Source organism: Engystomops pustulosus, chromosome 1, assembly GCF_040894005.1.
Source record: "Engystomops pustulosus chromosome 1, aEngPut4.maternal, whole genome shotgun sequence".
Lineage (NCBI taxonomy): Eukaryota > Metazoa > Chordata > Amphibia > Anura > Leptodactylidae > Engystomops > Engystomops pustulosus.
Genome location: NC_092411.1, coordinates 296,426,647 through 296,487,594, shown reverse-complemented (window position 1 = coordinate 296,487,594; position 60,948 = coordinate 296,426,647). Strand labels below are relative to the sequence as shown.

General features: G+C 47.0%; 2 protein-coding genes and 1 long non-coding RNA gene across 4 annotated transcripts in view; 1 reads left to right on the top strand and 2 right to left on the bottom strand.

Annotated features, from left to right (window-relative positions):
- Positions 1-475: 475 nt before the first annotated feature.
- Positions 476-22,154, bottom strand: LOC140083862 (uncharacterized). Its single transcript, XR_011849950.1, has 3 exons — positions 22,089-22,154; positions 3,516-3,666; positions 476-653 (listed from the first exon to the last, which is right to left on the bottom strand). It is a non-coding gene; the product is annotated as an uncharacterized lncRNA (long non-coding RNA).
- LOC140083825 (uncharacterized) lies at positions 14,486-50,415 on the top strand. 2 transcript variants are annotated; one of them, XM_072126407.1, is made up of 11 exons: positions 14,486-14,573; positions 30,771-31,076; positions 31,290-31,343; positions 31,826-31,918; positions 34,050-34,112; positions 35,393-35,491; positions 38,302-38,355; positions 43,307-43,381; positions 43,480-43,581; positions 46,409-46,510; positions 48,758-50,415. In XM_072126407.1, the coding sequence occupies exons 1-11, from the start codon at positions 14,534-14,536 to the stop codon at positions 48,922-48,924; spliced, it is 1,155 nt and encodes a 384-aa protein (XP_071982508.1). In that variant the 5' UTR covers positions 14,486-14,533; the 3' UTR covers positions 48,925-50,415. The 2 variants fall into 2 exon arrangements, with proteins under 2 accessions (XP_071982508.1, XP_071982509.1); XM_072126408.1 differs by lacking the exon at positions 14,486-14,573 and adding an exon at positions 22,890-23,110.
- A 7,899-nt stretch (positions 50,416-58,314) lies between these two features.
- The window catches only part of LOC140132406 (vomeronasal type-2 receptor 26-like), a 10,649-nt gene continuing 8,015 nt past the window's right edge, over positions 58,315-60,948 (bottom strand). Inside the window, exon 2 of the mRNA XM_072151196.1 lies at positions 58,315-59,222. Coding sequence (XP_072007297.1) covers positions 58,315-59,222 — 908 coding nt within the window. The remainder of the gene's footprint in view (positions 59,223-60,948) is intronic.

Genomic DNA, 60,948 nt, shown 5'->3' with positions numbered 1-60,948 from the left:
TCGTGTCTATGAGTCGTGTGTATGTGTCGTGTGTATGAGTCGTGTGTATGTGTCGTGTGTATGAGTCGTGTGTATGAGTCGTGTGTATGAGTCGTGTGTATGAGTCGTGTGTATGAGTCGTGTGTATGTGTCGTGTGTATGTGTCGTGTGTATGAGTCGTGTGTATGAGTCGTGTGTATGTGTTGTGTGTATGAGTCGTGTGTATGTGTCTTGTCTATGAGTCGTGTGTATGAGTCGTGTGTATGTGACCTGTAAGTTGTGTGTGCACAGCCCTGTGTTTGGATGGAGATGAGAGATTCCCTTTTAGCTGCTACACAAGCTTCTCCTGGATGTAATTTGTTAGCTCTCTCTCCGCTGACGGGTTCTCTTTACACTTTCCCAGTTATTACTCACCACCAGTTTTGGGGAAGTAGAATTGAGAGCAGCACCAGAACTGCATGAGAGGTGACACAGGACAGGGACATCATTGGGGAAGGTCTTTATTTAGAATTTATTTAAGTTTCTCATTGCAGATTTTTTATAAATGACAAAATGAGTAAATGTTCCCTCATATCCTGCCGCCAGGTGCTGAGCAGGACCTCAGGTTCTCACTATGAGGGGACGGGTTCCCCCTCACTGGGTTCTGGTTCTTCTGTGAAGTTTCTTTTTATGTTCTAGAAAGAAAGAGTGAAGAGCAGTAAGAGAAACACCCAGCGGCCACGTCAGGATAAGGTCACTGTCCTATTGGTGGTCCGGATATCACGGGTCCTCAGAAAACACACATTCAGGTTGTTAGATGCTGTTTTGTAGTATCACCAGAACCCCTCAGTGCTGCAGATTCACAGGTTACACAGTGTAACAGCCCGTGAAGATCACAGACATAAGAAGACACCACAGTCCCGGGGCCTGGGAGTCACCTCCCTGGGGTATCAGGATGGGATTTGATGGGAGATTTCCTGTAAATGAAAGTTACCGACCATTTAACCTCTTCCAGTCATTACAATGATTATTGTTAACCCCCGGGTGACTGCCAGAACAGTAATGTTACCCCTCACCCCCCTCGTGGGTGTAGAATATACATCAGCCGACCCCTCATTATAACCCCAGAGGAACATAACACCAGCTCCCCCTCATATTGTGGTCCTCCAGCTCCTCCTCATATTGTGGTCCTCCAGCTCCTCCTCATATTGTGGTCCTCCAGCTCCTCCTCATATTGTGGTCCTCCAGCTCCTCCTCATGTTGTGTCCCCCAGCTCCTCCTCATGTTGTGGTCCTCCAGCTCCTCCTCATATTGTGGTCCTCCAGCTCCTCCTCATATTGTGGTCCTCCAGCTCCTCCTCATATTGTGGTCCTCCAGCTCCTCCTCATATTGCGGTCCTCCAGCTCCTCCTCACATTTTGGTCCTCCAGCTCCTCCTCATATTGTGGTCCTCCAGCTCCTCCTCATATTGTGGTCCTCAGGCTCCCCCTCATATTTTGGTCCTCCAGCTCCCCCTCATAATGTGGTCCTCCGGCTCCTCCTCATATTGTGGTCCTCCAGCTCCTCCTCATATTGTGGTCCTCCAGCTCCTCCTCATATTGTGGTCCTCCAGCTCCTCCTCATATTGTGGTCCTCCAGCTCCTCCTCATATTGTGGTCCTCCAGCTCCTCCTCATATTGTGGTCCTCCAGCTCCTCCTCATATTGTGGTTCTCCAGCTCCTCCTCATATTGTGGTCCTCCAGCTCCTCCTCATATTGTGGTCCTCCAGCTCCTCCTCATATTGTGGTTCTCCAGCTCCTCCTCATATTGTGGTCCTCCAGCTCCTCATATTGTGTCCTCCAGCTCCTCCTCATATTGTGGTTCTCCAGCTCCTCCTCATATTGTGTCCTCCAGCTCCTCCTCATATTGTGGTTCTCCAGCTCCTCCTCATATTGTGGTCCTCCAGCTCCTCCTCATATTGTGGTCCTCCAGCTCCTCCTCATATTGTGGTTCTCCAGCTCCTCCTCATATTGTGGTTCTCCAGCTCCTACTCATATTGTGATCCTCCAGCTCCTCATATTGTGGTCCTCCAGCTCCTCCTCATATTGTGTCCTCCAGCTCCTCCTCATATTGTGGTCCTCCAGCTCCTCCTCATATTGTGGTCCTCCAGCTCCTCCAATTATTGTGGTCCTCCAGCTCCTCTTCATATTGTGGTCCTCCAGCTCCTCCTCATGTTGTGTCCCCCAGCTCCTCCAATTATTGTGGTCCTCCAGCTCCTCCAATTATTGTGGTCCTCCAGCTCCTCCAATTATTGTGGTCCTCCAGCTCCTACTCATATTGTGGTCCTCCAACTCCTCCTAATATTGTGGTCCTCCAGCTCCTCCTCATATTGTGGCCCCCAGCTCCTCCTCATATTGTGGCCCCCAGCTCCTCCTCATATTGTGGCCCCCAGCTCCTCCTCATATTGTGGTCCTCCAGCTCCTCTTCATATTGTGGTCCTCCGGCTCCCCCTCATATTGTGGTCCCCCAGCTCCTCCTCATGTTGTGTCCCCCAGCTCCTCCTCATATTGTGGTCCTCCAGCTCCTCCTCATATTGTGGTTCTCCAGCTCCTCCTCATATTGTGGTTCTCCAGCTCCTACTCATATTGTGATCCTCCAGCTCCTCATATTGTGGTCCTCCAGCTCCTCCTCATATTGTGTCCTCCAGCTCCTCCTCATATTGTGGTCCTCCAGCTCCTCCTCATATTGTGGTCCTCCAGCTCCTCCAATTATTGTGGTCCTCCAGCTCCTCCAATTATTGTGGTCCTCCAGCTCCTCCTCATGTTGTGTCCCCCAGCTCCTCCAATTATTGTGGTCCTCCAGCTCCTCCAATTATTGTGGTCCTCCAGCTCCTCCAATTATTGTGGTCCTCCAGCTCCTACTCATATTGTGGTCCTCCAACTCCTCCTAATATTGTGGTCCTCCAGCTCCTCCTCATATTGTGGCCCCCAGCTCCTCCTCATATTGTGGCCCCCAGCTCCTCCTCATATTGTGGCCCCCAGCTCCTCCTCATATTGTGGTCCTCCAGCTCCTCTTCATATTGTGGTCCTCCGGCTCCCCCTCATATTGTGGTCCCCCAGCTCCTCCTCATGTTGTGTCCCCCAGCTCCTCCTCATGTTGTGTCCATCCATCTCCCCCTCCCCTCTTCCTTTCCCTGTTTCTGTATATACATATACACAGCTGGCAGGATCGATCATGCAGCCGCGGCTGAGGAGCAATGACAATTTGTGGGGGGACAACTGCTCTCTGCCCAATATTTGCATTTATCTCTGCGTCCAGAGATCTCCCACCACCAGGGACAGTGGACCAGACCCCAAAATCTGGGGCCCTCCTATCAGATACAGGATGGCTGGGTGGACTGGAAATGTCCTCCACCATGAACAGGTCTGAACCCTTCTCCATTCCTCTCATTCGAGAGAAAGTAATGATAAAGGTGAGAATGAAGATTTCTCTGCAGTCACGGGCGGCGCAGGCGATTATGGCGCAGACTGCAGGATATTATGGTTATTCTTTAACTCTGGAATTGAAAGTTTCCCTTACAGAATTCTGCTGAGTCAGCTCATTGTTGGGCTGGAAGGTAAATCCCCCGCACCGGACTCTGGCAGCTGATGGTACAGGAGGAAATCCCCCGGGTCCTGATGGGACTGGGGTGCAGGGGCCTCCATGATACATGTGTACAGCAATGTCTGCGCTAAAAATAAAACAGAAATAATAGAAACCAGTGGATACTTCTATCAGGAGTCACAATCTAAGCTAAAAAATGCAAAAAAGTAATGGAGACGCCTCCTCCTCCCACAAATCATTGTGATGTTTTTTTTAAAGAAAAATAAGTATAAAAGCATAAAAACTTTCACATATTGAGTTCCTGTATAGCTGTCACTAAGGCGCAATATATATAACACCAGAATAAAGTGCAGAATTGCAGATTTATCCCCCGGGGTGGATAAGACCACCATGTACCCTGGGCCTCGGGCTGTATGAATTTTATAGTCCCTACAAGTCTGGAATCACTTCCTACATCTGGTGCTAGAATCAGGGAACCTGTCATCAGAAATTGGCCTAATAAACCACTACCAGTATGTCGTCAAGCAGTTGATTTTCATGGCCCCGTTTGGTGGCATCATCCAGAAAATCAACTTTGAAGTGAGATGTAAGTAAGATGTATAAAGACAGGGAGGAGAGTTTTACACTGAAGTCCAGCTCTCCCTGCCTCTGAACATCTCCTCCCATGTGATCAAAATCAACCAAGAGACTTTAGGAGATCTGATCAATCGTTTTCCTGGACACAGGACCATCAATTACAGTAAAGGGGAAGTTCTAAGGCAGGGAGAGCTTGACTTCAGTGTAAAAATCTCTGCCTCCTTGACTTCATAAAACCAAATTTCATCTCACTTCAAAGTTGATTTTCTGGGTGTTGCCACCGCACTGGACCATGAAAGAAACATCATCTAGAAGCTTCTCAGCTGCTTGGCAAAAAACATCCTGGTAGTGGTTTATTAGGCCAATTTCTCATGACGGGTTCCCTTTAAGGAATGGAGGATGTGTCCCTTCTGCTGCTGCCGTTGCTTTAGTAATAATAATAATAATAGATGAGTGGCTGGTGATTTTCTAATAGATAAGTTATAACTGATATTATCTGTGTGTAATTTTTCATTAATGTTGCATACATGAAGAGCTTGGTGATCTCGTCATTCAGGGAAGATTATAGGGGGAGTACCTGGGGGGCGCACCCCAGGGCCCCCACCACTTTGGCCTTAAAGTGGCTTCCCCCAAATGTGGGCAATTTGACCCAAATCGACCACAGTGTATTTGGTTCCGGCCTCCCCAGGCCCTACCCAACATAGGTGCCCCAACTTCAGACTATGGCAGAGCGATAAGTTCCCTGCTCTGCCATAGACGATTTGAGGTATACAAAAATGGTGGTGCCCTGTCGCTGGTGGCACAGTGTGTGATGTCACTGTGCTGCCAGTGGGGCACCACCATCTTGGTATACTTCTGATATCTGGTATCCTAACACCCCGAAGGAAGAAGGTAGAACAGCGGGAACGGAGGAAGGTGAGTACAATTTTATTATTTTACTTAGGACTTTATATAGTTATTATAGGGGGATTGTATATAATTATTATGGGGGGTGTAAATAGTTGTTATAGGGGGCTGTATATAGTTATTAAAGCGGGCTGTATATAGTTATAGGGGGCTGTATATAGTTATTAAATGGGGACTGTATATAGTTGTTAAAGGTAGGCTGTATAAAGTTATTATATGGGGACTGTATATAGTTATCATAGGGGACTGTATATGGTTATCATAGGGGGCTGTATAAAGTTGTTATAAGGAGGCTGTATATAGTTATAGGGAGGCTGTATATAGTTATTATAGGGGGCTATATATAGTTGTTATAGGGGAACTGTATATAGTTATTATAGGGAGGCTGTATATAGTTATTATAGGGAGGCTGTACATAGTTATTATAGGGAGGGTGTATATAGTTATTATAGGGAGGCTGTATATAGCTATTATAGGGAGGCTCTATATAGTTATTATAGGGAGGCTGTATATAGTTATTAAAGCGGGCTGTATATAGTTATAGGGGACTGTATATAGTTATTAAATGGGGACTGTATATAATTGTTAAAGGTAGGCTGTATAAAGTTATTATATGGGGACTGTATATAGTTAGAATAGGGGGCTGTATATAGTTATCATAGGGGGCTGTATAAAGTTGTTATAAGGAGGCTGTATATAGTTATAGGGAGGCTGTATATAGTTATTATAGGGGGCTATATATAGTTGTTATAGGGGAACTGTATATAGTTATTATAGGGAGGCTGTATATAGTTATTATAGGGAGGCTGTACATAGTTATTATAGGGAGGGTGTATATAGTTATTATAGGGAGGCTGTATATAGCTATTATAGGGAGGCTCTATATAGTTATTATAGGGAGGCTCTATATAGTTATTATAGGGAGGCTGTATATAGCTATTATAGGGAGGCTCTATATAGTTATTATAGGGAGGCTCTATATAGTTATTAAAGCGGGCTGTATATAGTTATTAAAGCGGGCTGTATATAGTTATTAAAGCGGGCTGTATATAGTTGTTAAAGGTAGGCTGTATAAAGTTATTATATGGGGACTGTATATAGTTATGAGGACTGTATATAGTTATGAGGACTGTATATAGTTATGAGGACTGTATATAGTTATCATAGGGGGCTGTATAAAGTTGTTATAAGGAGGCTGTATATAGTTATAGGGAGGCTGTATATAGTTATTAAAGGGGTATATATAGAGTTGTTATAGGGAAACTGTATATAGTTATTATATGGAGGCTGTATATAGTTATTATAGGGAGGCTGTATACAGTTATTATAGGGGGGCTGTATATAGTTATTATAGGGGGGCTGTATATAGTTATTATAGGGAGGGTGTATATAGTTATTATAGAGTGGCTGTATATAGTTATAGGGGGCTGTATATACCTTATTTTTAGGACTATAAGGCGCACCAGATTATAAAGTGCACCATCAATAAATGCCTGCTAAAACGTCTAGGTTATTATTTTATATTTCTTGCACACACCACCTGCTGGAGAGCTGCCAGGCTGTAGGACAGCCCTCCGGTCCCCATAGAGCAGAGAGAGACAGAGAAAGTTCTGTAGAATCACAAACTGGGATGGAGGGACTGGTAGGGAACAGGGGAGATCTTGTACCTCACTATTCTGTGCAGGAGACCTCTGTCACATGACCTCCCCCTCTGTGAGCAGCGGTTCCTTCCCTCCCATGAAACCGACTGATAAACAAACCATAAACAAACTACGCACTCATACGGGGATATTTATCAAACGCCGGCCGCTGCTTTTACATCAAGAGACTCCACTCTACATGAGGTAAAGCCAACCCCTTTTAGTATACTGTTTAAGGATGTCTCAGAATCCCAATGCACCGGCTGGTGATATGAGCATCACTCTGCGCACGCGTATGGAGAGGTGAGCCGGCTCTAGTGGTCCTTATACAGTCCTTATACAGGACCATTATTCCACTCTGAGAACTCAGAGATAAATCCCCTGGCTGACTGCCATCCCTCTGCCTCTTACACCACAATCCGCCTCATCCCACAGTCACAAGTAAAACAAACTGCAGCACGGCACAGATGTACAGTGTGAACAATGAGGTCCCATAGCGCAAAAAGATGTACCTGAATGTTTTGTTGCACAGGGGGGAGTATGAGGAGGACTCATGGGCTGAGCCCTCTTCATACTCACTGGGTATTTGCTTCACAATGAAGCAAACACCCGTCACTAATGACCGTGACAGTGCTAGCCGGTGGCATTAACGAGCTGGCGGCGTGTGGGTGCCACCATCTTGGCTCCGGTTGTTGATCAGTCCCAAAAGTAGAATGTCGCAAAAAATGACACCACCCACAGCTCCGTACACCAAAGTATGAAAAAGTTATTAGCGCCAGAAGATGGCAAAATGAAGAATCTTTTTTTGTACAGGAGGTTTTAATTTTTGTATGAAAACATTATAAAACCTATATGCAGTATCACCGTGTACCGACCCAAAGAATAAAGACATGTCATCTGGGCGGCACACTGAGAGGCGTAAAATCCAAACCTACAAGACAACAGCGCAAATGTGTTTTCTATCATTTTCACTGCCTTCAGAATTTTTTCCCGCTTCCCAGTACACGGCATGGAATATTCAATACCATCCCTATGAAGTGCAATTTGTTACACAGAATACAAGCCGTCACACAGCTCTGCACATGGGAAAATAAAAAAGTTACAGATTTTTGGTGGGGAGTGAAAAATGAAAATGCAAAAACGAAAAAAGGGCCTGGTCCTTAAGGGGTTAAGGAAGTAAAGAGGATACGAGCTGTAACCACTACTATGATACATAGTGGCTGATGCCCCAATATTCCTAGTCAGTGTACCCCATTAATTCCTCACCTCAGACACTGCTCCTCCGATAGTCCCTGGTACTGTCCGCGCCTACAGCTACACTTCCCCTAGTAATCCTTGTGGTCCACATTATGGCAATTCATATAGAAGAAGAGGAAAGAGCCGGCACTCACCATGTAAAAGATTCCTCCTCGTATGTCCGATGTGTATGATAAGACGCCGCGCTCCTTCCCCTGTTTATACAGAATTTCTCGGTAACTAACATAAAGCCTCCTTATTTTCTTACCACATTGGGCAGAAATATGAACCACAAAATCAGTTCTGTGAGATATAAAGTGCTCAAGCGAATGAGCTCCGACCTCCGATATGAAGGGATTTGCCTGTGAAGAGCTATGAGCAGAAACTAGAATTGGCGCGTGGATAACGGCCCCGGGCACGGCTCTCCGTAGCCAATGTTTTTCTCTGGTGTTTGGTAAGTGGCTGCGGACCAGATGATCTTTGGTGGTTTTGCTCCTTGTGGATGTAATTAGACGGACGCGCTCAGCTATTTCTTTTAGCTGTGGATCAGTTTTTAATAAATGGCAATTGTTTGAAATCACAGATCTAATCTCAGAAGCCAATGGGGAGTAATCAGACAAAATGTACATGTTTCCCTTTGTTTCTAATTCTACCTCTTCAGGGATGGAGCTTCCTCGTGTGCCTGAGGCAATAAAGGTAAAGTGTATCCATCCCTTTGTGCCATTTTCTGAGTGAGAGTCCCAGCTTGCTCTATGTAACCATATTAACCGGAGACAAAGGGGCCCATTTACTAAGGGTCTGTCGGACGCATTTCCGTTGGGTTTTGCTAATATTTCCGTTTTGCACAGGGGTTTTTGGCGCACGCGATCGGATTGTGGCACATCAGCATGCATTCAACACAAATCAGGGGGCGTGGCCGGTGGACAACTTGCGGAATTTAAAACTTAAATTGTGTCGCAAGATCAGCACTCACATGCACCGGGAAGAAGAAGGGGAACTCCGGCGGACCTCAGCGCAGCAAGGACAGATGCAGGAAATTGGACGCACGATCTTAGTGAATCACGGCAGCTCCGAATCCTCGTCAGACATTCCGGATCAGCGGCGTCAACGGGACGGGTAAGTAATTGTGCCCCATTGTCCGTAGGGGACTGATTTTTTGACAAAACTAGTAAAGCGCAAACATGTATCACTGTAGAAGGTTTACAGAAGACGGGCGTCTACAAGATGTTATTGTCAACTTGAACTAAAACATCCAAAAGTTCCCTTTGACTGTCATCATTTTCTATGTGAAGGTCATGGTGTTGGCATCAAGATACGTCATAAATAAAAGGAAATCTTCATCTGTCCCAGACCACGCACTGAGCACATCGTCCACATAGCGAGGATGGAAAGACATTTCACTGACCAATGAATTGTTTACTCACTAAATGCATCTGTCTTCAAAATAGGCCAGGAAAATCTTGGCATAGGTGCAGGCTACAGGCGCCCATGGCCGGACCCTCCATTTATTTGTACCAGGTATTCCTGGACATAAAGGTGTTATGTGATAGGAGATAAATTAGGGCTTCACATATGTTATAGTGAATATAAATAAATGTATAGTCTGTATATACCTATAGCCCGCACACATGTCTATGTGATGCCTATGTGATGTCTATGTGATGCCTATGTGATGCCTATGTGATGCCTATGTGATGCCTATGTGATGCCTACGTGATGCCTATGTGATGCCTACGTGATGCCTATGTGATGTCTATATGATGCATATGTGATACCTAGGTGATGTCTATGTGATGTCTATGTGATGCCTATGTGATGTCTATGTGATGCCTATGTGATGCCTTTGTGATGCCTATGTGATGCCTTTGTGATGCCTATGTGAAGTCTATGTGAAGTCTATGTGATGCCTATGTGATGCCTATGTGATGCCTATGTGATGCCTTTGTGATGCCTATGTGATGTCTATGTGATGCCTTTGTGATGCCTAGGTGATGCCTATGTGATGGCTATGTGATGGCTATGTGATGCCTATGTGATGTCTATATGATGCATATGTAATGCCTATGTGATACCTAGGTGATGTCTATGTGATGTCTATGTGATGCCTATGTGATGTCTATGTGATGCCTATGTGATGCCTTTGTGATGCCTATGTGATGCCTTTGTGATGCCTATGTGAAGTCTATGTGAAGTCTATGTGATGCCTATGTGATGCCTATGTGATGCCTATGTGATGCCTTTGTGATGCCTATGTGATGTCTATGTGATGCCTTTGTGATGCCTAGGTGATGCCTATGTGATGCCTATGTGATGGCTATGTGATGGCTATGTGATGGCTATGTGATGGCTATGTGATGCCTATGTGATGTCTATATGATGCATATGTAATGCCTATGTGATACCTAGGTGATGTCTATGTGATGTCTATGTGATGCCTATGTGATGTCTATGTGATGCCTATGTGATGTCTATGTGATGCCTATGTGATGTCTATGTGATGCCTATGTGATGCCTATGTGAAGTCTATGTGATGCCTATGTGATGCCTATGTGATGCCTATATGATGCCTATATGATGTCTATGTGATGTCTATGTGATGCCTATGTGATGCCTTTGTGATGCCTAGGTGATGCCTAGGTGATGCCTAGGTGATGCCTAGGTGATGTCTATGTGATGCCTCTGTGATGCCTCTGTGATGCCTACGTGATGCCTACGTGATGCCTACGTGATGCCTACGTGATGCCTACGTGATGCCTATGTGATGCCTATGTGATGCCTATGTGATGCCTATGTGAAGTCTATGTGAAGTCTATGTGATGCCTATGTGATGCCTTTGTGATGCCTATGTGATGTCTCTGTGATGTCTAAGTGATGCCTATGTGATGCCTATGTGATGCCTATGTGATGTCTATGTGATGCCTATGTGATGCCTATGTGATGTCTATGTGATGCCTAAGTGATGCCTATGTGATGTCTATGTGCTGCCTATGTGATGCCTATGTGATGTCTATGTGATGCCTATGTGATGCCTATGTGATGCCTATGTGATGTCTATGTGATGCCTATGTGATGCCTATGTGATGAGGAATCCTAGATTTTATAGAGGTAAAACCATAAGGAAGCTTTTTGTTAGGTACCGAGAACACAGAAATTCTGTATAAACAGGGGAAGGAGCGCGGCGTCTTATCAAACACATCAGAGATGAACATAAGGGCAGCAGCGATATCTGTTGCAGGTTTGGGAGTTATCCCTGTGCCCCACAATGGGGGGGGGTACAGACAAAAACCTTACTCCGGAGAGAAGCTTCCTGGATAAATAAAACAAATCCCCTGGGACCTCTAGGTCTCCATGACAAAAATGATATGGGGGTCTTCATGTTGTGCAACATCCCCCACCGGGGCCTTTTCTTGGGGCCTGGAGGCAGCAGGGGCCCAGAATACCGGAGTGGCTGGTGGTTGCAGCCTAGGGCACGCTAGTGTCACGGTACTTGGTATGGGGACCGGAGGGCTGTCCTACAGCCTGGCAGCTCTCCAGCAGGTGGTGTGTGCAGGAAATATGGAGCGAGAGGCTGATGTACTGGTTCTCCCTGGGGCAGCCCTTAGAGCCAGTAGTAAGTGTCCCTGGGTGATGGATGGGGAAGCCCGTGGTGGTAACAGCCATATCCAGGGATCAGACAGAGGCAACAAAAAGTTTTTTACATGGAGAGTGGCAGCTCTCTCTACAACAATGGAAAATATAATCTGGGGAGACCTGGCACCAATGGGTACAGTAATAGAGGGCACAAAAGTGTCATTACCTGCAATGGTTACATGGTACAGTGTCAGATACACCCATGCAGGAAGTAATGCAATGGACTGGAGGCTAGGCCCCTGCAGCACTTCCACCACCTCCCCATCCCCCCCTGCAGCACTTCCACCACCTCCCCATCCCCCCCTGCAGCACTTCCACCACCTCCCCATCCCCCCCTGCAGCACTTCCACCACCTCCCCATCGCCCCCCCTGCAGCACTTCCACCACCTTCCCATCCCCCCATGCAGCACTTCCACCACCTCCCCTCCCCTTCCCCCCCCCTGCAGCCCTTCCACCACCTCCCCATCTTCTACTCTCGGGGGCTGCACAGCATAGACATAGATTTGGTCTGGGAGGTAATACAGGTGTCCGGTCCTTGGACTAGTTGTAGCTGATTACAGTCCATGGTGATTGTACGGATTATCTTTATTACTAGATTACAGTCACTTTTATGTCTGTGCTCGCAATCAGTTTACGTTATGTAACCAGACTAACCTATCACAGTGCAGCAAGAAATAACTTCTTATAAATCTCTGCAGCTTCTTCTGTCTCTTCTCTTTCTCCTACTATGTGCTGCAGGGGACGTCTCTCCTAACCCAGGCCCAACCCTAACCCTGATAACCTTATAACGATTCAGTGTACCCCCTCTTCTCCTCCTCCACCCGTAACCCCTGTGCCCCATGGAATGCCCGCTCTGTGTGTAATAACCTAGGATCAGTTCATGACCTCTTTCTTTCTAAGTCTTTGGACATGCTTGCCATTACGGAAACATGGATCGAGCAGGATGACTCTGCCTCCCTTGCGGCTTTGTCTTATGGCGGTTTACATTTTTCGCACTGTTCCAGACCTGAGAATAGGCAGGGAGGAGGGGTCGGCATACTCCTCTCTCCACAATGCACTTTCCAGGTCATTCCTCCTGTCCCCTCTCTTACTTTCCCATCTTTTCAGGTCCACACCCTCAGACTCTCCGCCCATTCTCTCTTCGTGTGGCTGTAGTATACCGTCCTCCTGGTTCACCCTATCAGTTCCTTCACCACTTTGCCTCTTGGCTCTCTCACTTTCTATCCTGTGACATAATCATGGGAAAGTTCTGGGAAGTATAGATGTACGGGTTTGGCTTAATCCCCCATCATGTTATTAGGCTTCTTGTAGGTCATACTTGATGGTAAGGGGGCTGCCTTGCAACGTAGCAAAAGGAGGCAATGTTTTCCATTTAACACCTTGGAAAACTTTTTTGCATTCTTCCCAAAATTCCCTAGTGGAGCATCTATGGCTTTAAGTCTCCACATGCCTTTAACCGGTTCGCGACCGCCCGCCGTGTATTCACGGAGGCGGTCGCGTCGCGCTGCATGGAGAGGGCTCACGGGCTGAGCCCTCTCCATAGCCGGTAAGTCTTTGCTGCATATTGCAGCAAAGGCTTACCGGTAACATCCGCGATCGGTGCTAGTACCGATCGCGGGTGTTTTAACAGCGTGGGCTGCCGGCAAAGCTGCCGGCAGCCTCAAACAGATAGCGGCACGTGGGCGCCGCCATCTTACCTGGGATCGCCGCTCCCCGTGACGTCATCGGGGGGCGGCGATCCGTCTCCATGGTAGCCTCGGGTCTTCCGAAGACCCGAGGCTATTTCGTTTTAACCCGTTCATTACAATGTGCTGATAGCACATTGTAATGAATGAGGAAGAAAATCCCCATATACTGCCATACTGTAGTATGGCAGTATATGATAGGATCGATCAGACAACCTAGGGTTAAAGTACCCTAGGGAGTCTGAAAAATAGTATAAATAAAAATAAAAAAAAGTTTAAAAAAAAAAAATTAGGGTATGTGACATGAGATGGTTAATTTTAGAAGAAGTCCCACAGGGTAATGATATGAAAAAGAGGTTGCTACAACGGGAAGTATACTGGATTACTAGACTAGATACTCTACAACCTCGAGGTCTTAATGAGCAGTGTAGTTTTAATGTATTTTTGTGAAGATTAATGTATGTTTGTGAAGTTTTGTAATGATTATTGTATATTGGTAAAGTTTTGTGCCTTTTGTGTGTTTTTGGTGGTAGGGAAGGGGTATGTACTGCCATGGGTTAATTGTGGAGTACTGAGCATTTAAACCCACACCTAGGCGCTACTGCGCATGTCTGAGGAAGGAGGGTTTCCCCTCCGAAACGTCACTAGACTCACCTGACACCCATGGGAGACTTCAACATCCCTGGAACACTCCCATCCCCCTCCCAGCTCTTAGCACTAACTACTTCTCTAGGTCTTTCACAACTCTGCGATTCCCCCACTCATAGTGAGGCTTTATATAGCGCCAACATATTCCGCAGCGCTGCACAGAGCTCGTCACATCGGTCCCTGTCCCCCATGGGGCTCACAGTGTGTTGTGGAATTACTCGTATTCCTACAGTAATCCTATTATACAGACAGAATGCCAATAAATGGTTAAATAGTCGGAGAAGAAGTTTTTAGCGAATGTTTTGCACAATTCAGAAGCCGGGAAAAGATTCGGGATCTGACAAGTTTGCAGAAAGCGTCTCCCGAGGCAGCGACGACTTGCTGCGTTTTCTCCTGTTTGTTTTTCTTTGTATCTCTGTGTTTCGTGTGTTATTATACATTGTACGTCTCATGTAGCTGAGGGATCGTAACGTCCCTGCCGTAACACGGGAGCTTCGGAAATGACCTCACCCACCCTGCACACATACTCGTATCCCATGCCCTGCAGTTACCTCTGTCACCTCATCTGGGAGGAGCTCGCCCCGGCACGCCCCCCTCGCCCCTCACCACTCACACCACTCACTATTATTTACTGTAGGGCTGCAGTTCAGCAGCAGTACACACAGGGAGGAGGATGCAGCGGCTGCTGTGGATAGTCCTGATCCTAGGGACAGGTAAGTGCACCCCTGGTGTCACCCCCTCCTACACTGCACACCCCACAATCAGAGCAGAGAGAGGATCTGGGAGCTAGGAAATTATTACATTGATATTGATGTCTGCAGTGTAATATTATATTATTATTATTATTATTATTATTATTTTGTATGCAGGGCCGGATTAAGGTTGGTGGGGGCCCCTGGGCGGAAAATCTGGTGGAGGCCCCCACTGAGTGCAATGTGCATACACGTCCACCTGCTTCCTTTCCACTATCCCAGCAGTAACACAGCTACATACAGCCGCCTGGCCCCCAGTAACACAGCTACATACAGCTGCCTCCCCCCCAGTAACACAGCTACATACAGCTGCCTCCCCCCCAGTAACACAGCTACATACAGCCGCCTCACCCCCAGTAACACAGCTACATACAGCCGCCTCGCCCCCAGTAACACAGCTACATACAGCCACCTAGCCCCCAGTAACACAGCTACATACAGTCGCCTCGCCCCCAGTAACACAGCTACATACAGCCGCCTCATCCCCAGTAACACAGCTACATACAGCTGCCTCCCCCCAGTAATACAGCTACATACAGCCGCCTCACCCCCAGTAACACAGCTACATACAGCCGCCTCGCCCCCAGTAACACAGCTACATACAGCCACCTAGCCCCCAGTAACACAGCTACATACAGCCGCCTCATCCCCAGTAACACAGCTACATACAGCCGCCTCATCCCCAGTAACACAGCTACATACAGCCTCCTCATCCCCAGTAACACAGCTACACACAGCCTCCTCCCCAGTAACATAGCTACATACAGCCTCCTCATCCCCAGTAACACAGCTACACACAGCCTCCTCACCCCCAGTAACACAGCTACATACAGCCGCCTCACCCCCAGTAATACAGCTACATACAGCCGCCTCACCCCCAGTAACACAGCTACATACAGCCACCTCATCCCCAGTAACACAGCTACATACAGCCGCCTCATCCCCAGTAACACAGCTACATACAGCCACCTCATCCCCAGTAACACAGCTACATACAGCCACCTCATCCCCAGTAACACAGCTACATACAGCCGCTTCATACCCAGTAACACAGCTACATACAGCCGCCTCGCCCCCAGTAACACAGCTACATACAGCCTCCTCACCCCCAGTAACACAGCTACATACAGCCTCCTCACACCCAGTAACACAGCTACATACAGCCACCTCATCCCCAGTAACACAGCTACATACAGCCGCCTCATCCCCAGTAACACAGCTACATACAGCCGCTTCATACCCAGTAACACAGCTACATACAGCCGCCTCGCCCCCAGTAACACAGCTACATACAGCCTCCTCACCCCCAGTAACACAGCTACATACAGCCTCCTCACCCCCAGTAACACAGCTACATACAGCCACCTCATCCCCAGTAACACAGCTACATACAGCCGCCTCATCCCCAGTAACACAGCTACATACAGCCACCTCATCCCCAGTAACACAGCTACATACAGCCGCCTCATCCCCAGTAACACAGCTACATACAGCCGCCTCACCCCCAGTAACACAGCTACATACAGCCGCCTCACACCCAGTAACACAGCTACATACAACCGCCTCATCCCCAGTAACACAGCTACATACAGCCGCTTCATCCCAAGTAACACAGCTACATACAGCCGCCTCATCCCCAGTAACACAGCTACATACAGCCGCTTCATACCCAGTAACACAGCTACATACAGCCGCCTCGCCCCCAGTAACACAGCTACATACAGCCTCCTCACCCCCAGTAACACAGCTACATACAGCCTCCTCACCCCCAGTAACACAGCTACATACAGCCGCCTCATCCCCAGTAACACAGCTACATACAGCCGCCTCATCCCCAGTAACACAGCTACATACAGCCGCCTCGCCCCCAGTAACACAGCTACATACAGCCGCTTCATCCCCAGTAACACAGCTACATACAGCCGCCTCACCCCCAGTAACACAGCTACATACAGCCGCCTCATCCCCAGTAACACAGCTACATACAGCCGCCTCATCCCCAGTAACACAGCTACATACAGCCGCCTCATCCCCAGTAACACAGCTACATACAGCCGCCTCATCCCCAGTAACACAGCTACATACAGCCGCTTCATCCCCAGTAACACAGCTACATACAGCCGCCTCACCCCCAGTAACACAGCTACATACAGCCGCCTCACCCCCAGTAACACAGCTACCTACAGCCGCCTCACCCCCAGGAACACAGCTACATACAGCCGCCTCACCCCCAGGAACACAGCTACATACAGCTGCTTCATCCCCAGTAACACAGCTACATACAGCCGCCTCATCCCCAGTAACACAGCTACATACAGCCGCCTCATCCCCAGTAACACAGCTGCATACAGCCGCCTCGCCCCCAGTAACACAGCTGCATACAGCCGCCTGTCCCCCAGTAACACAGCTACATACAGCTGCCTGTCCCCCAGTAACACAGCTACATACAGCCGCCTCGCCCCCAGTAACACAGCTACATACAGCCGCCTCATCCCCAGTAACACAGCTACATACAGCCGCCTCATCCCCAGTAACACAGCTGCATACAGCCGCCTCGCCCCCAGTAACACAGCTGCATACAGCCGCCTCGCCCCCAGTAACACAGCTACATACAGCCGCCTCGCCCCCAGTAACACCGCTACATACAGCCGCCTCATCCCCCAGTAACACAGCTACATACAGCCGCTTCATCCCCAGTAACACAGCTACATACAGCCGCCTCGCCCCCAGTAACACAGCTACCTACAGCCGCCTCACCCCCAGGAACACAGCTACATACAGCCGCCTCACCCCCAGTAACACAGCTACATACAGCTGCTTCATCCCCAGTAACACAGCTACATACGGCCGCTTCATCCCCAGTAACACAGCTACATACGGCCGCCTCATCCCCAGTAACACAGCTACATACAGCCGCCTCATCCCCAGTAACACAGCTACATACAGCCGCCTCATCCCCAGTAACACAGCTGCATACAGCCGCCTCGCCCCCAGTAACACAGCTGCATACAGCCGCCTCGCCCCCAGTAACACAGCTGCATACAGCCGCCTCACACCCAGTAACACAGCTGCATACAGCCGTCTGGCCCCCAGTAACACAGCTACATACAGCTGCTTCATCCCCAGTAACACAGCTACATACGGCCGCTTCATCCCCAGTAACACAGCTACATACAGCCGCCTCACACCCAGTAACACAGCTACATACAGCCACCTCATCCCCAGTAACACAGCTACATACAGCCGCCTCATCCCCAGTAACACAGCTACATACAGCCGCCTCGCCCCCAGTAACACAGCTACATACAGCCGCTTCATCCCCAGTAACACAGCTACATACAGCCGCCTCATCCCCAGTAACACAGCTACATACAGCTGCCTCATCCCCAGTAACACAGCTACATACAGCCGCCTCACCCCCAGTAACACAGCTACATACAGCTGCTTCATCCCCAGTAACACAGCTACATACGGCCGCTTTATCCCCAGTAACACAGCTACATACAGCCGCCTCGCCCCCAGTAACACAGCTACATACAGCCGCTTCATCCCCAGTAACACAGCTACATACAGCCGCCTCGCCCCCAGTAACACAGCTACATACAGCCATCTCACCCCCAGTAACACAGCCACATACAGCCGCCTCATCCCCAGTAACACAGCTACATACAGCCGCCTCGCCCCCAGTAACACAGCTGCATACAGCCGCCTCGCCCCCAGTAACACAGCTGCATACAGCCGCCTCACACCCAGTAACACAGCTACATACAGCCGTCTGGCCCCCAGTAACACAGCTACATACAGCTGCTTCATCCCCAGTAACACAGCTACATACGGCCGCTTCATCCCCAGTAACACAGCTACATACAGCCGCCTCACACCCAGTAACACAGCTACATACAGCCACCTCATCCCCAGTAACACAGCTACATACAGCCGCCTCATCCCCAGTAACACAGCTACATACAGCCGCCTCGCCCCCAGTAACACAGCTACATACAGCCGCTTCATCCCCAGTAACACAGCTACATACAGCCGCCTCATCCCCAGTAACACAGCTACATACAGCTGCCTCATCCCCAGTAACACAGCTACATACAGCCGCCTCACCCCCAGTAACACAGCTACATACAGCTGCTTCGTCCCCAGTAACACAGCTACATACGGCCGCTTTATCCCCAGTAACACAGCTACATACGGCCGCTTTATCCCCAGTAACACAGCTACATACGGCCGCTTTATCCCCAGTAACACAGCTACATACAGCCGCCTCGCCCCCAGTAACACAGCTACATACAGCCGCTTCATCCCCAGTAACACAGCTACATACAGCCGCCTCGCCCCCAGTAACACAGCTACATACAGCCATCTCACCCCCAGTAACACAGCCACATACAGCCGCCTCATCCCCTGTAACACAGCTACATACAGCTGCTTCATCCCCAGTAACACAGCTACATACGGCCGCTTCATCCCCAGTAACACAGCTACATACGGCCGCTTCATCCCCAGTAACACAGCTACATACAGCCGCCTCACCCCCAGTAACACAGCTACCTACAGCCGCCTCGCCCCCAGTAACACAGCTGCATACAGCCGCCTCGCCCCCAGTAACACAGCTGCATACAGCCGCCTGTCCCCCAGTAACACAGCTGCATACAGCCGCCTGTCCCCCAGTAACACAGCTACATACAGCCGCCTCGCCCCCAGTAACACAGCTACATACAGCCGCCTCATCCCCAGTAACACAGCTACATACAGCCGCCTCATCCCCAGTAACACAGCTACATACAGCCGCCTCATCCCCAGTAACACAGCTACATACAGCCGCCTCGCTCCCAGTAACACAGCTGCATACAGCCGCCTCGCCCCCAGTAACACAGCTGCATACAGCCGCCTCATCCCCAGTAACACAGCTACATACAGTCGCCTCATCCCCAGTAACACAGCTACATACAGCCGCCTCGCCCCCAGTAACACAGCTGCATACAGCCGCCTCGCCCCCAGTAACACAGCTGCATACAGCCGCCTCGCCCCCAGTAACACAGCTACATACAGCCGCCTGTCCCCCAGTAACACAGCTACATACAGCCGCCTCATCCCCTGTAACACAGCTACATACAGCCACCTAGCCCCCAGTAACACAGCTACATACAGCCGCCTCACCCCCAGTAACACAGCTACATACAGCCGCCTCGCCCCCAGTAACACAGCTACATACAGCCGCCTCGCCCCCAGTAACACAGCTACATACAGCCACTTAGCCCCCAGTAACACAGCTACATACAGCCGCCTCACCCCCAGTAACACAACTACATACAGCCGCCTCATCCCCAGTAACACAGCCACATACAGCCGCCTCATCCCCCAGTAACACAGCCACATACAGCCGCCTCATCCCCTAGTAACACAGCTACATACAGCCGCCTCATCCCCAGTAACACAGCCACATACAGCCGCCTCATCCCCCAGTAACACAGCTACATACAGCCGCCTCACCCCCAGTAACAGCTACATACAGCCGCCTGGCCCCCAGTAACACAGCTACATACAGCCGCCTCACCCCCAGTAACACAACTACCTACAGCCGCCTCACCCCCAGTAACACAGCTACATACAGCCGCCTGGCCCCCAGTAACACAGCTACATACAGCCGCCTCACCCCCAGACTGATATATACACACCTTTATATACTTATATACAGACAGATAAAGTTCTACACGCATATACTTGCACCCATATATACACACACATTTATGCACTCATATACATTTATACACTAATACACAGAGTATATACAAACTCATAAAGTATATACACACATACAGCAAATACACACACATTCAGTATATACAGCATATACACACACATATGGGAAATACACACATAGTATATAGAGCATATACATACATACCATATACCCAGCATAATATATAAATATAATTTAAATGTACACACATATATGCATGTATAAATACAGTATATCTATACACAGTAGATGCATATATACCCATGTACACAGTATATACACAGTAGATGCATATATACCCATGTACACAGTATATACACAGTAGATGCATATATACCCATGTACACAGTATATACACAGTAGATGCATATATACCCATGTACACAGTATATACACAGTAGATGCATATATACCCGTGTACACAGTATATACACAGTAGATGCATATATACCCGTGTACACAGTATATACACAGTAGATGCATATATACCCGTGTACACAGTATATACACAGTAGATGCATATATACCCGTGTGCACAGTATATACACAGTAGATGCATATATACCCGTGTGCACAGTATATACACAGTAGATGCATATATACCCGTGTGCACAGTATATACACAGTAGATGCATATATACCCGTGTGCACAGTATATACACAGTAGATGCATATATACCCATAAATAAACAGTATATACACAGTAGATGCATATATACCCATAAATAAACAGTATATACACAGTAGATGCATATATACCCATAAATAAACAGTATATACATATATACACATAAACAGTATATACATATATACACATATATACACATAAACAGTATATACATATATACACATAAACAGTATATACATATATACACATAAACAGTATATACATATATACACATAAACAGTATATACATATATACACATAAACAGTATATACATATATACACATAAACAGTATATACATATATACACATAAACAGTATATACATATATACACATAAACAGTATATACATATATACACATAAACAGTATATACATATATACACATAAACAGTATATACATATATACACATAAACAGTATATACATATATACACATAAACAGTATATACATATATACACATAAACAGTATATACATATATACACATAAACAGTATATACATATATACACATAAACAGTATATACATATATACACATAAACAGTATATACATATATACACATAAACAGTATATACATATATACACATAAACAGTATATACATATATACACATAAACAGTATATACATATATACACATAAACAGTATATACATATATACACATAAACAGTATATACATATATACACATAAACAGTATATACATATATACACATAAACAGTATATACATATATACACATAAACAGTATATACATATATACACATAAACAGTATATACATATATACACATAAACAGTATATACATATATACACATAAACAGTATATACATATATACACATAAACAGTATATACATATATACACATAAACAGTATATACATATATACACATAAACAGTATATACATATATACACATATATACACATAAACAGTATATACATATATACACATATATACACATAAACAGTATATACATATATACACATAAACAGTATATACATATATACACATAAATAAACAGTATATACATATATACACACAAATAAATACATATGTATATAATTACCTTTTAGGGTGATCGGCCGTGGCTTCAGGTGGGTGTTCAGGCGGGTTGGGGGTCTTTCAGTTGTTGTTCAGCTGCGAGGGGGTCGGCGGTGCTTGCTCACGCGGGGGGGGGGGGGGGGGGCGGGTCGGCGGTGTCGTTTGTTCGGACGGGGAGGGGGGGCGCCGGGTGCTTTTTCATGCGGGGGGGGGGGGGGGGGGCGACGATTGATCAGACGGGGAGCAGGGCGCCAGGTGCTTTTTCAAGCAGGGAGCGGAGTGGGGGGGGGGGGGGTGTCGCTTGTTCGGCCGGGGAGGGGCGGCGGGTCCTTGCTCGAGCAGGGCGGGTGGATGTTACGGCCAGGCATGGCGGGGGTTGGGCGGGCCGGCAGGGGGTCACCTGTGGAGGCGGTGTCACCTTTGACGGGGGCGTCTCTGTGGTGCAGGGAGATGAGCAGGGAGGCGGTCACCTGAGTCTGGGAGCGGACATCTCAATATTTATATACAGTGGGTGGGGGGGTGGGGGAGATATTAAAATAATAAACATCTTCTATTTCGGGTGTCCTGTAGCGCTGCTCATCACTGCGGCTTCTGCTTGTATACAGAGAGCGGTGGTCACATGACATGTGCACTTATATACAGTCAGGAGGGGACGAGTAACAACTTGTAGCTACCAGGACACTAGTGATCATTAGACTCCGCTCACTAAGAAGAGCCGGCTCATCTTACTGCTGAACGACTCCCTATTCAATATATAATAGGGAGATGTAGGCCAGTCACCGGATCCTGATTGTATCAGGTTAAAGGGGGCGTGGTGAGCCGGTTAGGGGCGGGGTTTAGTGAGCCATCAGCTCATTGACTGGAGCCGGCTCATTCCCAAACAACACATCACTGCACGACACTAAATCTTCGCACTCCCTGAAATATAACAAATCCAGAAAAACTTACGTGAAAATCAACAGTCCGAGGGAAAGTCCTTCCCAATGTAGAGGAGAATCCGGGGATCCAGAGGCCAAGTCCATCCAGGGAGCAGGGAATATCCACAGGGTGTGTCCAGGCTCCGAGTATATACAGTATATAGTATATATGTGTGTGTGTGTCCAGGCTCCGAGTATATACAGTATATAGTATATATATGTGTGTATCCAGGCTCAGTATATAGAGTATATATGTGTGTATCCAAGCATGGAGTATATACAGTATATTTATATATATATATATATATGTGTGTGTGTATCCAGGCTCAGTATATAGTCATAGCTCCCAACCGTCCCGATTTTGACGGGACTTTCCCGTTTTTCGTACCCCTGCCCCGCGTCACGGGCAGCTATGAGATTGTCACGGATTTCCCCCCCAGGTCCCGCTGTGTCCCGGCGCTGTGTCCGCATAGTAAATACTTTGAAAGTCTGAACTCACAGTACAGAATGGCTTCTACAGACATCGGGAGGGAATCCTTTTCAGAGAAGTGTCGGGCTTAGCGCAGAGCAGGGACCACGTCATCAGCTTCAGATCTGTCCATATATGGTCGCTGCATCTCCTATGGTTCCCCAGAGCAGACATCGGGAGGGAATCCTTTTCAGAGAAGTGTCGGCTTAGTGGAGAGAGCAGGGACCACGTCATCAGCTCAGATCTCTATCTGTCCACATATGGTCTCCAGGTCTTCCCCAGACACAAGCTCTTTATATAATTAAATTAAATAAAGTTTTGCCCAGGTTGAGATTCGAACCTGGGACCCTCTGCACCATAGACAGGAGCCTAACTAACTGAGCTGTAAGCCCAGTGATACAGAGCTGAGGATTTCTGGTAACTAAGACATGTTATCTGCCAGTGTTACACTGTGATACAGACTAATGCACTGATATATAGAGAGGGATCTTCTCAGAGATTATTATTGTAATTATTGAGACTATTATTATTATTATTATTATTATTATAAATTTTATTATTATGGAGATGATTATTAATAATGGTAAAAATAATAATAATCATCTCAATAATAATAATAATAATAGTCTCAATAATTACAATAATCTGAGAAGATCCCTCCCTATATACCAAGGCAGTATATAGTTCTTAGTTACCAAAATTCTCCACTTGTTAATCACTGAGGTTATAGCTCAGTGGGTTGAGGCGTTGTGCTATTATTGTACATGGACACTGCAGGTTCTGGGTTCAAATCCCAATGAGGATAATTTTTTTTTTTTTTTAAATTATGATTTTTATTATTTTTAATATGGCTAAAATTTGGGGCGTGGCCAGGGAGTGATTGGGGGTGTGGCTTAGGGGGATCGCCGCGGCACGCTACGCGTGCCGCCATTTTGTCCCTCTTTCCTTTTCCCAAATGTTGGGAGGTATGTATAGTGTATATAGTATATATGTGTATATGTCGCTCTCCTCCTCTCACTTCCTGTATATAGTATGTGATAATAATATTACTCCTCCACAGTTTGTTTGTTATATATATATTTTTATTCTTTCTTTGTGTTGTTTCATTCTGCCTGTTATAAATCATTAGGCTCCATTTGTTTAAGACCAGCCAGGAAGATGAGCCTGGCAGGGTGGTTATAAAACCCCAGGGAGTCTATGCTTGATCAGAGAAGCATGGTCTTCTAAGTGGTAAAATTAACACCTCTCGGCCAGAGTAGTCTAGTTAGTGGGGGATGAAAAGAAGCCACAGACTGCATGTTTTTCCCTCCAAATTCAGACAAAGGGGAATATCATAGCTGTCCATAACTGGGACATAATTCATAATTATAGGTCCCAAGTTACACAGGACAGTTATGGGGTCTAGACACACTCCTGGACCGAAATCAGAACATTAGCTGCAATGGAAGGCAGTCAATAGCAGAACACCCCTGATATTAGGCTAAGACACCCCGAGTTTGGTATGGGGTTAATGGGAATAACATACCCGTTTGGTTGGAAGCCATGGCACAATTGTGCCATCTCCCAATCAAAAGTTATGGGGTTCTGATAAAAACCCAGACCCAAAAAGTATCTCACTGATGGGAGGGGGATAGAAAAATCCCCCTCACAGTGACATCACAGCCAGGGGTGGGGGTCAAAAATCACCTGGGCTTAAATGAATGAAGCAGCCACATAGTAGTGTTCAGACTGAGGATTCTATGACAATAGAAGGCTGGATCGATGCTTATGCCCTGTCCTCGGGCCAAAGAATTTCTTCCTATTCCACTAGCAAGAATTTTTTGTTTCGCTCTTCCATAACTGTTTGTAAGTATTGTATGTGTATTGTTTTAATCCTTTTTCCATTTTATCTGACAATTTAATCCTTTGAGTGTACTGCATTTTTATGTAAATTAAAACTTTTTAATAAGCCTCTGCTTGTAGCCTTAAGGAATCTGAGTCTCTGAAGGGAATCCCGTTACCAGAGGTCATTATTAGCATAGTCCATGTAGTAAGCGATTGCATGTTCTGTGTGAATTTATAATTGTAATATCGTGTAAGTAGTGAGTGCATGTGCTGAGTTATCATCAGGGTGCATTGTCTGTGTGGTTGAGGTGCCTACGGCCTTCTTTGCATAAGTAACTCGTGGGTGGTGGCAGTGCGGATTCTGTGGAGTAAATTTAGCGTAAGGACGCCATTTTGTGGAAGTGGGCGGAGCTTAAGGGCTAAATTCTGGGACTCCATAGAGTAGTTATCCCAGTGTGTGAACGCCGGTGAGTCGGGTTCGTGACATAGTATATAGTATATATGTGTGTATCCAGGCTCAGTATATAGAGTATATAGTATATATGTGTATCCAGGCTCAGTATATAGTATATATGTGTGTATCAAGGCTCAGTATATAGTATATATGTGTATCCAGGCTCAGTAGATAGTGTATATATGTGTATCCAGGCTCAGTATATAGTATATATGTGTATCCAGGCTCAGTATATAGTATATATGTGTGTGTGTCGCTCTCCTGATGTCTCTGCCCCTCGTCCTCCTGTCACTTCCTGATTCCAAGACACAAAAACAATCAGACGGAAATGATGTAACAGTAATATACAGAGCAGTATCACACAGGAGAGGATTAGATACACAGCTCAGCAGGCAGTATCACACAGGAGAGGATTAGATACACAGCTCAGCAGTATCACACAGGAGAGGATTAGATACACCGCTCAGCAGTATCATACAGGAGAGGATTAGATACACAGCTCAGCAGTATCACACAGGAGAGGATTAGATACAAAGCTCAGCAGTATCACACAGGAGAGGATTAGATACACCGCTCAGCAGTATCACACAGGAGAGGATTAGATACACAGCTCAGCAGACAGTATCACACAGGAGAGGATTAGATACACAGCTCAGCAGGCAGTATCACACAGGAGAGGATTAGATACACAGCTCAGCAGTATCACACAGGAGAGGATTAGATACACCGCTCAGCAGTATCATACAGGAGAGGATTAGATACACAGCTCAGCAGTATCACACAGGAGAGGATTAGATACACAGCTCAGCAGTATCACACAGGAGAGGATTAGATACACCGCTCAGCAGTATCACGCAGGAGAGGATTAGATACACAGCTCAGCAGGCAGTATCACACAGGAGAGGATTAGATACACCGCTCAGCAGTATCACGCAGGAGAGGATTAGATACACAGCTCAGCAGGCAGTATCACACAGGAGAGGATTAGATACACCGCTCAGCAGACAGTATCACACAGGAGAGGATTAGATACACAGCTCAGCAGGCAGTATCACACAGGAGAGGATTAGATACACAGCTCAGCAGGCAGTATCACACAGGAGAGGATTAGATACACAGCTCAGCAGGCAGTATCACACAGGAGAGGATTAGATACACAGCTCAGCAGGCAGTATCACACAGGAGAGGATTAGATACACAGCTCAGCAGTATCACACAGGAGAGGATTAGATACACAGCTCAGCAGTATCACACAGGAGAGGATTAGATACACAGCTCAGCAGTATCACACAGGAGAGGATTAGATACACCGCTCAGCAGTATCACACAGGAGAGGATTAGATACACCGCTCAGCAGTATCACACAGGAGAGGATTAGATACACAGCTCAGCAGTATCACACAGGAGAGGATTAGATACACAGCTCAGCAGTCAGTATCACACAGGATAGGATTGATACACAGCTCAGCAGTATCATACAGGAGAGGATTAGATACACAGCTCAGCAGTATCACACAGGAGAGGATTAGATACACAGCTCAGCAGTATCACACAGGAGAGGATTAGATACACAGCTCAGCAGTATCACACAGGAGAGGATTAGATACACAGCTCAGCAGGCAGTATCACACAGGAGAGGATTAGATACACAGCTCAGCAGGCAGTATCACACAGGATAGGATTAGATACACAGCTCAGCAATCAGTATCACACAGGATAGGATTAGATACACAGCTCAGCAGGCAGTATCACACAGGATAGGATTAGATACACAGCTCAGCACACAGTATCACACATGATAGGATTAGATACACAGCTGAGCAGACAGTATCACACATGATAGAATTAGATACACAGCTCAGCAGTATCACACAGGAGAGGATTAGATACACAGCTCAGCAGTATCACACATGATAGAATTAGATACACAGCTCAGCAGTATCACACAGGAGAGGATTAGATACATAGCTCAGCAGTATCACACAGGAGAGGATTAGATACACAGCTCAGCAGTATCACACAGGAGAGGATTAGATACACAGCTCAGCAGTATCACACAGGAGAGGATTAGATACACAGCTCAGCAGTATCACACAGGAGAGGATTAGATACACAGCTCAGCAGTATCACACAGGAGAGGATTAGATACACAGCTCAGCAGACAGTATCACACATGGTAGGATTAGATACACAGCTCAGCAGACAGTATCACACATGGTAGGATTAGATACACAGCTCAGCAGATAGTATCACACAGGAGAGGATTAGATACACAGCTCAGCAGTATCACACAGGAGAGGATTAGATACACAGCTCAGCAGTATCACACAGGAGAGGATTAGATACACAGCTCAGCAGTATCACACAGGAGAGGATTAGATACACAGCTCAGCAGTATCACACAGGAGAGGATTAGATACACAGCTCAGCAGTATCACACAGGAGAGGATTAGATACACAGCTCAGCAGACAGTATCACACAGGATAGGATTAGATACACAGCACAGCAGTCAGTATCACACAGGAGAGGATAAGATACACGGCTCAGCAGACAGTATCACACAGGATAGGATTAGATACACAGCACAGCAGTCAGTATCACACAGGATAGGATAAGATACACAGCTCAGCAGACAGTATCACACATGGTAGGATTAGATACACAGCTCAGCAGATAGTATCACACAGGAGAGGATTAGATACACAGCTCAGCAGTATCACACAGGAGAGGATTAGATACACAGCTCAGCAGTATCACACAGGAGAGGATTAGATACACAGCTCAGCAGTATCACACAGGAGAGGATTAGATACACAGCTCAGCAGACAGTATCACACAGGAGAGGATTAGATACACAGCACAGCAGTCAGTATCACACAGGAGAGGATAAGATACACGGCTCAGCAGACAGTATCACACAGGATAGGATTAGATACACAGCACAGCAGTCAGTATCACACAGGATAGGATAAGATACACAGCTCAGCAGACAGTATCACACATGGTAGGATTAGATACACAGCTCAGCAGATAGTATCACACAGGAGAGGATTAGATACACAGCTCAGCAGTATCACACAGGAGAGGATTAGATACACAGCTCAGCAGACAGTATCACACAGGAGAGGATTAGATACACAGCTCAGCAGATAGTATCACACAGGATAGGATTAGATACACAGCTCAGCAGGCAGTATCACACAGGATAGGATTAGATACACAGCTCAGCAGGCAGTATCACACAGGATAGGATTAGATACACAGCTCAGCAGGCAGTATCACACAGGATAGGATTAGATACACAGCTCAGCAGGCAGTATCACACAGGATAGGATTAGATACACAGCTCAGCACACAGTATCACACATGATAGGATTAGATACACAGCTGAGCAGACAGTATCACACATGATAGAATTAGATACACAGCTCAGCAGTATCACACATGATAGAATTAGATACACAGCTCAGCAGTATCACACAGGAGATGATTAGATACACAGCTCAGCAGTATCACACAGGATAGGATTAGATACACAGCACAGCAGTCAGTATCACACAGGAGAGGATTAGATACACAGCACAGCAGTCAGTATCACACAGGAGAGGATTAGATACACAGCACAGCAGGCTGTATCGCACAGGAAAGGATTAGATACACAGCACAGCAGGCTGTATCGCACAGGATAGGATTAGATACACAGCACAGCAGGCAGTATCACACAGGATAGGATTAGATACACAGCAGGCAGTATCACACAGGAGAGGATTAGATACACGGCTCAGCAGTCAGTATCACACAGGATAGAATTAGATACACGGCTCAGCAGTCAGTATCGCACAGGATAGGATTAGATACACAGCACAGCAGGCTGTATCGCACAGGATAGGATTAGATACACAGCACAGCAGGCTGTATCGCACAGGATAGGATTAGATACGCAGCTCAGCAGACAATATCACAGGATTAGATACACAGCTCAGCAGACAGTATCACAGGATTAGATACACAGCTCAGCAGACAGTATCACACAGGAGAGGATTAGATACACAGCTCAGCAGACAGTATCACAGGATTAGATACACAGCTCAGCAGACAGTATCACAGGATTAGATACACAGCTCAGCAGACAGTATCACAGGATTAGATACACAGCTCAGCAGACAGTATCACAGGATTAGATACACAGCTCAGCAGACAGTATCACAGGATTAGATACACAGCTTAGCAGACAGTATCACGCGAGGCAGGATTAGATACACAGCACAGCAGGCTGTATCGCACAGGATAGGATTAGATACGCAGCTCAGCAGACAATATCACAGGATTAGATACACAGCTCAGCAGACAGTATCACAGGATTAGATACACAGCTCAGCAGACAGTATCACAGGATTAGATACACAGCTCAGCAGACAGTATCACAGGATTAGATACACAGCTCAGCAGACAGTATCACAGGATTAGATACACAGCTCAGCAGACAGTATCACAGGATTCGATACACAGCTCAGCAGACAGTATCACACAGGAGAGGATTAGATACACAGCTCAGCAGACAGTATCACACAGGAGAGGATTAGATACACAGCTCAGCAGACAGTATCACAGGATTCGATACACAGCTCAGCAGACAGTATCACACAGGAGAGGATTAGATACACAGCTCAGCAGACAGTATCACAGGATTCGATACACAGCTCAGCAGACAGTATCACACAGGATAGGATTAGATACACAGCTCAGCAGACAGTATCACACAGGATAGGATTAGATACACAGCTCAGCAGACAGTATCACACAGGAGAGGATTAGATACACAGCTCAGCAGACAGTATCACACAGGAGAGGATTAGATACACAGCTCAGCAGACAGTATCACAGGATTAGATACACAGCTCAGCAGACAGTATCACAGGATTAGATACACAGCTCAGCAGACAGTATCACAGGATTAGATACACAGCTCAGTGGACAGTATCACAGGATTAGATACAGTGGGCACTCTTGTATGTGATGATGTCTTGTTCCTCTCCCCTCAGGTCTCGGTGTGGCTCGGGGTCACACACCCGTGAGGGGTCACCTGGGTCATGACCTCCGGTTGCCTATTCCCTGTGTAAATCCTAACAATCGCTTTGACTTGTATAATGGCGCAGGCCTGATAGGATCCTATGACGGGAAACTACAGGGCCTAAGAGGGTACAATGGCCGCCTGGGCTATGACTCCTGTGCCGTTACACTGAGGAGCCTCACAGAACAGGATGGGATAATGTTCAGGGTGAAATTCTACTGGACTGAAGATCAGAGATTGAAATCTAATGACACCTCCTTCCTGGTCAATATCACCGGTGAGTCCATGAGCAGTGGTGACCTGACATGTCCATGTCCCACCAGGTGACCTCCAGGAGCCCGGAGCACCTAAGCCCTGGTGCAGAGGAGGCTTCTGTGTCCTCAGGTCACCCTGGTGTCCACCACGACCGGAGCAGAACCTACAGAACTTCATGTCACTGTTCTCTGGTGCCATTAGATGGGAGTGACATCAGTTTCTTGTCTTTTCCCAGATCCTGTGACGTTTGCTCCACATCGGACACCGGAGAAGAACCAGACCACGGCAGGTCAGTGTAAGGGTTGTCCATTGTGAGACATCCTCCACCATCCACAGTTATCCAAGTGCAGTGAGGATCCCTCCCACCACAGGTCCTTGTCACCGTTACCATGGACCGCACCCCCTCAGGACGCTGTTCAGCCCACACATACTCAGTGACACCGGGTCACAGATCCATCTTCTAGGAATCCATCCATGGACCATAACATCTTATAACATCCATGAAGACCTCTCCGCACAATGAGCTCCTATTGGTTATTCAGAAACAGAATTGTTACATTTCAGCTGATTTATGATAATCCCGATGTGTGAGCACCCGCTGTCACCCGGCCTGGCAGAGCCCCCACACCACTCATCCAGGGGGTCCTAGAGATGGATCCTGGATTAGATGGTCAACTGGTCCTCCAAACCCATCAGCTCAGAGAAGGACCTCACACGTGGCCATTGCTGTGGTTGGTGTGTTACCGTCCTGCTCTCTCTGCTTTCTTCCAGGTTTCTCCCATCTCCTCGGGTTTGTGTCCTTCTGCTTCTCAGTAGACTCCATTGTTGTGGCCCTGGTGACATTAAGGGTTCTCACAGCAAGTGGTAAGTACCTGGTGTAGAGACTCGCAACCAAATCTTCATCAATAAAAATCCCATTCATTAAACATCGGGAATATACTATATGGATGCCAACCTCGTAGGTCGTATGGGGCCAGCGACTCTGTGTATGGGGCCAGCGACTCTGTATATGGGGCCAGCGACTCTGTGTATGGGGCCAGCGACTCTGTGTATGGGGCCAGCGACTCTGTATATGGGGCCAGCGACTCTGTGTATGGGGCCAGCGACTCTGTGTATGGAGCCAGCGACTCTGTGTATGGGGCCAGCGACTCTGTGTATGGGGCCAGCGACTCTGTGTATGGGGCCCAGCGACTCTGTATATGGGGCCCAGCGACTCTGTGTATGGGGCCAGCGACTCAGTGTATGGGGCCCAGCGACTCTGTGTATGGGGTCAGCGACTCTGTGTATGGGGCCCAGCGACTCTGTGTATGGGGCCAGTGACTCTGTGTATGGGGCCAGTGACTCTGTGTATGGGGCCAGTGACTCTGTGTATGGGGCCAGCGACTCTGTGTATGGGGCCAGCGACTCTGTGTATGGGACCAGCGACTCTGTGTATGGGCCCAGCGACTCTGTGTATGGGCCCAGCGACTCTGTGTATGGGGCCCAGCGACTCTGTGTATGGGGCCCAGCGACTCTGTGTATGGAGCCCAGCGACTCTGTGTATGGGGCCCAGCGACTCTGTGTATGGGGCCCAGCGACTCTGTGTATGGGGCCCAGCGACTCTGTGTATGGGGCCCAGCGACTCTGTGTATGGGGCCCAGCGACTCTGTGTATGGGGCCCAGCGACTCTGTGTATGGGGCCCAGCGACTCTGTGTATGGGGCCCAGCGACTCTGTGTATGGGGCCCAGCGACTCTGTGTATGGGCCCAGCGACTCTGTGTATGGGCCCAGCGACTCTGTGTATGGGCCCAGCGACTCTGTGTATGGGCCCAGCGACTCTGTGTATGGACCAGCGACTCTGTGTATGGGGCCCAGCGACTCTGTGTATGGGGCCCCACCACTCTGTGTCTGGACCAGCAATGGTCTATGGTGCAGCCGATGTGACATCTCTGTGTATAGTGACCGCTGTGAGACCACAATCGCATTGTTCTACACCGTGGTATAACTGAGTCATAGTGAAATACCGTCAGGAGACTCCTTGCATCATGGATCTCTATGAAGCAAGGATTCTTTGCAGTGTTCGGTCCTCGGTTCCAGAGTATGTAAGTCAAACCTCCTGACTCCTGATCCTCAGTTTCCCTAATTCCATCTCCCACATACATGAGACGTGTGTTATTGATAAATTTACATGAATAATAAAGGTTTTTATCACCATTATCATACAATAACCAAGTCATTAACATAAAAACCTATTTATTGGAATACAACCTTAGATCTATAACTTTAATAAATTGTAATTATCCAAAACACATTGAGGAAAATTTATCAAGCTGTCTGAAAGTCAGAATATTCTTAGTTGCCCCTGGCAGCCAATCACAGCTCAGCTTTACCAGTGCTCATGAATATTTTAAAGGAGAGCTGTAATTGGTTGCCATGGGCAACTAGAAATACTCTGACTTTCAGACAGCTTGCTAAATCATTTAGTTTAATTCAGTTTTCCTGATCACTCTAGCAGTTCTAAGATAAGTAGATCTCCGCTGTAGGGGTGGAGCTTCATTACTGAGCATGTACATAATGTGCAGTTGAATTTATTTCAACTACAAACACAAGCTCAGAGAAAAAGCAAACTGAGACATAAAGCAGCACAGAAAGAATATACACTGGACAACTGACGTCTGCACTCAATCATTTTTAATAGTTTCTTTTTGAAAAAAAAAACAAAACCATCTAATCGCCCCCTGCACCGCCCTAAACCGTTCTGCATCCAAAAAGACAATGTAACAAAAAACTATTTTCCATATACAATGAAGGATCTCCGCCTGCCCCCCCCCCCCCCCCCCCACACACACACACAAATAAGTATCAGACGTTACAGGAGCCGATGTCAGCATATGGGGAAGATTCTAAAAGTTTTGAAATGTTTTTTCTTTTTTTAAGCTGTTTAAGAAAAACTAAATAAATGATGAGTTCCCGGGATCTATATATATATATATTTCTGTGTTTTCTGTCTCTGTAGCACCTGCTGTTCAGCGACTTGTGCAACGTGTCAAGCTCCGGCCTTGTCTGGCATCAGTGGTGGGTACGTAAACAACCTTATACATGCATCCCCCACATACCAGCGCTCACTCAGAGGCCACAGACCGGCACTTACTCAGAGGCCATACAGTCAGTAATATGCGTGCAGACAGTCAGTAATATAGGTCGGGGTCTCAGGTGACGATTCTACGGGCTGTGACATACAGAGAGTCGGGGTCTCATGTGACATGTACGGGCTGTGACATACAGACAGTCGGGGTCTCGGGTGACGCTTGTACGGAATGTGACATACAGACAGGTCGGGGTCACATGTGACGCTTGTACGGGCTGTGACATGCATACAGTCGGGGTCTCATGTGACGCTTGTACGGAATGTGACATACAGACAGTCGGGGTCTCATGTGACGCTTGTACGGGCTGTGACATACAGAGAGTCGGGGTCTCATGTGACGCTTGTACGGGCTGCGACATACAGACAGTCGGGGTCTCATGTGACGCTTGTACAGGCTGTGACATACAGACAGTCGGGGTCTCATGTGACGCTTGTACTGGCTGTGACATACAGACAGTCGGGGTCTCATGTGACGCTTGTACGGGCTGTGACATACAGACAGTCGGGGTCTCAGGCGACACTTGTACGGGCTGTGACATACAGACAGTCGGGGTCTCATGTGACGCTTGTACGGGCTGTGACATACAGACAGTCGGGGTCTCATGTGACGCTTGTACAGGCTGTGACATACAGACAGTCGGGGTCTCAGGCGACACTTGTACAGGCTGTGACATACAGACAGTCGGGGTCTCATGTGACGCTTGTACAGGCTGTGACATACAGACAGTCGGGGTCTCATGTGACGCTTGTACAGGCTGTGACATACAGACAGTCGGGGTCTCATGTGACGCTTGTACAGGCTGTGACATACAGACAGTCGAGGTCTCATGTGACGCTTGTACGGGCTGTGAGATACAGACAGATCGGGGTCTCATGTGACGCTTGTACGGGCTGTGACATACAGACAGTCGGGGTCTCATCTGACGCTTATACAGGCTGTGACATACAGACAGTCGGGGTCTCATGTGACGCTTGTACAGGCTGTGACATACAGACAGTCGGGGTCTCAGCCTCTGGTGACTACAGAATTTTCAGAATCTTTCAGAATTGTCATTAATATCTCTGCTGCTATTGTCTCACATGTTATTACCCTGTAAGGTCTTATTCTGCTTGTACATGTATTACTACTCCATGATTTGTATAGCGCTGCGGAATATGATGGCGCTATAAAAATAAAGATTTTTTTTTCTTTCATGTCTTTTCTTCACCAGAAAACTGCAAGAAGGTGATGAGAGACGGAGGCCACATGACCTGGCAGCTGGGTGTCGCCATCTTATGGCAGATCTGTAGCATCGGCACCATGTGGGCAGGTAAGGATAGTAGACGTGTGCAGTGGTCCTGTGTACCCTGAACAATGACCTGACACTGTGGGGGGGGGGTTGGTCTAGTAGCAAATATACTACACACAGTGTATAGCTGTGTAGTAGGAATAACATATAAAGAGAGAATCCCGCTCTCGCCTGGACGTCCACCTTCCGGACACCAGCAGAGCAAAAAACGGATCCCGGGACTGGAGTAAAACCTTAGATACTTTATTTCATTTTGTAAAACACAGATGACAGGATATTCCAGGTGACCCGTTTCTGGCTACAAATCGTCCTTATTCTTTGCATACCTGTTGTGAGACATAACAAATATGCAAAAGAAAACCTCAATGTATCATCAGTTAAGGACCTCGGGTGATGGAGTTACGCGGCTCCTGTGATGTAATGACCGATAAGTGAGTAGCAAATAATAATCACGTGTTGTCACATATAATAAGCTCATCCAATGGCGCCGGGATCATCATGATGATCATAAATCACTGCTGACATAAAGACTACAGAACCACTGGTGCTTATACTCACCCCCAAGTCCTGAGGTGCCGTAATTTTGTTTTAGTATTGTCTGAGCAGCAGGGGCTTAACTACAGTAACTCCTTATCCAATTCCCTCCATGTAGGAGACTCCTCATCCAATCCTCTCCATGTAGGAGACTCCTCATCCAATCCCCTCCATGTAGGAGACTCCTCATCCAATCCCCTCCATGTAGGAGACTCCTCATCCAATCCCCTCCACGTAGGAGACTACTTATCCAATCCCCTCCACGTAGGAGACTACTTATCCAATCCCCTCCACGTAGGAGACTCCTTATCCAATCCCCTCCACGTAGGAGACTCCTTATCCAATCCCCTCCACGTAGGAGACTCCTTATCCAATCCCCTCCATGTAGGAGACTCCTTATCCAATCCCCTCCACGTAGGAGACTCCTTATCCAATCCCCTCCACGTAGGAGACTCCCCATCCAATCCCCTCCACGTAGGAGACTCCTTATCCAATCCCCTCCACGTAGGAGACTCCTTATCCAATCCCCTCCACGTAGGAGACTCCTTATCCAATCCCCTCCACGTAGGAGACTCCTTATCCAATCCCCTCCACGTAGGAGACTCCTTATCCAATCCCCTCCACGTAGGAGACTCCCCATCCAATCCCCTCCACGTAGGAGACTCCTCATCCAATCCTCTCCACGTAGGAGACTCCCCATCCAATCCCCTCCACGTAGGAGACTCCTTATCCAATCCCCTCCACGTAGGAGACTCCTTATCCAATCCCCTCCACGTAGGAGACTCCTTATCCAATCCCCTCCACGTAGGAGACTCCTTATCCAATCCCCTCCACGTAGGAGACTCCTTATCCAATCCCCTCCACGTAGGAGACTCCTTATCCAATCCCCTCCACGTAGGAGACTCCTTATCCAATCCCCTCCACGTAGGAGACTCCTTATCCAATCCCCTCCATGTAGGAGACTCCTTATCCAATCCCCTCCATGTAGGAGACTCGTCATCCAATCCCCTCCACGTAGGAGACTCCTTATCCAATCCCCTCCACGTGGGAGACTCCTTATCCAATCCCCTCCACGTGGGAGACTCCTTATCCAATCCCCTCCACGTAGGAGACTCCTTATCCAATCCCCTCCACGTGGGAGACTCCTTATCCAATCCCCTCCACGTGGGAGACTCGATTATCCAATCCTCTCCACGTGGGAGACTCCTCATCCAATCCCCTCCGCGTAGGAGACTCCTCATCCAATCCCCTCCACGTGGGAGACTCCTTATCCAATCCCCTCCACGTGGGAGACTCCTTATCCAATCCCCTCCACGTAGGAGACTCCTCATCCAATCCTCTCCACGTGGGAGACTCGATTATCCAATCCTCTCCACGTGGGAGACTCGATTATCCAATCCTCTCCACGTGGGAGACTCCTTATCCAATCCCCTCCACGTAGGAGACTCCTTATCCAATCCCCTCCACGTAGGAGACTCCTTATCCAATCCCCTCCACGTAGGAGACTCCTTATCCAATCCCCTCCACGTAGGAGACTCCTTATCCAATCCCCTCCACGTAGGAGACTCCTCATCCAATCCCCTCCACGTAGGAGACTCCCCATCCAATCCCCTCCACGTAGGAGACTCCCCATCCAATCCCCTCCACGTAGGAGACTCCCCATCCAATCCCCTCCACGTAGGAGACTCCTTATCCAATCCTCTCCACGTAGGAGACTCCTTATCCAATCCTCTCCACGTAGGAGACTCCTCATCCAATCCCCTCCACGTAGGAGACTCCTCATCCAATCCCCTCCACGTAGGAGACTCCTTATCCAATCCCCTGCATGTTTTGGTTTATTTTCTTCTGTCTCGGTGCCATTGGATGAGCTTATTATATGTGACAACACGTGATTATTTTTTGCTCTTCATTTATCGGTCGTTATTCTATGTTCTTCCATATAACATCACAGGAGCCGTATAACTCCATCACCCGAGGTCCTTTCCTGATGATAAATTGGACGATGTTTTCTTTTGCATATTTGTTACATCTCACAACAATTATGCAAATACTAAGGGCGAAACGCGTCACCTGGAATATCCGTCCCTGTCATCTGTGTTTTACAAAATGAAGTTTTTAATTCCAGTGCCAAGATCCATTTTTTTCAGAAGATTAATATGAAGTCAGTGCTCATTTTTCCCACAGCGCCTCCACAGGTGGAGCTCAGCATTACACTGACAGGAGCCATTAGAGAGGGAATTACTAGACGACGGAGCTCCTCCCCTTTATAATATAAGATTATATTTTCATCATTTCAGCCAGAAGCTCCATCCCTTGGCATCTGCTCCCGTTCCCTATCATCCCGCCGGCAGGTAAGTGATCTCCGAGTATCTATGGTGAGGGTGGGAGTAAGGTTGGTACTGGGGGTGCGCTCACATGTAGCAGTGTCGGGAGGTTATATAATTACTGACACAGCAGAGACCAGACCCTGGGGGCAAACACAAGCGAAAATCTTATAACTGCTGCCACAAGTAATCCCACTGATGGCCACATGAGGTGCTATATTATCTGATACTTTATATTTCAATGATTCTTATAAATACTTGGAGAGCTGAAGATCTGTTACAAGGTATCAGTGCAGGTAAGATCTATAAGGGGATTTGTGCTACCAATGAGTCTAATGAGACTGGAGATGACAGAGTCTATGTGATGGTCGCAGATTTGGATTAGATTTGCGACTGTCTAATATCTATAAAGAGAGAGATTAAAATTGTAGTAAATGTGGTGAGGATAATGCTGATTATTGTCACTTATGTTGGAGCTGTCATCATATCCAGACGTTTTGGAAGGAGATCCCTGAAGTTATAACAATCTGTGCTTACATAATGGTACCTATGGATCCTATAATGTGTAATGGGAGAGATGTTATAGGTGATCATAAGGGGAGAATAAATAAATAACTTTTTGGGTCCTTAAAGGGATATTCCTCCCACAAAGTTTCTTATATGTCCTCAGGATAAAAAAATAACACAATCTCCAATTCACTGTTATTAACAGTCCTGCTGTACACAATGTTGATTGTCCTGGGAGCTGGACAGATTCTTCTCATGAATATCTTCTCCTGTCTGCTCGATGCAGTGTGAGCTCTACCTCCTGCCCCTGCATTACAAGATACACACAGACACTTCCTGCCAGCAATTAGTGTGCACAGACTTACTGTACAAGCTACAGGCAAGATCCTTATGGCAGGGGAGGGAGGCATGTAGCAGAGCTAACTGTGTTTTATATCCATCTCATGGATCTCATCTCTCTTTCTATGTGTCAGATACTAGTAGAATGTTCAGAAGCTAAATAATAGTGTATATAAACCTTGTACCCTGATAGTCTAAGCACATTGTCAGCACACAGCATGTCACAGCACTAGAGGAATCATGAAGTGTCTGCTCAGAGAGTCCCTGCTCACACTCTGGAACCACCACTAACTGATAGGAGCTAAAACACCAATAACACTGAGTAATACAGCGAAGTGCCCAGCAGCAGAGCCCCCCCGCGAAGTGCCCAGCAGCAGAGCCCCCCCGCGAAGTGCCCAGCAGCAGAGCCCCCCCGCTAAGTGCCCAGCAGCAGAGCCCCCCCGCTAAGTGCCCAGCAGCAGAGCCCCCCCGCTAAGTGCCCAGCAGCAGAGCCCTTAGTACTTACCTCTGGCACCCACCTCACGGCCAGGCCTGTTTCCAGGATTTCACAGAACTTCTGATCCTTCTATTCCGGCTCTTTATAACTTTCTTCCAAACTCCTGAAAACTGCCCGTCCACCATGTTACCGATCTGTGGTGACATCACATATCATTTTAGATCAGGAATCTCTCTATTCCTATTCACCTCCTCATCTGATTCTTTCCTCTTCACGCCGATTCGGTAAATATTCCATCTTAACCCCTTCCCGCCGAGGCCCTTTTTTGTCTTTTAATTTCCATTTTTCACTCCGCACCTTCAAAAATCTGTAACTTTTTTATTTTTCCATGTGCAGAGCTGTGCGGGGGCTTGTTTTCTGTGTAACAAATTACACTTCATAGTGATGGTATATAATATTCCCTGCCTTGTACTGGGAAGCGGGAAAAAAATTCCAAATGCAGTGAAATTGGTGGAAAACCGCATTTTCTGTGGGTGTTGTCATTTTTTGCAAGATGTTTTCAATGCTACCACTTTGAGGACTGTTTGGACTTTTGATCGCTATTTGTTATATGTAGCAAAATGGCAAAAAAGTTGCATTTTCGATTTTGTCCGCTATTTTCTGTTTCGGGTTTAACGTTGGAAACAACCATTGTTATATTTTGATAGATTGGGTATTTTCGGACGCGGCGATATCTACTATGATTATGACTTTTACTCTTTATATATATATTTATATCAGCTCTAGGGAAAGGGGGGATTTTGAATTTTTATTTTTGAATTTTGTTTTTTACTACTGTATATACTCGAGTATAAGCCAACCCAAGTATAAGCCGAGGCCCCTAATTTTACCACAAAACCTGGTAAAATCTATATTTCTTTTACTCGAGTATAAGCCGAGTTTGGGTTTTCAGCACATTTTTTTGTGCTGAAAAACTAGGCTTATACTGGAGTATATATATTTTTCAGACTCCCTAGGGTACTTTAACCCTAGGTTGTCTGATTGATCCTACCATATACTGCTGTACTACAGTGTGGCAGTTTATGGGGATTTTACTGATCATACATTACAATGGGCCCCTAGCACATTGTAACAAATGATCAGATGCGATACAGCCACTTTGTAAGACCCGATTGTGGGTGTAACCGGTGGATGTTTGCTGCAAAATGTTTCCCAGAAATTGCCCCAAATTCACCAAATACCTTGCCTATAGATCCCTCTTCTCCTAAATACAATGAAATATCGTCCGCAATCATCCCAAAATATAAGAATAGTTCATAAATAAAAAGTCAGTAATAACATTTTGACACAAAGTAACTGGTAACAATGTGACATTCTGCTCCTGCAGTCACAGAGGGAATGATGGCGCCACCTGGTGGCTACAGATTATTACTACACTGCACCAGATACTAGTGATGGGAGTGACTGTGACATCCTATATCTGAAGGTTTTCTTCCTCTCGTGTGACCCTTTCATAGGACCCCCAGGTGTAAGGACCCCACTACCTGCAGATATACAATTATAAGGACTTACATTATAGAAGAAACACAAAATCATCAGAAATTGTTGTCAATATTTTAATACAAAGTCAAATGTTTCCTGTTTAAATGGCCAGAAATACCCGACCCTGGAGGCTCCGCCCTGGTGTATGTGATATTCGGGATCCGGGTGGTGGTTGGGGTAACATGTTGGGGGTCTACTTCTCACTATATTAACAATTGTAACAACCCCTCAGCTGTCAGAAGAGGAAGGTAAGTCAGGTAGGTGTTCACCCTCTGATGCATGTCTGACTGACCACTCACCCCAGTGTTATTCTCTCTCTTTTATTACTCTGCCCCCTGTAATGTTCCTCTTTCTGTTATCCCACCCCCCAACTACTTACCTCTCCTTGTCCCCTACATCATCCCTCTTCTCTGCATCTCACATGTGATGACACAAGCAGGGACACTCCAATCCACGGCCGATCCCCCCCCCCCTCGATGCCCACGTGACACAGGGGATGTGTAATGGTGCAGGGAGTTATATTATATGAAGGTTAATAATCCCCCCATAATGTAATGCGGAAGAGCCCCTCACTCAGCTCAAGATCCCTTCAAAGGGGATTTCCCACAAAGACAAGTTAGGTCCTTTCCACGGGATGGGGCCTAACTTGCTGATCAATGGGGGTCTCAGTGCTGAGATCCCCGCAGACCGCGAAAACCAGGTGCCCATAGGACCCCTCATGGCTCCGTCAGACTAATGGGACAGACGGCTGCACATGACCTTTCTGTTCCATTTTCTCTATGGAGCTGGCGGAAATGGCCGGGGCGCTGCGCTCACAGATCTCCGTCAGCTCCATAGAGATTATGGAGCAGAACAGTCATGTGCAGCCGTCTGCTGCATTAGTCTGACAGAGCGACGAGGGGTCCAGTGGATTTACGGGGGGTGGGGGTCTCAGCACTGAGAGCCCACTGATTAGCAAGTTAAACCGTATCCCGTGCATAGGGCCTAACTTTTCTTCGTGGGAAAACCCCTTTAATTGTATAACTAAACTGGAAGCTTCTCCCCCTGGTTCACCTGCCTGGAAGCACACTGCCACCAAGTGGCTGAAATAGGCGCATTGTTGTACTTATTACCTGAAAGGGTTAACGCATGTATTGACATTATATTTGTGTTAAATGTATCTTCCTGCAGGCTATCAGGCTAATGATTGGCTGGCACCCTGTAAAATTTCAGAATAGACGGTCTCTAAATATTCTGTCTGAACTTTTGATCTTTATCTCTTCTGAGATTGTTGTCGTCTTTTGACGCTTACTCTCACTCCTGAGATTGTCTCTGCGCGCTGCTAAGGCTACATGTACACGAACGTATGGGGAAGGTATATACGGCTGACATATATATGGTGTTTACATGTCCCCCATACATGGCAATGGGCTGACGGCGCCCTACAGGAGCAGCACGGACATGTCCTATCTTTCCCCTTAGTACGGCGCTACGGCCATGTATCGCTATGGAGAGGGGTGGGGGTGAGCGGCGCTCATCCCCTCCTCCTCTCCCGTCACCTATGAATGCCCGGCGTACTATGATATGGCGGGCATACATCCTGTGAATGTAGCGAATGTAACACAGAGATTTCTGCCATGCTGCTGATGCTGCAGAGCCCATCTGGCTCCATAGGAGATTCAGGTCCACGCTGGCTTTCCTGCAGACCACCGGCGCTCATTATGACCACATCCAGACCCTCTACAGCCCGGATATCCTCAAGGGAAGGAGTCATTGCCTGCCTGTTGTTGTGCTGCTGTTTGTATAAGCGGAAGTGTGAGATCTCTCCTCCACTGTGTGTCCGTGGTCTTCTGCTGCCATCACAGGCCTCCCACATAACATCTGCCGGGGACCCTACTTTCTTCTGACCTCCCAGCCTAGCACCCACCATAGCCAGCCACTCCGGGTTCTAGTTGCTGCTGCCCCCTCATGGTAACTCCTGGTGTTGCAAACATTTATTTATTAGTTTCCACCACACAGGGCTTACTTTATAAGGATTGTATCCGTCCATTACCAGACCAGTGTAGCGGTTTATGAGGAGACTTTATTTTATTCTCTGTACATCTGTCACAGCGTAAGATGAGCCCCGGGTGTTACGTTACGTGGACTGAGATTTGTCCCCTCTGTGTTTTTTAGCGCTGCTGATGTCTTACCTTCTCTCTTGTCATCGAGTCAGTGGCTTCATGAAGACGTATTGTTGCAGGAGCCGCAGTAAGTCCCATGTGGCCGGAGATCTGAGGGGTCACCTCCACCAGGGTGACATCACCAGTCACATGGGAGACATCCGTTATCTTTATCCTCAATATTAGGTGATGACAATAAGAAGGCGGCTCGGATAGCATGGAGCGTGGTCATGCTCATCCTTCAGATCTTGTTTCCAGTTTTGGTCGGGATCCTCTATTATAGAAGAGGTAAGTGTCTCCTGACAACATTAATGACGTTCTATCTGAGGTCCCTGTTGTCAGATCTAGTAGTGTCCTAATACTGGATAGCAGGTGTACGTGGATGGAAATGCTGAGGGACGAGCCCGGTCCTTCAGAGGTTGTGATCTAGGTCCCAGTAACTGTGGGGGTTGTGGAAGGTGCGTCCTGGCTCTGGAGCCTTTGGTGGCTGATCTCCTTGTGATCTAGGTCCCAGTAACTATGGGGGTTGTGGAAGGTGCCTCCTGGCTCTGGAGCCTTTGGTGGCTGATCTCCTTGTGATCTAGGTCCCTGTAACTGTGGGGGTTGTGGAAGGTGCCTCCTGGCTATGGAGCCTTTGGTGGCTGATCTCCTTGTGATCTAGGTCCCTGTAACTATGGGGGTTGTGGAAGGTGCGTCCTGGCTCTGGAGCCTTTGGTGGCTGATCTCCTTGTGATCTAGGTCCCAGTAACTATGGGGTTGTGGAAGGTGCCTCCTGGCTCTGGAGCCTTTGGTGGCTGATCTCCTTGTGATCTAGGTCCCAGTAACTATGGGGGTTGTGGAAGGTGCGTCCTGGCTCTGGAGCCTTTGGTGGCTGATCTCCTTGTGATCTAGGTCCCAGTTACTGTGGGGGCTGTGGAAGGTGCCTCCTGGCTCTGGAGCCTTAGGTGGCTGATCTCCTTGTGATCTAGGTCCCTGTAACTATGGGGGTTGTGGAAGGTGCATCCTGGCTCTGGTGCCTTAGGTGGCTGATCTCCTTGTGATCTAGGTCCCAGTAACTGTGGGGGTTGTGGAAGGTGCCTCCTGGCTCTGGAGCCTTTGGTGGCTGATCTCCTTGTGATCTAGGTCCCAGTTACTGTGGGGGTTGTGGAAGGTGCGTCCTGGCTCTGGAGCCTTAGGTGGCTGATCTCCTTGTGATCTAGGTCCCAGTAACTATAGGGGTTGTGGAAAGTGCCTCCTGGCTCTGGAGCCTTTGGTGGCTGATCTCCTTGTGATCTAGGTCCCAGTTACTGTGGGGGTTGTGGAAGGTGCCTCCTGGCTCTGGAGCCTTAGGTGGCTGATCTCCTTGTGATCTAGGTCCCAGTTACTGTGGGGGTTGTGGAAGGTGCGTCCTGGCTCTGGAGCCTTTGGTGGCTGATCTCCTTGTGATCTAGGTCCCAGTAACTATGGGGGTTGTGGAAGGTGCCTCCTGGCTCTGGAGCCTTTGGTGGCTGATCTCCTTGTGATCTAGGTCCCAGTTACTGTGGGGGTTGTGGAAGGTGCCTCCTGGCTCTGGAGCCTTAGGTGGCTGATCTCCTTGTGATCTAGGTCCCAGTTACTGTGGGGGTTGTGGAAGGTGCCTCCTGGCTCTGGAGCCTTAGGTGGCTGATCTCCTTGTGATCTAGGTCCCAGTTACTGTGGGGGTTGTGGAAGGTGCCTCCTGGCTCTGGAGCCTTAGGTGGCTGATCTCCTTGTGATCTAGGTCCCAGTTACTGTGGGGGTTGTGGAAGGTGCATCCTGGCTCTGGAGCCTTAGGTGGCTGATCTCCTTGTGATCTAGGTCCCAGTAACTGTGGGGGTTGTGGAAGGTGCCTCCTGGCTCTGGAGCCTTAGGTGGCTGATCTCCTTGTGATCTAGGTCCCTGTAACTATGGGGGTTGTGGAAGGTGCATCCTGGCTCTGGAGCCTTAGGTGGCTGATCTCCTTGTGATCTAGGTCCCAGTAACTGTGGGGGTTGTGGAAGGTGCCTCCTGGCTCTGGAGCCTTTGGTGGCTGATCTCCTTGTGATCTAGGTCCCAGTTACTGTGGGGGTTGTGGAAGGTGCATCCTGGCTCTGGAGCCTTAGGTGGCTGATCTCCTTGTGATCTAGGTCCCAGTTACTGTGGGGGTTGTGGAAGGTGCCTCCTGGCTCTGGAGCCTCAGGTGGCTGATCTCCTTGTGATCTAGGTCCCAGTTACTGTGGGGGTTGTGGAAGGTGCATCCTGGCTCTGGAGCCTTAGGTGGCTGATCTCCTTGTGATCTAGGTCCCAGTTACTGTGGGGGTTGTGGAAGGTGCCTCCTGGCTCTGGAGCCTTAGGTGGCTGATCTCCTTGTGATCTAGGTCCCAGTTACTGTGGGGGTTGTGGAAGGTGCCTCCTGGCTCTGGAGCCTTAGGTGGCTGATCTCCTTGTGATCTAGGTCCCAGTTACTGTGGGGGTTGTGGAAGGTGCATCCTGGCTCTGGAGCCTTTGGTGGCTGATCTCCTTGTGATCTAGGTCCCAGTTACTGTGGGGGTTGTGGAAGGTGCATTCTGGCTCTGGAGCCTTTGGTGGCTGATAAAACCTCTTTTACCCATACGGAGGGACCAGCACTATACGGAGCTAATTCTGGTTGAGGGGCCTGGAGCAGAATTTGCTTTGGGACCAGCGGCTTTCAGTGACTCTATAGACATGTCAGAGGAGTCCTGGGCACTCTTCAGTAGGGGGTCACCTTGAAGCTGCTCAGATGGGGACGGTTAGACCTGTTTGTTTCCTACCTTTTTGACAACAAGGAGATGAGAAGGAGATAAGAAGTATGAGGGAGGAAAGTGTCCTACTCATGGCTAAGGGCTGATGCATTGAAGGAAACCTCTGAGGAGGACCACTCCCTCCATCTACAATAGTCTCGTAAATTACAATGACCTCTTGGCCGTGACTTCTCTGGTGGGTCAATCCAAGTTGCCCAGTCCTAATGATACTCACATATCCAACCAAGTGATGGTCTCTATAAGCCAGGGTTGGCTCCTTCTAGGATCAGGATCTTCTGGCTGGACAGTCATGGGTTATTGTCTTGTGTGTGATTGATCTGTTAATCCATCAATCTGATTCCAGAATTATTTTGTAGATGATGGCATCTCCAGACACGGATCCCCGGGCATTGGTTATGTCTTCCTGGCAGCTTTCCTGTCTATTGTCCTGAGAATTGTAGTGTTCCTGATCTTTTACTGTAAGTACAAGACACAATCACATGTAACTACTGCTCATAGCAGTTTATATGAACCATTATGATGTTTTCTTTTGTTGGTTTCTCCTTTTACATCTTGTGCCGGCTGGTTGATAACTATAACATATATCTATACAATATATCCATGGCTGTGTAGGGATTAAGCGCCAAATTGTGCCACAAAATACCCACATATTTGTGTATATTACTATCCTGCCGCCATGGTAATGAGAGCCATCCTCTTATCCCCAATACTTAGGTTAATGTGTGTGTGCTCATTTTTTCCTTTTAAGCTGCTGTCACAGGTCATTTGTTGTTCATTTTCTTGGCCTCAGTGCACACTGCATTGAGGGCTTGGTTGCCCTTTTCCAAGATGTCTTCTCGGCAGCCTCAGGGCTCCACTGCACATGTGCAGGTTGGATCCACAGACGCTAAGATTGTATCAGCTGTGGACCAGAAGCTTCCACCAAGATAGTTCTCTCCAGAGCCTTTTGGGTAATTTTAACCCCTACTTTACACGCCAGTCTTTGCACTTGCACACTTTATGATTACACTTTGTACTGTATAATTGTACAGAGAACAACATTGTTATATACATGTACTTGAAACTGATGCACTTTATCTTTGAATGTATTTTTTATATATATTTGTACAATGATGAATAACACAATATTGCACAGGCACTTTAAGACACGCCTCTTTATGCTAATCACTTACTATGTTTTGCTATATATATCCCATGTGGGTCACTTGTTTGTTGCTTGATGAAGGTGTCACACACCGAAACGTCGCCACTTGTTCAATAAAGTTCACCTTTTATTTTGAAATTTTGAACCATGGAGTGCTGCCCGCTTTTTACTTTATTTATCTACAAGAGGATCAAGCCAGAACCTTTGTGGGCGCTGCACCCCTCCTTATTAGGAGTCCATAAGATTGTGCTGACTTGGATTTTACTTCTTCTACTGCTCATAGCAAGAGAGATATATTATGTTACCGGGATCCTACATACCACCCCACTAGAGAGGGGCCCATACCACCCTACTACAGAGGGGCCCATACCACCCTACTACAGAGGGGCCCATACCACCCTACTACAGAGGGGCCCATACCACCCTACTACAGAGGGGCCCATACCACCCTACTACAGAGGGGCCCATACCACCCTACTACAGAGGGGCCCATACCACCCTACTACAGAGGGGCCCATACCACCCCACTACAGAGAGGCCCATACCACCCTACTACAGAGGGGCCCATACCACCCTACTACAGAGGGGCCCATACCACCCTACTACAGAGGGGCCCATACCACCCTACTACAGAGGGGCCCATACCACCCTACTACAGAGGGGCCCATACCACCCCACTGCAGAGGGGCCCATACCACCCCACTGCAGAGGGGCCCATACCACCCCACTGCAGAGGGGCCCATACCACCCCACTGCAGAGGGGCCCATACCACCCCACTGCAGAGGGGCCCATACCACCCCACTGCAGAGGGGCCCATACCACCCCACTGCAGAGGGGCCCATACCACCCCACTGCAGAGGGGCCCATACCACCCCACTGCAGAGGGGCCCATACCACCCCACTGCAGAGGGGCCCATACCACCCCACTGCAGAGGGGCCCATACCACCCCACTGCAGAGGGGCCCATACCACCTCACTGCAGAGGGGACCCTGTACCTACTCTCTGAGGGTCATTCTGCTTCTTGCCATAATTCTCAAATGGATCCATGACAATCAGAGTGTTTCACGTCACTTTCCATGGAGTCCCTGCTATTCTTTGTCAGAGAGGTCCGTGCTACCCTGTGTCGGAAGGGTCAGTGCCTCCCTGTGTCGATGGGGTCGGTGCCGCCCTGTGTGGGAGGGGTCCGTGCCTCCCAGTGTCGGAGGGGTCCGTGCCTCCCAGTGTCGGAGGGGTCCGTGCCTCCCAGTGTCGGAGGGGTCCGTGCCTCCCAGTGTCGGAGGGGTCCGTGCCGCCCAGTGTCGGAGGGGTCCGTGCCGCCCAGTGTCGGAAGGGTCCGTGCCGCCCAGTGTCGGAGGGGTCGGTGCCGCCCAGTGTCGGAGGGGTCGGTGCCGCCCAGTGTCGGAGGGGTCGGTGCCGCCCAGTGTCGGAGGGGTCGGTGCCGCCCAGTGTCGGAGGGGTCGGTGCCGCCCAGTGTCGGAGGGGTCGGTGCCGCCCTTGTTCATATTTTGTCCCTGTTATATAGTTAATACATTTATATTTTTTGCCTTTCTTTTCCACAGGGGCCCAAATAAACAAAAAAGAAATCTCAATTAAGGACCCGTCTGAAGGAAAAGAGTTGATGCAAGTGAAGACCTCGGCGCCACCGGAATCTTCTGGAAATGAGACCTTAAAAGGGGACAAAGGAGAACAGATGACTCCAGAAACTATAGACAATGTAAAGCCCTGAAGTGGGACACCCCATCCCCTGCTTTTGTGGGATTGGGCAGTTTTTGGTGACCCATGGGAAGTCCTTTCACATCCCTCCAGCGATTTCCAGGAATGTAACGCCGGAACGAGAGGCGTCTTCCAGAAGAACAAGAAGGTTGTCCTATACCTGGTGAATATCAGGTCCTATCAGGGGAGGTAGAGAACTCCTTAACGAATCCCCAACTCAGTGTTGTCTTATCTCCATTACTATAAATGGGGGGAAAAGGGTCCAAGCCCGTGGTAGGTGACCCTAAAATATGCACAATTCATCTGTAGACGAGATCCTACGATACTGAGATAATAATACTTGTACAATGAAGGGAAAAACTGCCAGATGTGACCTCATCCTGCCCATGACCTCATCCTGCCCCCGCTGTGCCCCCTGCAGCAGCTGCTACCCCTCCTATAGTTTTGCACACCCCATTGAATGTGGGGGTCCGACCAGGTCCTCCTCCTTGCTGCTTCTTCTTGTGCCGTTTTAGAGCATCTAATTCAAGTATTTTTAGTTTTTCAGTTCTTGTCATGCGAAAGACACAACTTTTTTAACACATTTCTGTTGACATATGAGGGCTTGTTTTTTGTAGGATGAATTGTGTTATTGGATGGTATAATTTTTGGGGTAAATCTATCACAATAAACAGCACTTTCTTTATTTGGCAGGAAATGAATGTTGAGCCGCCAGCCCATAGTTTTATCATGAAGAATTTAGTGTCATTTGTCATACGTGTCTTTAATGTGTTACTTTGTAAGAAAATAACTTTTCAGGGAAAAGCTGATTTGTGTTTATGTCATATTTGGAGAGATTCTTTATATTTCTAAGAGGCTTAGTGGTTTTTTGGTTTTGTTAGATGGCATTTTTTTAATTGCTGACTTTGTAAAAAGCTTTTTATTTAATTGTTTTGGGAGATTTAAAACCTAAAAATGTCCTTTTTGTTTTTTTGATTTCTATTATTTACATTTATTTTATTCTTTTATATTTCTATATTTAACTGTATTATTTATGACAGTTAAGGTCAATGGCTCCCCACGACCACATGACAGAGAGAGCCCTCTTCTATCTGCTTAGCTCATCAGATGCCGAGCTCCCTATTGACCACAGCATTTGAAGAGTTATATTGCACTGAACGGAGCTGTCTCTGTCTGTCTCTGTCTCTGTCTGTCTGTCTCTGTCTATCTGTCTCTGTTTGTCTGTCTCTGTCTATCTGTCTCTGTCTGTCTGTCTCTGTCTGTCTCTGTCTGTCTCTCCGTGTTTCGTGGGAGATGCATGAGTAGCCGCGCTGTGTTTAAAGCAGGACTCCAGTTAAACTCACAGTACCCAAGGAATTACAATGTTTTTCCATGTTGATTATATTTTTATGGGGGAGGGGCTTTGTGTGTGTCTTGCCCCGCCCCTCCATGACTGTACATTTGCTTTTATAGCTTTATATAACTTGTACAGATTTATACTTGAATAAATTATTATGGAAATCGATGACGTGTGTTCTTGATGACGGGACTGAGACCTTCCAAGGTGATTGTGGATTGCAGGACAAGGCCGGGGTCTACTCATCTGATAATTGATTATGATCTCAGATGGGGGAAGGGGCATAACGTCATCCTCAGGACTAGGGCCCTATTTAGTGTTGATGTGTGAGAAGAGAAGGCACTTGACCCTGTGGCTAATAGTATGTGGAGCAGGTGGTGCGCCGCAAAGATAAAAAACAGGACTGCTCCTCCCCCTAGGGGGTGCTCCTCCTGCTCCTCCCCCTAGGGGGTGCTCCTCCTGCTCCTCCCCCTAGGGGGTGAGGCGGTAGATCAGGTCCCACTGGCACCAAATTTTATTTGTAATATATATATAATCTCCCCACTGTTAACCCACCCCCATGAGCCAGGCACCATTTCCACAGTGCCACATCTAATGTGCAGTGGGCGGGTGGGGGACATGCAGCCACAATGCTGCAGTCATGCGTGACCGCGGCGTGTAAGGGGTGAATACCCCCGATCAGCCTGATTGCTTGTTCATTATAATATCTGTCAGCTTACGCCTCAGGACCTTACAGGAATTTACTATGGACAACCCTGGGGTCTTAGCACAGACCAATAGCAACGATAGCAAGCTCCGGGGGATATCCCTTTAGGCATTTAAATGCCACGGTCGCTTTCAGCGTGGCATTTATATGGTTAACACCTGGAGTTACCGCTGACACCTCACACTTCCTGATGCCGGTTCAGTGCGATTAGCGGGACTCAACACCACAATAGTACTACTGGAGCGTCAAGAGGTCACGTCTCGTCCCACACTATATTGCACACATAATGAGTGATAGATCGCCACCTGCCCCGACCAGACAATAGGAGAGGAGAAGGGGCAGAAGTGTCTGGAGGGAAGGATGGAGTCAGCACATGGAAGCCCCAGACTCTTGTTTTACAATAAGAGAAACCCACCAAATGTGAATAAGTTCCATCTATGATGCACCACTGCCTATTATATCCAATGCAGACAGCAGCCGCTCTGTTATTTTACTATTGCGGTGAGGGTCCAGCAGGGTCCTCCAGTATTTAAGAGCTGCTCCTTCTGTTTCCATTTTTTAATGTGTATTTTACACATTTGGTACCACTCGCATCTGAGAACATCTACCTTGAAGCAGTGGCCTTTGCAGTCGTCTTAGGCCCCTTGCAGATCACTTCAGAGTGCAATGCCTGAAAAAATGATGTTTTTGAAAAATGGAAGTGTGAAAGGAGCCTTAGTCTCATGATGACATAATGTGAACAGCATGATGAGGAGGACTGTTCAATTCTTTTTTTTTTATTCCACTCTTTATTTTATATTATAGAACAGTTACAGTATCACAAACACTGAAAGTTCCCATTGTAACAGCATGGATACGATAGGACCCAGAGTAGCGTAACCGTGTAGCATTATATGCGTCCCATTGAGTCCAGGTCTTTTGAAATTTATTGATGGTATGGAGAAGCAGAGCGGTAATGTGTTTCATTGATCTGAGGTAGGAACAACCTGGCCATTTGGACCCTTAAGAGAACTAGGATAAAGGTTAAGTATGTAGATTTCAGGGTCCAACGGGAATTGTACATTTAGTAGCCCCCCAAAGAGGGACCGAACTTTTAGCCAAAAGGGAAGTAGGGCCTGGCCCCTCCAAAAGATGTGGAACGGAGTGGCATCAGTTCCTCCGCATCTCCAGCATATATTAGGAACTGATGGGTAAAACTTGTGTAAATGTTTGGGTGTAAATTTAGTAAAATTTTTAGTTGGTATTCCTTATACAAAGTGCATATAGATGATTTGCTGTCCTCCAAATAATCTGCCGTTGTTCGGGAGTAAATCGTTTACCCAACCATGATTCCCACTCATTCATATAGGGATGTGATATGGTTGCCCGTGTGTTAAGGATGGAATAGAGGCTGGAGATTAGGCCCTTAGCAGAAGGACCCTGTGAGCAGATCAGTTCAAAGGGTTTGGGTCTAGGGGTAGAAGCTGCCCCCCAGTATGGAGGATATAAAATGCTTAATTTGTTGATATGTGAAGTCGGATCCCACCAGGCAGGGATGTTTATCTACCAACTCACTTAACGAAAGTAGCTTACGTGTGAGGGGATCCAAAATAGTCCTAATTTGGAAAGGTCTATAGCGGTTCCTCAGGCTATCCGGGAGGTGTGACGTGTAAAGTGACTGCACAGGGGCCAGTTGGAAGCTTACCCTGCATTTACACTAGTTATCCCGGTTAAACTGCATGGGGCCAAGCAGTGCTGCTACCGGGTCAACAGGTGGGGCCAGCCATAGCTTCTCATGTTCCATCCATCTGTTGTATGTGTGCATCATGGACCAGGAGGTAATATGGCGGAGGTGAGTTGCTAAGTAATAGAGCTTAAAATCAGGGAGAGCTCATGCCCCGCTAGCAATGTCCGCCTTCAGCACTGCTTTGGAGTTCCTATGGCTCCTGCCCCCTCACCCTACAAATCCCAAGCACATTGGGGGTCCTTTACTAAGGGCCTGAATCACGTTTTTACGGCGGGTTACCCACATTTTTCCATTTTTCACCGATTTTCCCTGAATAGCCCCGGGTTTTTGGCGCACGCTATCGGATTGTGGCGCGTCGGCATGCACGGAAAATCGGGGGCGTGGCTGAACGAAAACTCGACAGATTCGGAAAAAAAACGCCGCATTTAAAAAAAAAAAGTGTCGCTGGACAAGCCTGCACCCAGCAACGGATTGTGAACTCCGGCGGACCTCGACGGACTTCAGCGCAGCGACACCTGGTGGACGTTGGAGGAACTGCCTTAGTGAATCGCCGGAAGACCCGAATCCACCGCAGCGAACGCACCGCTGGATCGCGAATGGACCGGGTAAGTAAATCTGCCCCATTGTCTGCAGCCTGTTATCAGAACCGGCACCGGGGGGGGGGGGGGGGGTCTCAAATAGATACAATAATTTGGGCAGAATTGAAAAATTGAAATCTAAACAGCCGCTATGCGTCCCAACAATGATATGTGTAAGGGTTGCCATTTAGTTAAAACATCCTGAATATCCTTAATCACAGGTGAATAAAGTAAAAAGCGGGCAGCACTCCATGGTTCAAATTTCAAAACAAAAGGTGAACTTTATTGAACAAGTGGCGACGTTTCGGTGTGTGACACCTTCATCAAGCAACAAACAAGTGACCCACATTGGACATATATAGCAAAACATGGTAAGTGATTAGCATAAAGAGGTGTGTCTTAAAGTGCCTGTGCAATATTGTGTTATTCATCATTGTACAAATATATATAAAAAATACATTCAAAGATAAAGTGCATCAGTTTCAAGTACATGTATATAACAATGTCCTTGTTCGCTGTACAATTATACAGTACAAAGTGTAATCATAAAGTGTGCAAGTGCAAAGACTGGCGTGTAAAGAAGGGGTTAAAATTACCCAAAAGGCTCTGGAGAGAACTTTCTTGGTGGAAGCTTCTGGTCCACAGCTGATACAATCTTAGCGTCTGTGGATCCAACCTGCACATGTGCAGTGGAGCCCTGAGGCTGCCGAGAAGACATCTTGGAAAAGGACAACCAAGCCCTCAATGCAGTGTGCACTGAGGCCAAGAAAATGCACAACAAATGACCTGTGACAGCAGCTTAAAAATGAGCACACACACATTAACCTAAGTATTGGGGATAAGAGGATCGCTCTCATTACCATGGCAGCAAGATAGTAATATACATCTATGGTGATGCATCACCTAATGAGAGATCGGTAAAGCACATAAGAACGCGGCCAGTGGGATATTAGGTGAGTATAATCACATCCCAAGGAGGTGGTAAGATCCCACAGGGGAGATGGAGCATATATCACGCTCACACCCTCCAGCGTGGGCATCCAAAAACCACTACAGCTTGCAACCTACTCAGTTCCACAAATATGTGGGTATTTTGTGGCACAATTGGGCGCTTAATCCCTACACAGCCATGGATATATTGTATAGATATATGTGATAGTTATCAACCAGCCGGCACAGGGCACAAGATGTAAAGGAGAAACCAACAAAAGAAAACATCATAATGGTTCATATAAACAATTTGAAGTAACGTCCACCAAGAGATGTCATCCATCCGATTGGGCAAAGGAATTTTTTCAATATCATCTGAACATATATAGATGGTAAACAGATTAATCTGAAGAAGTAAAGATCAATATTCATGTTGTATCTGTACTGTACTGTATAATTGTACAGCGAACAAGGACATTGTTATATACATGTACTTGAAACTGATGCACTTTATCTTTGAATGTATTTTTTATATATATTTGTACAATGATGAATAACACAATATTGCACAGGCACTTTAAGACACGCCTCTTTATGCTAATCACTTACCATGTTTTGCTATATATATCCCATGTGGGTCACTTGTTTGTTGCTTGATGAAGGTGTCACACACCGAAACGTCGCCACTTGTTCAATAAAGTTCACCTTTTATTTTGAAATTTGAACCATGGAGTGCTGCCCGCTTTTTACTTTATTTATCTACAAGAGGATCAAGCCAGAACCTTTGGGGGTGCTGCACCCCTCCTTATTAGGAGTCCATAAGATTGTGCTGACTTGGATTTTACTTCTTCTTAATCATAGGTGGAAATTAGCTGTGTATGGGGTCTTATAGGTTCGAGTTATCTGAACTCCTAAATATCTCAGCAAATTCTTGCCATGTGTACCTAAAGGAGCCCCTGAGGGCTGCCAGCTCATTTGGAGGAATGTTTATGGGGAGGGCCTCAGTTTTATGGTTGTTAATTTTATATCCGGAGAATAAACTATATGTAACCAGTAATTTATGGCGGTTCTAGAGACTAACTATAGGGTTAATAAGAGTCAGCAGAACATCATCCGCAAAAAGAGAGAATATGAATTGCTTGTCCCTCACGTGAATTCCCGTCACATCTGCGGATGATCTTATGTACGCTGCCAAATGGTTCAATGATCAAAGCATATAACAAAGGAGAGAGTGGGCATCCTTGCCTGGATCCATTGCGGAAAAATGGAGTTATCATGGGGGAGACGTATTGCCGCACTAGGAATAGAGCCCCCTCTAAGCCTCTAGGAATGGACCTTATGGAAGTGCCGTAAAGTCGCCATCATAAATCCCAAGTCTAGTCGATCAAACGCCTTTTCCGCGTCTAAACTAAGGAGGAGGGTATTCTCTGCTGTTCTTCTAAGATCCTCCAGCAAGCCAGCTAGTTGCCGGGTTTTATCTCCCTCTTGTCTAAAGTAAAAATCTTTAGATCAGAATTCAGTAGAGATATAGGGCGGTAGCTCGTGCATTCTAATGGATCTTTTCCCAACTGGGATCACTGTTATAAAAGACCGTAGCATAGCCTCAGGGAGTGAAGTGCCTGCCATGAAGGCGTTAAACTGTTTAACCGTATAGGGGACTAAAATGTTTTGAAATAAGTATATGGTAGACCATCTGGGCCAAGGTAGAGTGACCTGCAAAGTATTGGAGAAAGGGGAGCGTGCAATACCTCCTTTGTGATGATATGGGAGAGGAGAGTCTTGTTGAGTCTCCAGTGGAGAGGGCAGGGGATTCACAAACGATAAGTTGAACGTGACTGGGGCATGGTCTGACCAGGATATTAAGTCTATATCTGCAGAGCGTAATGTTCTAAGTATGGAAAATCTTTGTATGTGTCTTGTGTGGGGGCGGGTAAAAAAATACCCCGGGCTGTCGGGTTAGCTATCTGCCACCAGTCAAAAAGGACATATCTGCGTATCAGTTTCCTAAAGCCCATCAAGAGTCTAGTTTGCTGTTGAGTGGAATTTAGCCCCTCGACAATTAGGGTAATTTTTCTAACCTTATAACCTTATTATCTCTTATAAGTTGTGAAGAGGCTAAGTATGATCCTCCAGTACAAACAAGGTGTATTGTGGAGAGTGCCAGGTTGTCTCCTGTTCTCAGGTGGCATCATGTAGGACTGGTAGACAGGTATAGTGACATAAACAACGGGAACGTTTAACATCAGAATTAACATAAACATTTTAAATCTAAAAGGTACAGTATTTAGTATATGCCTCAAACTTCATGCGGGGTAAAGGTACTCCCGCACCGAGTTTGAGGAACGGGTGGTACATCCATTCATGTCTAGGCCCTGAATTCAGAACCAACACTCAAGGAGGCAGATTAACTTGGTCGTGGCTGGCATGTCAGACATTCAACTTGATACGTGCTCCAAAACTGACGTTCTAAGGCTGTCCGCCATGGGGTGGCATATCAAGAACAAAAACGATACGGGGAATAGCCGATAGCCATTTTCCCTCAAGTGGCCAACACTGTAGGCACCCCGAAGGAACCTGCGACTTGTAGTCTCCTAGCTTCTTGGTGCTTTCAGTGTGGTGCATAGGTGAGCAGAGGATGAAGAAGGTCGAGTCGGATCCGGGGATCTTCTTGGTTGTTTTTTAGGAGCGTTACAATGCCAGGTCAGTGAAAGTGGTGGGTTTGACGAAGGTAGGCTCTATTCTGGAATGATTGGGACTGGTAGGTCTAGGGAGTTGCAGAAGTTATTCAAATCCGCAGTAAGGCACAGTAGCTTTTCGTAGTACCTCCAGCAGAGGGCATAATGTTCTCTGTCGTTGTAAAGTAACCCATAAGAGGTCTTGGAAGGGTTGTACCTGGGCACCTTGAAAATCGATATGAGGCTTATTACGAGCTTTAGCCATAATCTCTTCCTTTAGGAGAAAGTTATTCCCGCCGGATTCGGAAAAACCGCGGAATTTTAAAAAATAAAAGTGTTGCTTGACAAGCGCTTACCTGCACCCAGCAACGGATGGTGAACTCCAGTGAACTCCGAGGGATTTCAGCGTACCACCGACACCTAGTGAACATCGGGCGCACTACTTAAGTGAATCGCCGGAAGACCCGAATCCTCGACGGAGAACGCGCCGCTGGATTGTGAATGGACCGGGTAAGTAAATTTGTCCATATGTCTCTAGGATGTCCAGAGAATGGTTTTGGCCTAAGTGCACGGTGAGCTCTCCCCCCACCAATAGGACCCTCTGGGTTCCTTCCCAGCAGGGCACAGAACAAATTGTTGAGGACCGCCGGAACATTTTCAGCATCTTGTGCCTTCAGAATCCCCCTGACCCCGATGTTATTTCTCCGGCCCCGATTGTAAAGGTCCTCCAAATGGGCCTGCAGGTCTCGGATTGCTTTAAAAGGTGGGAATAGAGGGTATAGTGGCTGGGCTCTGCTTTTTCCCCTGTGCACCAGCCTGCAGGACGGCAGCAAATGATGGAGGCGGGCCTTGTGTGCTGGAAGGCACCAGGGTCTCCACACACGGCACCATCTTGGATCCGGCGTGTGTCTCCTGGACCACATACTCGTCCAGGATTCGGGGAGCAGAATCGCCTGGCTGGTCCGGAGAGGTTCCCTGCACTTTGTTATGGCGGCAGTTCCCCATCATCAATCAGTGAGTGCCGATAAGGGCGCTCAATATAAATTATTTTAGCCCAGGCAGATGGAGCTCTGGTCTTACACGTCCTGCTCAGCCGACATCCGGACATGCCCCATCAGGACCGTTCAATTCTAATTGATCCAGGAAATTTATTGGGTGATTCATGGATCAATCGCCTGTTTTATATTTTGTCATGAAGTTAGAGAACTGCAAGTTGTGAAGAAACTAAGGAAACATTGAACAATTGTATCTCAAGTCTCAAGTCAATCTGTAAAAGGTCAGAGGCCATTAAAAACAAATATCCCAACTTTTTAGTGATGCGTTTTATTTATTTAAAAGATAATTCAGTCAAGTCTCATGATTTTGTTACGATTTTTATCTTGTAGCAATTTTTAGTAAACTGAATGATGTGAGTCTAAATATTAGAATTTTAATTAAAATCAGGTGAAATATCTATAACTTGTTTTTTTCCAGAATGGTGTCTTTTGTATTCAGCTCTGGTTTTAATAGTAGAATATATAATTTTGGAAAAAATATACAACCCAGAACTCCGGCACATGAGGTCAGGATGGCGAATACCTCCACAGCCACCATGTATTTCCCTCTGGTGCTCAGATAAGCCGGGATCATGGCGATCCAGACACTGCAGAACAGCAGCATGCTGAAGGTGATGTACTTGGCCTCATTAAAACTGTCCGGTAATGTCCTCACCATGAAAGCCAGAACAAAGCTCACAGCTGCCAGGAGCCCCATATAACCCAACATGGAGTAGAAGCAGATATCTGACCCCTCATTACACTGAATCATGATCTTCCCAGGATAACTGTGATGGTTATACTCTACATAAGGAGGAGACACCAACAGCCAAATAACACAAAAAAGAACTTGTACAGAAGAACATATAAACACCACATTATTTGACACTTTGAATGAGACAAACTTCTTCCAGGAACTTCCAGGTTTGGTGGCTTTGAAGGCAATGCAGACTGTGATAGTCTTGGCAAGAATACAAGAAACTCCTGTGGTAAAGAAGATCCCAAATGATACTTGTCTCAGTAAGCAGGTGATGTCCACAGGACGACCAAGGAAGAAGAAGACACAGAGGAAGCTCAGCAAGATGGAGACCAGGAGGATGAAGCTCACAGTCCGGTTATTGGCTTTTACAATCGGAGTGTCCCAGTAATGGATGAAGACTCCTAATATAAACAATGTTACAGCAGAAAACAATAATGTAAATGCTAAAAAAATATGAACCATAATGTCCTTCTCATAAGAAAGAAACTCTTGTATTTTGGGGAAACATGTCACCTTCTTCTCATCAGGCCACATATCCACTGGGCAGTTATAGCAAGTTTCGCTGTCTAAAGTTTGAACAAAAGTTGGGATTAGTAAGAGTTAAGCATAAATTATTACCAAGAAACATCTTATATATCAGATGAGTTACACTCAAATACTTATTTTAATGGAGCTATCGAACATTGATTGATTGCTACTATATGCAAAGTTTCATGTAGGGAGAGAAAAGTCACAGCTAGCGGTGATTGGGTTGGTCCAAATTTGGGTTTTTCGACTTCATCCGAACATCATTAAAAAGTTTGGTTTGTGACCAAATTTAAACTGCCCTGAACACAAACTATTCAAGTCAATGGGCAGTTTCTGTAAAATATGGGCTTGGTAAAGTGCTTACAATAATAACATAACACAAGAAATTAAGTAAAGAAATAAACATGAAAAAGACTAATTAAAAATAGTTTTTATGTAATTGAGGGTAAAGATTCTCTTGGTGTACAGGCCCAGTTATTCTCATAGTGTTAAAATAAGCTTTGGTTCAGACTGTGATGCACATGATGTGGAGTTACATAACTGAAGAATGGCTCCTTGTGATGTAGTGTCCATATACACATGTATCCCTCACACTTTAGCGATCCAAGCTGTTCAACACCACCTGAAAAAATACAGCATATTTCCTGATCAACAGATATCTTTTATTTTGGATGTATTGTATTTTTTGCTAACAAATAATTATTTCTCCTTTAATAATGATTTTTTCCTCCAAAGACAATGTTGCCCAATAGGCTCGAATTTTTTCCCATCATTAACAAACTTGTTTATGCCATGGTACGAGGAAGAGTATATTTATGTCACAGATAACCCTTTTTCCTAGCACATTGAATGGTACGGCCGTTTTATTGACGATTGCCTAATAGTATGGTCAGGAAATAGTAATGACATTCTAACTTTTGATGAATATTTAAATTCTAATGAACATAATATCAAATTCACGTCAGTTTTTCCATCACAACTATTCCCTTTTTAGATCTGTCCCTTTCGGGAGATCTCGATATTCTTAAAGTTGTCAGGATTGGGATGCATGGATCCAATGAACCACCACGGGAGGTGGTACTAGCCAACACTTGGCCTCCCCTTCCTTTTGGGCTGAAGAAAACTCTGCAAGAGATCATGGTCCAAGATGTTGTCCTCCAATCCCTTCCAGTCAACCAAGAAGAACCACTTCCCCTTCACCGTCTTCATATTGAGGATCTCCTTAACTTCATAGATGTCAGAGGAGTCATCCATGGGAGCAGGAGGAGATACTTGCCGGGAGAAGCTTTCAGGATGACAGGCTTGAGTAGGGAGACATGGAAGGAGTTTGGGATGCGCATGGTGGAAGGAAGATGCAGCTTGTAGGACACTGGATTGATGCGAGCCAGGACTTGGAAATGACCCAAGAATCATGGACAAGCTTGTACCCGGGAATCTTCAGCTGGATGTACCTGGAGGATAACCAGACCTTGTCACCAGGAGAGAAGACAGAAGGAAGCCTGGAGCTTGGTACAAGCAGAAGCCTGTAACAACAAAAGGCGAGTCTGCTCCCAGATGGACTTCAGATCTCGTACCAACTCCTCAGCATCAGGGACATCCAAGGACACAGGCAGAGGAAGAATAGGGCGTGGATGCTGTCCATAGACAATGAAGAAGGGAGTAGAGCCAGAAGATTCGGAATCCAGGAAATTATACAAGAATTTCGCCCATGGCAAGGGAGCGGACCAATCATCTCGACGGGCAGAAACAAAATCATGGAGGCAA

Coding starts and splice junctions, on each gene's coding strand:
- LOC140083825 (XM_072126407.1), top strand. CDS start 14,534: ATGCAGCGGCTGCTGTGGATAGTCCTGATCCTAGGGACAG. Junction 31,344..31,825: donor GAAGAACCAGACCACGGCAG/GTCAGTGTAAGG, acceptor GCTTTCTTCCAG/GTTTCTCCCATCTCCTCGGG. Junction 43,382..43,479: donor GTATTGTTGCAGGAGCCGCA/GTAAGTCCCATG, acceptor CCTCAATATTAG/GTGATGACAATAAGAAGGCG.